Below are 72,089 nucleotides of genomic sequence, written 5' to 3'. Positions count from 1 at the left end.
GGCAGGAGGCTTCAGTTCCTTATTATGGGAGCCTCTCATAAGGCTGCCCACCATATGACTTCCCCCGAAGTGAGTGATCTGAGAGAAAAAGAGAGAGCAAGAGAGCATGCACACTGGCATCCAAAATGGAAGCTGCATCTTTTATAACCTAGTCTGTAAAGTGACGTATCATTACTTCTACCACATTCTATTCATTAGAAAAGAATCACTAAATCCAGATCATACTCAAGGGGGAGAGTTAGGTTTTACTTTTGGGAGGGAGGAGTATCAAAGAATGCAAGGATACATATTTAAAACCACCACCAGCTGTGCCCCACAGTAATATTACTTGAATGGATTCTTTTCATTCAATACATGAATACACATATTATATACTAGTCTAAGAAACTGAAATGAAAAGATGAATAAGACAAAACCTCTTAAGATATTCATGGTCCACTGGAAAAATGAGCCATGTATCATCACATTACTGCAGTGGAAACACACTTTAGGGAAGAGGTTCTCTACCCTGGCTATAGAATCTTGTCAAGAGTATTTTAAATATTCTGATATTTGGCTCCTCCCAGATCACTGAATCAAAATCTTTGTTGAGTGGTACCCAACAATATTTAAAAAATATTAAAAAAATATTAAAAATTGTTTTCTGGGTAATTATTGTATGGAGCCAGACTGAAAATTCTGTTTAAAATTTAAGTTTAAAATTCACCAGACACTAATTACAGTCTGACTTAGTTTGAGTTCTTCCAAAACTGAGCTTATAATAAGGATTTTAATATAGGTAATTTATTGGGAAGTGATTCTAAAAAGCCTCGCCAAAGGATTGGGGAAGTGAGATGGGCTAGGCAAGGAAGTCAATACAGGTGCATTAGCAAACAGGTTATGACCATCATAGGAAACTCTGGAGAGAGTATACATCACTCTTAAGCATCCAGCCCACCTTTCCTACACCACAGGCATAAGGCACAAAGAGTATCTGCCATGTGTGTCAATTTTTAAATCTGTAGACTATGTTTACTGATACCTCCTTTGTGAGGTAATGAGGTAATTAACCTGTATGAAGTACTTAGCACAGTGGCTAGGACGTCATAAGACTGCAGTGTTGGAGTAGTGAATAAGACTTTGTGTGTTGCTTAGAGTTTCAGTAGCACACACACATAAAGATGAATTAGGACAGTTAAGTGAAGGGCTGATCTTGTATAGCTTAAGGTAGATCAGGAATTAAGTGAATTTGAGCACTCGTAAATGCCAAATAACAAGAATATAGAGTTATGTTTGGAACAGAATTTTGGCTTTAGATATAGGCAGGTCTGGGTTCAAAACTTGACACTACTTCTTTTTAGCAATTTGGACTTGGGAAGTCACTTAATCTTTTTGAGCCTCATTTGTAAAGTGGGAATATTACTAATAGCTATCCTAGAGAATTGCTATTAGAAAGATACGAAATAAAGTCTGTAAAGGGTATAGCACAGTGCTTGGTATATTATTAATATTTAGTGTCCCAGAGATTCCCATCCTGTGCTTGGAGTCTTATTAACATCAATACCACTTTCTTGCCAACTCTAAGTTCTCATTCTTGTAGAAAATGCAGCAAGTTGCAGAGTTCTATTAGCAAAGCATTTCTAGGAATTCTCAGAATAGCAACTTCTATGTGCTCATTGGTAGTCTCATTTCTATTATGGCCAGCTAACCGGGGACTCCCAGACTCTGACACTGACTTACCAGTAAGATCATGCTCCTGTGTCAAGTCACTAGAATTAAAATCGGCTGTCACTCCTTGGTGATGGTGGAACTGTGGCATTGCATAATAACATTTATTGAGTACTTACTGTGTTTTCATCACTCTTCTAAGTGTTTCACTAAATTTCATCTAATCATCAAAAGAAACAATGTTATTATATCCAATTTACAGGTAAAAATGTTAAAGCATACAGAGTTGAAACAACTTTATTTTTTGTCTCCCTCCCCTCTCTTCCTTTTCCCTCTATTTCCTGTTTTCTGAGATTGGATCTATGATTTAGTATCTGTCATTATTTTTGGGAAAACTCTTGACTATTATTTCTTAAAATATTTTTGTCTGCCTTATTCTCTCTTTTCTTTTTGAGATTTTAATTATATTTATATTAAATGGTTGGCTTGATATAGTCCTGCAGCTCTTGGATCCTCTGAATTTTTTTTTCCTACTTTTTTCTCTGTGTATTTCAGTTTAGGTAGTTTCTATTAACTTATCTTCCAATAAATTGATTCTTTCCCCACATGGTTACTTCAGATGTACTGATGAAATGCATTCTTCATCTTTGTGTTTTTCATTTCTAGCATTTTTTTAAATTTAAATTCAACTAGACAACATACAATACACCATTAGATTTTGATGTAATGTTCAGTAGTCCGTTAGCTGCGTACAACACCCAGTACTCATCAAGTCATGTGTCTTCCTTAATGCCCATCACCCAGTTACATCATCCCCCTACCCACCTCCCTTTCCAAAACCTGCAGTTTGTTTCCCAAAGACAAGAGTCTCTTATTGTTTATCTCCCTCTATGATTTCTTCCCATCAGTGTTCCTTCCCTTTCCCTATGATCCTCTGCACTATTCCTTATATTCCACATATGAGTGAAACCATATGATAATTGTCTTTCTCTGATTGACTTATTTTACTTAGCATAACACCCTCCAGTTCCATCCAGGTTGATGTAAGTTGTAGGTATTCATCTTTCCTGATGGCTGAGTAATACTCTCTTGTATGTATAAACCACATCTTTATTCATCTGTTGAAGGACATCTCGGCTCCTTCCACAGTTTGGCTTTTGTGGACATTGCTGCTATAAACATTGGGGTGCATGTGCTGCTTCTTTTCACTACATCTATATCTTTGGGATAAATACCTAGTAGTGCAAATGCTGGGTTGTAGGATAGCTCTATTTTTAACTTCTTGAAGAATGTCCATACTGTTTTCCAGAGTAGCTGTACTAGCTTGCATTCCCACCAACAATGTAAGAGGTTCCCCTTTCTCCACATCCTCACCAACATTTGTTGTTGTTTCCTGATAGTTTCTATTTCTTTGTTAAAATTACTTACCTGATCTTGCATTTTGTTTACCTTTTCTGTTAGACCGATTTACACATTAAATTATAGTCATTTTAAATTTCTTGTCTAAGAATTCTAATATCTCTTTATATCTATATCTGATTCTGTTAATTGTTTTGTCTTTTGGGAGTGCTTTTATTTGTGCTTTTTTGTATGCCTTATAATGTTTGTTGTTGAAAGGTAAAAATCGTATGTAACACAGTAGAAACAGGTAGTTTTTATGCTTAGAAATAGGCATATCTTTTATCCCCCTTTAGTGTGGGGATGTGAGTTAATCAAGTCGGTTTGGGATTTGTTGTTGCTCTGATTACTTTTGGTGTACCGCAGGCTACAAATTTCTCTGGCATTACCTTGTGTTTAGGGTAGGGACTAGCTTACCAGAAGCTTTTCTCAGTATTTGTTCCATTCTTAGTTTCAGGTGTGCCCTTTGTGCTATGTCTCAGAGAAGTCCTCTCTTCATGTTCTTGCCCCTCTTCCATGTTCTTGCACCAGGGTTACTTGTTATTTAACACGTATTAGCCTGGTCCAGGGGGAGGGTAGAAGAGGGTCATTATCTGTGTTTGTGATTAAGCCTCAGTGGTGGGCAGGTACTGGGTCTCTGAGTCTCAGAGGTATGTCTTTCTTCGGATTTGTACCTCTGTCCCAGCCAGAGGTGTGGGCACAGCATCTATTCTTGTCCCTTAATCTAGACAAAATGGGTTTTCATCAGGGTCCTAAGGTTAACAGTGTTTATTTTGCTTCCCATAGCAACCTAAGGTTTTGGTTCTGTAGGGGAGACTGGGAAGGGGAAAATAATCTGGGGGACTGCTGTTGCTTTCCCCCAGTCTGCATCATGAAGAATTCTTTCTTCAGCCTCTCTCTCATCTTTTAGTTAGTTAGTGGCAAAGAACGTATAAAATTCCCCATGTCTGGAGTTTCTAGGGGTCTATATTCTCTCCTGAGCCCATACTTGGCCTTTACTTGGCCCTTTATAGTTGGCCTTTACCAACTTGTTGAGAGATTTTGTCCCTTAACCTAGATGAATTCTTCGCAGTGTCTGGCTGCATCAGCTTTAGGTGTGAAGTGTTAGTGTCCTTGCTCTTCTTGAAAGTACCTGTCTTTCCTTAAATTTCCAGTTAGTTTATTGCCCAGAATTCTCAGCTCTCTGATGAGTTCAAAAAAGATTAGGTATTTTCAGATTATCTGGAATTTTTACTTTTGGTTTTGTAAGGGCAGGAACATGTTTTTCTCAGCTTCCTACATCCCAGACAGAAGCTGGAAGTCCCATATGTCACCCAGCTTAACTTTTTACCTTGTTAATGAGCGGTAGAACCAGGATAGGCGTCAGATAGTTAGTTCCAGGCTTCATATTCTTGACCACAGAGCCCCTGAGTTGCTTTATCTTGGTAACAGTGAACCTTCATAGGTACTTTCCTGCTGACCAGTGATGCTTTTAGTCTATACTGTCTAGTACAGTAGACACTAGCTACACATGACTATTTATATTTACAGTTAATTAAAATTAAATACAATTAAAAATTCATTTCTTCTGTCACACTAGCCATATTTCAGATGCTAATTAGCCACATGTTCTAGTGGCAGCCCTCTTGGACAGAACATTTTCATCACTGCAGGAAGTTCTCAGCTCGACTGTAGATTCTGACAACATGACAGTCCCCTAACATGAGAGGAAAAACCCAGTTTCCCTACTTCTGAGCAGTGTCATACTTGTGCCCAAATGTGTAACAGAATCTTTGCTCTTAAATCTAGTCACTCCTTATAAGATTAGGCCACTTGGGCACACTGTAATTTTTCTGCCCTCAAAATGATTCTCTCTCAGGAGACTACACTTGACTGAAATTTGGCTTTCTTCAGGTTTTCTGTAGTCAGTCAGACACATGGATATACACATCTGTTTTTCATATATGCACATGAAACACATCTTTATTGGTCTGTATTGCAACTGTGCTCTGAACTCAAGTAATTTCCCAACAGCCTTCTTAGCTCATATGCTAATCAGTGGACCCAGACAGAACATGAAGGTCTGTCACATAACCCCACCCAAGTACCAGAACTAGTACTGTCTGTCATTAGATACTGTCAGAAATTGTGTTTGTTCACTCATGCTTTCTTGGCTAAGATTTTATTTGGGGATATTAAAACACATGTACCTTTAATTTCACCTCTGAAATTTAGAAAGCAACACCAAATATACAACATCCATCAAATATTTTTATCACTGTCCATTTGTTAATAATTTCAACTGATCTGTTTAGTTTTCTTTCATTTTGTACTCATCTACTTTAAGCATTTTTCTTTTTCCCAAAGCCTCCATATTTGGAAGGGAAAATAATAATAATAATGAGAATAATAATAGCAAATATGTGGATGGCATTTAGCATACACTAGACACATACCCATTTATTCTTCACCGCTATCCGATAAAAGAGGTAAAATTAATACTGCTGCGATTCATAGATTAGGGAAACTGATGCACAGAGAGGTTAAGACCCCACTGCTAATATAGTAGAACAGGGATTTGAATCAAAATGTCTGGTTTCAGAGGCCAGGCGTTTAGCCATAATATTAATTATCTAAAGTGACTAATTACCTGCTTAACATTTCCCTATTTTTCTTCAAATTCAAATTTTCTTCAAAATTCTCTGAATATCTTCCCTACTAGAGAAAAGTACTGGTCATATTTTCCAATCTAGGGTGCTCCTGGCTTGTTAATCAATTATTCCTCTTTTGCTCTGACCAGTTAGTTTTCACATATTGCCTAGATAATCCATTCCCTAAGTTTACCCTCTGACTCTCCTTTCTGATTGCTCTGACCCAGATGTGTGTTACTGGGTTTTCCTTTTGTTGTTTGTTTAAAGAAATCAATTCCTCCTACCTCCAACACAAGCTTTTTTTCTTAATAGCTTAAATCCTCAAGCTAGGGTTTTTCAAAATAAGGTAAGTATTATTTTTTCATATAAATTAAAAGGTAAAGATGTAACCATGTAACTAAAGTCATATCCAGTTTTTGTATCTTTGCTAGAAAACATGAATGCCATGATTGAAGGGAAATTATTAAACTGTGCCATTCATTCAGTTCTCTCAGTTTTGAGACCCATTATTTATTTATTTTTTCTACTTCCCATTATCCGTCTCTCCCAACATTTCCAGTTTTTCTACATCACACTCTGGGGTTGTATCAGCCTTTAGAGATTATTTTTAATGAAAATGTTTAAGTGCAATATTTATCATGTTAATATAATATATAATAATAATGTGACCTAATGAAGAAAAATAGCACATGTAAGCTGTATTCATATATTGCTTTTAAAATGTATAAATGTTAAGAGAATTGAGGTACTAAACATGTTCAGTTTATATGTACTGAGTATGTGCACTTGGTGACATTCCCTTCCAATACATATTAAGGCTAGATTAGTCACTGTGCTGTGTCGTTTATCTAAACACGATTTGTGACCTTAAATTTCCTATTTATTCTCATCTAAGCTCACCTAAGAGCCAAATTTAATATGTTTTTTCCCCTAGTACTAGTGCTTACAGAAACCCATATTCCCTGACATTTAGAAAACACTGTTGCCCACAAAAGCCATTAACATCTAAAGAGATGAAATTAAAATTCATTTAAAGGCCTCACAGGTCCCCTGAACATTCTTATTCTTATTTTAAGGTTTCAGTGTAAGTTGAACTTTTCCCAAATTCCTGATGATAATTGTTTAACTTATAATAGTAAAACTCATCTAAACTCAGTGTCTCTCCTTCTCTTCCTAATAGATGCTAAAATAACAGTCTATTGGGAAATTTGACTAATTGTACAGAGAGGCATCTTGACATATACATATTCTTATTTATCTAAATATAGCCGAGAGACTAGTTTCTCTTCTCATCTTCTATCGCTTTTGGCTGAGAGGAGGTAAGACATGGAGCTAAGAACTGTGATATCCTATTAATCTACTTGCTTATATTTTATTCTGAATGTGTTATGTATTTACATATGCCAAATATTTCCTTTATGATCTGTCTAGGCTATTAAAATATCAGAAGAAAATACAAACTACCAAAACAGGAGATCAAATTATTTATATTGTCCTTATTAATATAGCAGTGGGCCTAAGAGCATATTTGAAGAATGTAATATGTATATCAACTAATACTAATAAGAGGTAGAAAAAGAAATTTAGCTTAGACCAGATAGAGAGATCCTTCGGGTGGAATTTTTAAGGTAATATTATAACCTAGGGTCAGAATGAGAGTGTGAAATATATGCAATAAACAATCTGGCTAGAAATGCAAAGTTTCTGCCACAAACATATAAATAGCTCTCTTGCTGTGGGGGTCAGAGGGTTGAAATGAGAAAATTGGTTTGTTTTTTGTTTTTGTTTTTCCTCTAAAGGTCATCTCGTTGTAATTCAAAAGATTTTAAAATGAAAATATGGACCTGCATTTAAATTCCATCTTTCTAAGTGTGTGACATTGAACAGGTTCTTTATGATTTCAGTTACATCTGTGAAATGGGGATAAAAACAGCAGCCACTTCATATGGCTGTATGTAGAGTGCTTCACATATAGCCTAGTACATGGCAAACACACCATAATGGTCACTGCTGCAATAATAACATTATTAATAATATTAGCAATCACAATAATGGTAATACATATAATTACCAAAATCCTAGTGTGAAAAGATTGTTCCTTTTCTTTCTTAAAGTGCATCAACTTGCTTTCTTCATCCTCTAACTTTGCAGAATTCTAATCACCTGGAGTCATCTGCAGAGCTAGGATAGTTCTACCATAATTAACCATGACTGAGTTGAGTGAGGGTTCCCCTTGAGATATGTTTCCATGGGACCATCATCATCTCCTAAATTGGTACCCTGTAATACCATTTCTGGCATTGTAAAGTAGTAAACTGTCTGCCTGTGCAGATTTTTAGAAAGACACACACTACCAAAATTGACTCAAGGAGAAATAGAAACAATGAACAGACCTATAACAAGTGAAGAGATTTAATTGGTAATTAAAACAAAACAAAACAAAACAAAACAAAAGCTTCCCACAAAGGAAAGCCCTGGTTCAGATGACTTCACTGCAGAAAAATATGAAGTTGGATCCCTGTCTTATATCATATAAGAACTCATTCTAAAATAGATCAAAGACTTAGGTATAAGAGCTAAAATTATGACTTTAGAGTAAAACACAAACATACATAATTATTTCTCAATTTGGATTAGATAATGGTTTCTTAGATATGCCAGCAAATATGCAAGCAACAAATGAAAAAATGATCAATTAGACTTCATAAAAAATGGAAGTTTCAGGTTTCAATGGACATTACCAAGAAGGTAAAAAGATAGCCACAGAATGGGAAAAAATATTTTCAAATCGTGTATCTGATAAGGGACTTGTATCCAGAATATATGAAGACCACTTACAATTCAACAGTAAAAAGATAAATAACCCACTTAAAAAATGGTCAAAGTAACAGAGTAGACATAATTTCAATGAACATCTACAAATGACCAATAGTCACATAGAAAGATACTCAGCATTGTTAGACTTGTGGGAAATGCAAATCAAAACCATAGTGTGATGTTTCACAGTCTCTGGGATGGTTATAAGAAAGACAGATAATAACAAGTGTTGACAAAGATATGGAGAAATTGAAGCCCTTATATATTGCTAGTAGGAGTGTAAAATGGTACACCTGCTTTGGAAAACAGTGTTGGTAATTAATGAAAATGTGAAACTTAAAGATACTACATGACCCAGTAATTCCACTTTAGATATGGAGCCCTCCTGTTTTGCTTGTGGGGATGTAAAATGATGTAGCCACTTTGGAAAATTCTTAAATTTCTTAACATGTTGAATTAAAGAGTTACCATATGATTCTGTAATTCTACACATAGGTATATACCGAAGTTGATAGAAAACCTATGTGTATGCAAAATCTTGTACCTGAATGTTTATGGAAACTTTGTTATAATAGTTAATAAGTGCAAAGAATCCCCAGTTGTCCAATAACTGAAGAATAGAAAAGTAAATGTGGTTTATTCATACACTGAAATACTATTCAGCCATTAAAAGAAATGAAGTGCTGATACTTGCTACAACTAGATGAATCTTGAAAATACTATGCTAAGTGAAAAAAGCTTGGCACAAAGTCCACATATATGATTCCTTTTACATTAAATGTCCAAGAATCCACATTCATACAGAAAGACAGTAAGTAAATTTACAGTTTTCAGGGCTGGGAGGAGGGAACGAGTAAAGACTGCTAGTGCTTACAGAAATTTTTTTCTGGAGTAATGAAAATGTTCTGAAATCTTGTGATAACTGCACAACTTTATAAATACACCAAAACCCACTGAACTGTAGACCTTAACAGGGTGGATTTTTTGGTATATGAATTACATTCCAACAATAACAGCCAAGACAAAATCAATTTAAAGACACAAACTTCTGCTGGCATAGTTTGAAGTCATCAGGTTATATCCATCTAAGTAAAAATCTGGATTCCTGTGTGTGTGTGAAGTTCTCAGTGTAACTGATGGCAGTGAAATAGTGCACTAATAATATTCTTCTGAATGCCTGTGTGCCCTAAGTGTCCAGCACAGTTGAGGTGTATTCTTTCAGTAGGCTGTCAGAAGATAGTACAGAGTGCTGCATATTATGGTTAAGGTTTTTATGTTTTTCTTTTTGTTTTTTCTGAGGGGATTGAAACTGTGGAATGACAGTCATGGCATTTCTGAAATCTCTTGTTCAAAGGTGTGGGCATAAAAAATGATTGAGTTTGCCCAGTAAATGTCTTTCTAAGTAATTGCTGTCTCTAACAGTTGTAGAATTTTCTTTGGAAAGTATAGCAAGGCAGGTGGGAAATCACACAGAACTTAATTTGAGGAGCTTAAATTTTGATAAGCATTTTGTAAAGGTTTTTGTTAACTTTCAACTGGTAAATTCGAAGATTTAATGGGCTTTATTAACTGATTTATGAATTGGGTAGCATCCCATCTATCAAGTAGAGTGATGCTTAGAGGAATTGTAAAATATGGAAGGTTTTTATAGTAAGGAGGGTGAGGTGAGAAGCTACTACCAAAATAAAAGAAAAAGTTGTTTCAGTCAATGTCATTTTCCCCATAGAGGAAGAGCAGAGAGAGTCTTCCTTTGGAGATTGAGAGGGCCCACAGGTACCTCACTGGTGCTGACTAGAAATTTTCTGACCTTTGGAAGGGGTGGTGTTGAAACTGCAATTATGTTCAGTGTTAAGCCTCAGTTCAGTGACATTGCCCAAGTGCCTACATTTTGGGCCTATGGTTTTCTTTTTGATAGTTTGCCACATTATGAAATGTTGAAACATATTTGCTTCTAGCTTTATTTAGAGAATTAAGAGTTTTTCTAAAGAGCTAATCAACAGAACCACCAGGTACCTAATAAATAAGATTCTGGAGGGAGCCACATGTAACATCTAAAATGGAACTCAGAATCCAGGTCTGCCAACTCAATTTCTTATTTTATTTTATTTCATTAAGTTTTTTATTTCATTTTATTTCACTAAGAGAGATCACAAGTAGGTAGAGAGGCAGGCAAAGAGAGAGGGAGAAGCAGGCTCCCTGCTGAGCAGAGAGCCCAATGCAGGGCTCAATCCCAGGACCCTGAGATCATGACCTGGGCCAAAGGCAGAGGCTTAACCCATTAAGCCACCCAGGTACCCCCAGTTACCAATTTTAAAATAATATCTATTAAGCCTTCTACCAAAAAGCAATTATATTATAATGGGTAATTATTTTTTCATGCATTGCAGGGGCCACTCTAAAAGAAAAAATATGCACTAGAAATATCACTTAGATTAAGTGTTACATAAATTACATATTACCTAGCAGTTATAAGATGGATGGTCTTAATGGTAAATTTGATATATAAGACATCCTTAGGTGTTTGTCTGTATTGCATTTTTTGATGTTTCCAAAACCTGGATTTTATACAATTTGAGAAGTAGTGTAGGATCTACTTATTGCTAGTTGTTTCAGTTGTTTAAAAAAAGAAGAAACTATCTTAGTTGAATTTCATTTGTAAATGTAAAACTAAGGAAAACACTAGTCTAGGATTTCAGATTGAAAATGATCTTGAAACCCTAGGCTGCACAAATAAATAGGGATAGCATTAATGCATGATTTCTGGCCAGGAATCTCTATCATTTCTTGAGAAATTCAAGACAACAAATGCCAGTTTCTCTAAATGGAGCTCATTCATTTGGGCCTGCAAAAAGCCCCTGTGATAAAGTCAGGCTTTTTATCCTTAAAATTAAAAAAATCTATATTTTCCAAAAGGAAAGGAAAAAAATGTGGCTATAAAAGTATTTTAAATATTTATTCAAACTGTTGCATGTAGTGTCTTTAAGCTTATCATTTTACTGCATTTTTTTCACCAAATGATAGTTTTAGGTAATAACTTAGATTCAACTCACCTGATTTTATTAGTTCTGTGTGAAGCTGTAGAATCAGAAAACAAATCTAAGAATCTAAGGATTTGAGGAAATCAAGTCATATTCCAATGATGACTTAAGGGTTGGCCAAAAAATGGGAATATTTTGGGTATTTTCTTTGAAGAATTACCTCAAATAAATTCAATTTATGATCCTTTGAATTTTTTTTGGAAAACTGTCTGAAAGCCTAAAACAATTTTTGATACCATTATCATTAGACTAGGTGGAAACAGCCCTCAAAATGCAGAGAAATTACTGTTTCTGACTCTCTCTATGCTATGAGAAATCTAATGACAGTAGTTAGTTGCATTATCATGTTAAATATTTTTTATTATTGTCACACTTTTTTTTTCCACACTCTTTTTTTTTTTTTAAGATTTTATTTATTTATTTGACAGAGATATCACAAGTAGGTGGAGAGGCAGAGAGAGAGAGAGGAGGAAGCAGGCTCCTCGCCAAGCAGAGAGCCTGATACAGGACTCGATCCCAGGACCCTAGGATCATGACCTGAGCCGAAGGCAGAGGCCTTAACCCACTGAGTCACCCAGGCACCCCTTATTGTCACATTCTAAAAGACTTTAGTACACTGCAGTGAGGAACTAATAAAACAGGAAATCAGAATGGCCAAAGCAAGGAAAGTTGGAGTGAGGCAAACCAAGTTGTTGCCAAAAAAAAAAAAAAAAAAAAAATTAAATAAATAAATTTAAAAAAAATTCATAAATAGAAAAAAAAAAAAGCTTTTGCCTTGAGTCACTTAAAGGCCTTTCTGACATATATTTGCTATTTTCTCTAAAATTGTTTCTCTTTTTTTAACATCTTGATTTTATTTTTTTCAGTGTTCCAAGATTCATTGTTTATGCACCACACCCAGTGCTCCATGCAATACATGCCCTTCATAATACCCACCACCAGGCTCACCCATCCTCCCACCTCCCTCCCCTCCATAACACTGTTTGTTTCTCAGAATCCACAGTCTTTCATCTTTCATCTCCCCCTCTGATTTACCCCAATCCATTTTTTCTTTCCTTCTTCTAATTTCATCCATTTATTCCTTATGTTCCACAAGTAAGTGAAACAATATGATAATTGACTTTCTCTGCTTGACTTATTTCACTCAACATAATCTCCAGTCCCGTTCATGTTGATGCATAAGTTGGGTATTCATCCTTGCTGATGGCTGGGTAATATTCCGTTGTATATATGGCCCACATCTTTGTTATCCATTCATCTGTTGAAGGTCATCCCAGCTCTTTCCACAGTTTGGTGATTGTGGACAGTGTTGCTATGAACATTGGGGTACATATGGCCCTTCTTTTCACTACATCTGTATCTTTGGGGTAAATACCCAGTAGTGCAATTGCAGGGTCATGGGGTAACTATATTTTTAATTTTTTGAGGCATCCCCTTACTGTTTTCCAAAGTGGCTACACCAACTTGCATTCCCACCAACAGTGTAAGAGGGTTCCCCTTTCTCCACATCCTCTCCAAAACTTGTTGTTTCCTGTCCTATTGATTTTGCCCATTCTAACCAGTGTGAGGGGGTATCTCAATGTAGTTTTGATTTGTATCTCCCTGATGGCTAATGATGATGAACATTTTTTCATGTCTGTTAGCCATTTGTATGTATTCATTGGAGAAGTGTCTGTTCATGTCTTCTGCCCATTTTTAGACATGATTGTCTGTTTTTTTGGGAGCTGAGTTTGAGTTGTTCTTTATAGATCTTGGATATCAGCCCTTTCTAGTGTCATGTGCAAATATCTTTTCCCATTCCATGGCTTGCCTCTTTGTTTTGCTGACTGTTTCCTTTGCTGTGCAGAAACTTTTGGTCTTGATGAAATCCCAAAAGTTCATTTTCACTTTTGTTTCCTTTGCCTTTGAAGACCTGTCTTGAAAGAAGTTGCTGTGGCCAATGCCGAAGAGGTTACTGCCTATGTTCTCCTCTACAATTTTGATAGATTTCTGCCTTATTTTGAGGTCTTTCATCCATTTTCAGTTTATCTTTGTATATGGTGTGAGAGAATCATCAAGTTTCATTCTTCTATGCACAGCTGTCCAATTTTCCCAGCACCATTTATTGAAGAGACTGTCTTTTTTCCATTGGATGTTTTTTCCTACTTTGTTGAAGATTATTTGACCATAGAGTTGAGGGTCCATATCTGGACTCTCTACTCTCTTCCATTAGTCTATGTGTCTGTTTTTCTGCCAGTACAATGCTGTCTTGATGACTACAGCTTTGTTGTAAAGCTTGAAATCAGGCAACATGATGCCCCTATCTTTGTTTTTCTTTTTTAACATTTCCTTAGTGATTCGGGGTCTTTTCTGGCTCCATACAAATTTTAGGACTGTTTGTTCCAGCACTTTGAAAAATTCTGAAAGTATTCTGAAAGTATCTGGCATTGAAAGTATAGATTACTCTGGGCAGTATAGACATTTTAACAGTGTTTATTCTTCTGATCCATAAGCATGAAATGCTTTTCCATCTTTTGTGTCTTTTTCAGTTTCTTTCATGAGTGTTCTGTAGTTCCTCAAGTATAGATCCTTTACCTATTTGGTTAGGTTTATTCCAAGGTATCTTATGGTTCTTGGTGCCATTGTAAATGGAATTGATTCTCTAATTGCCCTATGTTTTCATTGTTACTATATAAGAAAGCAGCTGATTTCTGTGCTTTGATTTTGTATCCTGCCACATTATTGAATTGCTGTATGAGTTCTAATAATTTGGGGGTGGAGTCTTTTGGGTTTTCCAAATAAAGTATCATGTCATCTGCAAAAAGAGAGAGTTTGACTTCTTCTTTGCCAATTTCAATACTTTTTATTTCTTTTCATTTGTCTGATTGCTGTTGCTAGGAATTCTAGTTCTATGTTGAACAACGGTGGTGAGAGTGAACATCCTTGTCGTATTCTTGATCTCAGTGGGAAGGCTCTCAGTTTTTCCCCATGGAGAATGGTATTTGCTGTGGGTTTCTCATAGATGGATTTTATGAAGTTGCGTATTTTGAAGAGTTTTAATCAGGAAAGGATGCTGTCTTTTGTCAAATGCTTTTTCTGCATCAATTGAGAGGACCATATGATTCCTCTCTCTTGGAGAACTGTCTTGATTTGTTCCATCACATTGATTGATTTGTGAAAGCTGAACTACCCTGCATGGGGATGCAAGGTTGGTACATTAACTCTTAAGGGTAGTCCTGTGCCCTGCTAAAGGACAGTCTGTCATGGGTCAGTTTGCACTCTGTATGTATTTGATAAACAATCACTATGTTTATCTGGAAAAGAAGTAATATGCTAAATTCTAAATGATAGGTTTTTTTTTAAGATTTATTTATTTATTTATTTGACAGACAGAGATTATAAGTAGACAGAGAGGCAGTCAGAGAGAGGAGGAAGCAGGCTCCCTGCTGAGCAGAGAGCCCGATGCAGGACTCGAGATAGATTTTTTTTTTTAATGATGGTAGGTTTGGGGGCCAATGTGCATTTGTGTCTATATCCTGGAACTTATATACCTGCTCCTTTGGAGTACAACAGCTGTTTATTAGACAAAGCTGGGGTCATGAAGGACATTATATTCAGTTTATTTTACTGCAGAAGGTATGAAGACATGTACTAGATTTCTGTTAGAGTTTCACACACAAAAAATTACTATCTCTATTGTTTGTAGAGTTCACTTATGCAAAAATTGCACATTTTGAGGCAGCACTGGCTAAAATTTTGTGCTTATTGAACCCTTGCCTTCATACTGGAAGGTGAGTTAGGACCCTAGGAAGAAAGAAGTCCCATATTGAGTGTCTGAATTATGTTAAAACTGTGTAGACTCCAAGTTTCCAGGCCTTCTGAGAGAAAATACACATGTACATCCACACATTCATATACACACATGCATGAAAGAGAAGACTAATGGTAAAGGAAGTAAACCTGTCATTGCCTCAGTTTCCAATTCTTGAAATGAAAAAGTCAGGCTAGAAGGTTCTCCAAAGTCATTTCCAGCTCTGAGTGTAGCACACATCTCAAATCCTAGACCTGTATTAGCCCTTTGTGGACTGGGAGAGGAAGAACACAGGTTGCTCTCCAGCAAAACTTAAATTTAGAGCTTTAATTAGAAAAAGAATCAGAATTCTCTTTCAGATTGTTTTTTAAATTTTATTTTTAATTGTGCTTTTATTGTTTCCATTTTATTTTGCAATGAAACCTGCAATTTGCCAAATTGCTGCATGCTTTTCCTTGCCATACAACTGCCCTAGCACGTTAACCTAAAACAATTTTCTAAAATGTATTTTTAATGAGAAACTGAGATCCCTGAAATTTGTCTTGTACATTTTTTTCCCCCTTAGACCTCTTATAGGGCTCTGGAGTTTCCATACCTCAGTGCCAAGAGCATGGCGAAGGAATCCGGCTCAGTTTAGTAATTACCTTGTGTTAGTCTTACTCAAAGTTGTTTTTCTCTTAGTGGGTTAGGAGCGCCATTTAAATGCTTTGATTCTAGTCATCAAAGTTCCAGTGTGGAGGGTAGGTGAATGTGTATGTAATGTTTAGCCTATAAAAATGGCCATACCCAGAGCTTATGCAGAATAAATTCTTACCAGGGACTCTGAGTAAGGGTAGGTCAATGTGGAAGAAATTATGAGAAAATGAATGAGTTGAGGAAAGTCTGGGAGTATCCTTCTCTCTCTAAATTAGATCTCACGATTTTAGTGGATGTTTATTTTTGCCCCCCTCATGGCATGAGGGAAAGATCTTCCCAAAGTCTCCCTGTGTGCTTCCAGAATGCTGACTCACTTCCAGACTCCACCGTGGAGCAGGTACATTAGCCCACAGTTTCTCAGGCTTTCTGTGGTGAAGGACCAGTTTGCTTCCTCTCATACTCCCCCCACCCACCGTGGGCTGATACATGCATAAAATACAGTGCAAATCAATCACTGAAAAAAAAAAATGACACAAAAAACAAATAGGGGCGCCTGGGTGGCTCAGTGGGTTTAAGGCCTCTACCTTCAGCTCAGGTCATGATCCTGGTGTCCTGGGATCGAGCCCCATACCAAGCCCCGCATCGAGCTCCCTGCTCAGTGGGGAGTCTGCTTCCCCCTCCACCCCCTGCCTGCCTTTCTGCCTACTTGTGATCTCTCTCTGTCAAATAAATAAATAAAATCTTTTTAAAAAATTAAAAATAAAAAAAAATTGAAAAAAAAAAACAACAAAGACAAAATATAAGCCTCAGTTTTAATTATTAGATGCAGTTACTCTGTCAGATTGTAATAGAAGTTTCTAAACCATCCTCAATTTCTATACTTGTTGTGGATGGTAACCCAGTAATTATTTCGGGAGTGTTCTTATGAATTGAGCTGGTGCCATTCACCTGAATGTTGGGACCTTAGTTGAGAATACTGGGACAAGAGTTCTCTGTTTTCTCCTGGCCAGATCCATCTTGGGACATGTTTTTCTCTTAATGGGAAGAGAAGTGGCTTGGGAATGAGTCAACACTGAGAAAGCAGAACCTAGGGATAGTGAGTCAGAACTCAGATCTACTCCTATATTGCAGAGAAACATAAGACAATAAATTAAAATTAAGCAAGCCAGAATTCATCTGGCTTTCTATCATCCACAAGGGAGTCTTATGTGATACAGTGATTAACTTGCATATTTCTTCATGAACTCTTAACAGGCTTTTCCCTTGCCAGTCATCTTTCCAAAACAGAGTATGCCATTATTCTGGTTATGAAGCTGCCCTCAGTGTCACAAAGTTCAAGTTTCTGAAACTGCCATTCAAAGGCATTCACCATTGATTCCCCTTCTGCTTTTTCAGATCAATTTTTTTGCTGCTCTCATCCTCAGGCACGCACCATGCTTTAACATGAGCAGACATGTATTTTTATATATGTTTATATATGTTCTAGTTTACTCAGGTTCCCTCTGGCTGGATTCCCACACCCTTTTCTGACTTTCTAAGAATAGAACCTTGAGAACATAAGGTGTTCATTACTCTGAAACATTAGGTATCACCATCATTCCTGTTGATTCAAGGGCTAAATTTGCAAGTGTTGGCAGTAGGGAAACTTGATGCACCCACACATTTGATAAAAGTTGCAATTAGACCACAGAGATCTCATTCCATAGGGAATTTAATATGGTTTTACTAAACAAATCTCAGAAAGCAACATGCTTAGACAAAGTATGACTTTAAGTTACTATAAAAATGAAAAAGCAAGAAATGAAAATATACATCCACACCAAAACACATACAGAAATAGCAGATTTATTCGTAAGAGCCAAAAAAGTAGAAAGAACACAAATATTCAACTGATCGATGTATAAATACAACATGGCATATCTATATAAGGGAATATGATTTACCATAAAAAGAAAGAAGTATTGATACATGGTACAACATGGATTGACCTTGAAACGGTATGATAAGTGAAAGAAGTCAGATACAAAAGGCCATATGATTCCATTCATGTGAAATGTCAAGAATTGACAAGTCAGTAGATAAAATAGATTAGTGGTAACCTGGGGTAGGGGCAGGAGGAATGAGTAGACTGAAGGGGGCATGAAACCTGTGGGGAAGAGTTTCTTTTTAGAATAATAAAAATGGGGATGCCTGGGTGCTCAGATGGTTAGGCGTCTGCTTTTGGCTCAGGTCATGGCCTTGGGGTCCTGGGATTGAGCCCCACATTGGGCTCTCTGTTCGGCAGGGAGTCTGCTTCTCCCTTTCTCTCCCCACTGTTCCCCCTGCTTATGCTCTCTCACTCTCTCTGTCAAATTAAAAAAAAAAAATTGAATAATGAAAATGTTCTAAAGTTGATTGTGGTGATGAATGCACAACATTTTGAATTCAATAAAAGCCACTGAATTGCACACTTTTAATGGATAAATTATATGGTATGTGAATTAGGTCTCAATAACGTGGCCTAAAAAAATGTATATAGGAGAGTTATTCATAGTTGCCCAAACTGGGGAGCAGCCAAGATGTCCTTTAATAAGTGAATGGATAAATCAACTGTGGTACATCCAGACAATGGATATTATCCAGCCCCAAAAAGGAATGAGCCATTAAGTCATGAAAAGTCACAGAGGAGCCTTAAGTGCATATCTTGAAGTGAAAGAAGCAAATCTGAAAAGGCTAGACACTGTAGGATTCCAACAAGATGACATTCTGGAAAAAACTCTGAAGACAGTAAAAGATCCATGATTGCCAGGGATTGGGGGCAGGATGGGATAAGCAGCCAGAGCATAGAGGATTTTTAGGGTAGTGAAACTACTCTGTGTGATACTACAATGGTGGATACATGTCATTATACATTTGTTCAAACCCATAGAAGGTACAATGCCAAGAGTGAACTCTAATGTAAACTATGACTTTGAGTGAGAATGCTGTATCGTTGTAGGTCCATTGGTTATAGTAAATGACCCCTGCTCATTCTGGATATTGAGAATGGGGGAGGTTGTGTGTATGATAGGGAGCAGAGGAACATGTGGGAACTCTGGACTTTCTGCTCAGTTTTGCGGTGAATCTAAACTGCTCTAAAACATAAAGTCTACACAAAGAAGAAGAGGAGGAGGAGGAGGGAGAAGAGGGGGAGGAGGAAGTCCTGAATACCTCACAAGGCTCATCTCAGTTGGCACCAGCTATAAAATTTTCCCTAACCCTTCTCTCTTCTCCTTCCTGGTAGAAGACTCCTTTATCTGTGTTTTCATTGTGTGCGTATTCCTACTTCCTTTATAGTTCACATCACTTCACTTCATTATAGTTGTTTGCAGGTCTCACTAAACTATGACCTGCTCAGGGGCTGAGACAATACCTTGTTTTGTTATTTCTATTAGAAATACTCCATAGTAGACTTCAGTGAGTTTGGTGTGTGAAAGAATGAGAGACATCTTAGAGCCTGCTACTGTTTTCAATACAGTTTAAAAGGATTTTGCCCCAGAATCTGTTCTTCAGGCCTTTTGTTATCCTGAAAACAGCTGTCCTCATGTGGCTTATCCCAGGGACAGTGAGGAGGATGGGAGTGAGAGAGCATGGAGGACTGTCCTTAGGAAATGGAGGACATATGAGAATCTACTCTTATCTCTATGGAATTTCTTCAAATAGAAGCCTATTATCTTACTAGAGCTTTTGGAAAATACTCCTCCTTGGAGACGATACAACCAAGTGTAGTATAAAATCCAGGATTTTATGGATTTATGTGGTGACCAGACTTATGTGGTGACCCAGGTCAGCAAGGAAGATGTCCTGGGGTTCTGAGAACATCTCGCTCTACCAAAAGCCATCTCTGCTACCTCCGGATGGCTGCCCGAGATGTTTGTGTGAAGGTTTTAGTATAAGGCTTAAGGGTTAGATGTCTGTAAACCGTGTGAGATGTATTCCTGCGAAGGATGACATTTTAAGCGTTTGTTACTTACATCTTACTGAGAGTCATATAATATGGTTCTTGAAAGCAGGTTTTCAGAGGCCAGTGGAGAAAACCTATCAAGACATTGGTGCCAAGAGTGAAAAGGAAAACATACCTAAAGGGGTAATAGAACAATAAAAAGAATGTTTCTTTTATCACAAACCTGCCAGCATTGAATAGACAAAGTAGATACTCTCAGCCACACGGCTGCTTTAATTTTAGGACTAAGATGACTTTTTAGGATATCACTTATTATTTAAAATAGAGGCATTGAGAACATTGGGGATTTCATCGTCAGTGCTCTATGAGTTACGGCTGAGCGATCTAGAGAAGTCACTTACCCTCTCTGAGCTTCAGTTTTGTTCTTTCATAATAGAGACACACTAACACCTGAGCTGCTTAGATCATGGGGTGATTGTGAGGTTGCTTCCAGTAAACTTCTTGAGAAAGTAGCAAATCATTTACACTTGCTGTTAGTGTAGAAGGAGAAGTGCTGTGAACCTCCCCTACTGATCCTCAGTGGAGGTTATTTTTGGTGAGATTATATATATATATGTATATATATATATATACACACACACACACACCCCTTTCAGGTCTTGTTCCTTTAAATTTTGAAGGAATTTCTACCAGGTTCTGAGAAAAGTTTTAACTCAAGTCACATAAATGTACAAAAGGATATCTGGCCCTTTTAAAAGAGAAAAGCTATTCTTTGATTATCTTCTCAAAGTTATTAATTTGTATCAGATAATTACAGAGATTAGACATGCAGAGTTGCCTTTCTAAGGAGCATGGTGTGTGCGAGCAGTTGTGACCCACAGTCCCTGTCACTTTGTTCCTCTGTTCCAGAAATCACCTGGCAATTCACAGATGCGGCAGGATACCTGTCCTGGGTCCTGCGTAACTCTCAGCCTGCGCAGGGCTTTTCCCTAGAACAGCACCATGAGGTCCTTAAGGACAGAGACCAGGACTTAACAGGTGTTTGTGTCTCTTGGCTTCCAAAAGTAACTATTTATTAAATGAAAATGTGGCTGAGACTGCATGTCAGGATGAGGAAGAAGCGGTGCCTCTGGGCAGGTCTGATCTTCCAGGCAGGTGACCTGTTCCCGCAGAACCGAAAAGAGACTCTGCTGGGCCAGGGTGAAGGCTGTCCTACCCTTTCACAGATGACCAAGTTCATAATGCTAGGCCAGGGGTGTCAAATAAAGGGCATCCCAGTTTAAGAAACGCATGAGAAGTTAGGAGGCAGTTCAGAGGACAGCTGCCGTGAAGATAAAAGAGTTTAGAAAAGAAGATGGAGAAAGAGTGGAAGGAAATACTGGGATTATTTAAACCTGACAAAAGGGAACCTGGAAAAACCGTCACAGGTAGTTGTTTTCAAACATACGTGGGGATTGATAATCTAGGGTGGAGCTTCTCAACCACTTTTCCTGGCAAGGCGCTCCTAGGAAAGGATATACAAGGCCCACAAGAGCATCCAGGTGAGGATCTTCAAGACTACATTCTGCAGGAAGGCTGGGACACTCCTGGGTCCCACCCTGCCCCCAGAGGAGGGGATCAACACCTTACTTAGCAGCCTGTAACCTATCCTGGCCTTTGGGGAGTTTATGAACTGTATGTTTGTGCTCCTCCCCAAATTCTTATGTTGAAACCCTAATCCCAATGTGATGGTATTAGGAGATGGGGACTTTGGGAGGTGATTAGGTCATGATGGAGGGGCCCTCATAAATGAGTTTTGTATCCTTAGAAAAGAGACCCCAGAAACCTCTCACCCAGTTTTTCTGCAACATCAGGTTGTAGGGAGAAGAGGAACCTGCGTGTGAACCAGGAGGTAAGTCTCAACAGACACTGAATCTGTGGTGCATTGATCTTGGAATTCCCATCCTCCAGAACTATGAAAAATATATGTGTGTCATTTAAACAACCCCGTCTATGGCATTTGTTACAGGGCTGCAACTCACTGAGAAGGGACTATAACCTGTATTGATGTACAGGACACAGTATTTTAGGTAGAATAAGAACAACTGTGTCAAAATTTTATGAAAGACTGCAATGATAGAAGAAAACACTTTATTCTTCAATATGAAATATACTGGATTATTTTGTCAAAGGGTGTGTGTGTGTGTGTGTGTGTGTGTGTGTTGGCTTGTCCTCAAACCTTTTATGTACTTTAACTTCACTAACTTTAGGAATATGAGTGCTACAGAGTTACCCCCAAGACCATTTGAATGTTTAATTATTTACATTTATTTTATATTGATTTTAGTTTTAGGATTATTGAATAATGCATTATTGAGTTTAATTGAGTTAGCCTCTCTAATGGAAGATACTAAAGGCAGAATAAAACAAAAACTGAAATGGGCTGTGCAACATGTACAAAACTAAGTAAGTGTGAAAGAACTTTAAGGGTTCATGTAAGGCAAACACGTTTTCTTTTAAAGGTTTTATTTATTTGGCAGAGAGCACACAATCAGGGGAGCTGCAGGCAGAGGGAGTGGGGGAAGCAGGCTCCCCGTAGAGCAAGGAGCCCGATGTGGAGCTTGATCCCAGGACCCTGAGATCATGACCTGAGCTGAGGGTGGTTACTTATCCGACTGAGCCACCCAGGTATCCCAGGCAAACACATTCTATATTAAAGCTGGATCTGAGGACCTATGTGATCCTGAGTGTAAATGTCAGGGTACAAGCAAAAATTCCAGGTAGTCTTGTAGACTTTCAAGGCACAGATCTGGTAAGACCCAAGTCAAGGTTTCAAACAGTAAAGGGGGAATATGAATTATAAATGGAACAAACAGAAGATTTCATACGTTTCATAAATGATGAAAAGTAGTAGGAAAATAGGATGGCAGAGCTGAAGGACCTAGGAGGGGAGGAGGGGTCTTCTGAACTAGTGAGTGGGGGAGGGGCTGTGGACACACCCTGTTCAATTGTCCCCTCACTCACCCTCAGAAACCCTTTGTGACAGTGCTCTGTGATGTAAGCCTCGGGAGGCTATATATTCAGCGTGTGCACAGTATAGGCTGTCTTGTGTTTCAGACAATGGAGATCAAACATTGGAATATTCTCTCATTTCTGAATAGCGATACTAAACCATGTCTGAGTTTTGGCTCAACATGCTTGGAGACTGATCCCAACTTCACCTTCCTGTGTGGGTTTGGATTGCTCCTGTTCTGTGCTACCTGGTGGGGAATCCATTTCCAACTTGGAAAACCAAAACTACCCAAAAGGTAAGAAATCCTGTGTGTGGGGGGGAGACTCAACATAGATTATTATGGTTTACATTTCTAATACCAAATTAATCTATTTTTAAGATTGTATTTAAGAGAAAGCAAGTGAGCAGAGGTGGGGAGAGCACAGGGAGAGCTAAGCAGGGAGTACAATGTGGGGCTAGATCCCAAGACCCTGGAATCCTGACCTGAGCCCAAGGTAGACAATTAACCAACTGAGCCATCCAGCACCCTAATCCCAGGTTTTAACAGGAGTTTGGTAGAGTCAGAGAAGCACCTAAAATGGGAAGTCTTAAGAGAACAGACATTAACTCCTCTAGGAAAAGAGGCCTGGCAGGGGTAAGGATTAAGAAAGTATTAAGGTTTTTACTTGAAACTGCAGTCTATCTGGGTGTGGTGGTGGTTCTTGGATAAAATCCCAAACACAGGGAATATGTAGTCCTGGATTGGGTGATTTTGAGAGGAAGAGGTTTGTGTAAGAGAACAGAGTTTCCCAGCACTTGATCATATCGAGTCACGTTCCCATGTCTAGCATCACTTGATCAAACCTTCCTTCATGCTGGGCTGATCAGGAGAACACTGCTAAGCCTCTGAGAAGGCAGTGAGGTCGAGCTATGACCTAGGATACAGGGTTCTACGTGAGGCAGCACAGGTGTGACTGTTGGGCTTCCTTTTCTATGTCCTCATTGAACAAAGGACTTCTGATTGGGAATACTAAGTGTGGACCTCCCAGACAAAGTCGTCCCCTGAATTTTTCAAAGAAGTAAGTATTGACAACATTTTATCACCTTGAAAACTGAAAAAAGCAAGGAACACAATGTTCCATTAAAGTCCTAGAATTCTGAGGCACCTGGGTGGCTCAGTGGGTTAAGCCTCTGCCTTTAGCTCAGGTCATGATCTCAGGGTCCTGGGATGGAGCCCCTCGTAGGGCTCTCTGCTCAGCAGAGAGCCTGCTTCCCCCCTCTCTCTGCCTGCTTCTCTGCCTACTTGTGATCTCTGTCAAATAAATAAAGTTAAAAAAAAAAGGTCCTAGAATTCTTTTTTTTTTTTTAATTTTTATTTATTTAACAGACAGAGATCACAAGTAGGCAGAGAAGCAGAGAGAGAGAGAGAGGAGGAAGCAGGTTCCCAGCTGAGCAGAGAGCCCAATGCGGGCCTCGATCCCAGGACCCTGGGATCATAACCTGAGCCGAAGGCAGAGGCTTTAACCCACTGAGCCACCCAGGCGCCCAAAAGTCCTAGAATTCTTGATGAAGAATGTTTCCATTTCCAAGAAAAGAGTAAGGGTCCCAACCCCCCTCATTCTTTTCATTTTTCTTCTAGCGTCAAGGCAGAGCCAAGAGGAGGAGGAAAAGTGGGACTCTGGAAGGTAAGGTTCTGCCTATTCCACCTGAGCTCTCCAAGGCTGATCCTTGCTGTCCTCTCCATGAGGGCCCAGTCCCTGATCTCTGAGGATGTGAGCCACTAGGTACATTCCCTCAGAGGAGAGGCTTATGGAAATGCAGCCAGAGTGCAAACCCTTCTCAGATTCCCTGCTTTGACCATTACTGAGTATGAGGCAGTGATGGTCTGGACAAAGGGTGCTGCCCAATGGGTGGCCATGTGAGATTTCAAGAGTCAGAACTTCTGTCTCCTGACTTTGTGAAAGCTCTGTGACATCATGGATACTCAGGAGTCTTCCCTGACCTCTCTAATTCATAGAGGTGGTCTGATCATCACATGGATAAATTACATGAAAGTACTTTATACATGAAGCAAGATTACTAATCAGCTTTACATCATTGGCCATTTGCCCTCATCTATTTATTATTAGGGCTTTCAGAGTCCCAACATCCCAAGGATGTCCCATATGGGGACTCCTGTATCAATACCTGTGTTTCTACTTTCACTATATAACTTCTGTTTCCTCAGACAACAGATGGTACCAATGGGAAGTGGAGGAGACCCAGAAGCTGATTTCTACTTTAAGAAGGTGACCAGTTTTTACCCTCGATCCTGTTGCCTCTTAGAGCACGTTTTGTGCAATTGCAGGATTCACTGCAGTCTGTCATAGCCATGGGAGGGGGTTGCCATAGGAGCAGATATTGGGGTGAAGGCTACTGAGTACACTGTGAAGTCATAAAGGTGGGGCATAGTGAAGGGGCATCAGGCTTCAGGTGGCACCTCCCTCGTCAGGCCTGCATGGCCTCTGCCTCTCGTTCTGGTCCTGGCTGCAGTTTTGTACCTCCTGTCTCCTGCAGCCCCCTCGGCCGGCATCATGATACCATCCACTTTCGTCAACCGTTATGTCCAGACCCCTCCTGTGAGGTATGTAATAGCCCAACTGATAAGATCAATCGGCTGCTGTTCCTACAGGCCCTGGAAGATTCTACTCCCTTGGCTTCCACAGCTCCTGTGACTTCTTCATTGTTCACTCTCTCCCCTGACTTCTCAGCAGTCCCTCCAGGAGAGCTAATACCAGCTTCGCTGCCTGAGCCTTCCCCACCACCTGGCTCCAACTTCTCAACCAACCCAGTGATCCCTGTCAGCTGATTTTTTTCCACCCTCACCACCGGGTGATTCTTTGCCATAAGAGCCCTTTCCAAATTCCCAAGTCACCATTTCCCAACCCAGCCCCCTGCCATTCCTCCTGTCCAACCCCATCATGCCCATTCAGTGGACTGTAATATCCAAACAGTATCCAAACCCTACCCTTTCCCAAGAAGTCACCCCTTACCGGAGTTGTCTCGGAGGGTGAATCCCACTGAGACCTTTGCTCGTCGTCATGCACCACCAACCTGGTATGTGTCACTACCGCCAGACTGCAATTTATCTGTGACTCAATCTAAACTGATTTTCATCTCAAGGAAGACTGTTCAAGAGATCACCCCCAGAGAGCTTCTGATGGGTTGTCTACTTATGTCCCAACAATCACAGGCATTGACCCCTCCAGCTTGTCAATTTTAGACCTCCCTCGGTGGCAAACTCATGCCAAAGACTTCTTCCCTTCAGCCCTGGCTCCACATGATTTCCATCGAGTTCTGGCCCTCCATTCCTCAGAGACTTCTTCCAGGGGAGACCCTTCAGCCAACCTTGCAGAGCCTGGTAACCTCTCACTTCTCAGTCCTGATACCCTGGCACTTCTAGAGAAACAATTTCAAAAGAGGTGTGACTTCCTCATGTGGAAGGAAACAAAGGGCTCTTTTCCAAATTGCTGATAAGCATGATTTGGCATCCTCCCTCCCTTTCTAGAGCAGCAAAGGCCAATCAAAGGAGCTGCCTATGCAGCAGCAGCACCCATATCCTGCAACCTTGGAGGAGAGCCATTTACAGCAATCCCCCATCCAGCTCTTCTGGGGTCTCCAAACTCCACATAGTGAGTCCTTCTTCCCTGCTGCCGATGCCTCAGATACATCTCAAATGCCTCCCCAGAGCAGGAATCCCCAGTAGTTCCCCATCTGCTTCCTCCATCCTTGCCTTAGAACCTGCCTCAACTCCTGCCTCAAACCCAGCACCTACCTATCCCTTATGTCCAGCCCCAGGCCCACCTTCAATCCCCACTCTCAATCCTGCCATCTGGTCCTCTACCCGACATCAAGATCTGTGGAGTGTGTTTTCACAGACCTCAAAATGATTCTGAGAGTCTCATGTCAACAGAAATGCAACATCTGGAATGGAACGTGTTGCAAAAGGTACAGAAACGTGTGGGGTTTACCCACTGTTGTCCAAAGATCCTAGGAGGACTACTGTCCTTTAGTTCCTAACCCTTCTCCCACACCCTGGGCCTCCCAGGCCCATGCTGCTATCTCTATCCCTCCTGCACATTTTCCTCTCAGTGATGAGATTCAGAAAAAACCAGAGAGTCACCTTCAAAAGAGGCTCATTCAACACTGGTGGGGCCTGCCCTGCAGGATACATGAGTCTCTCACATGGATGAGTGGTCCGAGTATTCTTCCACAGGTACCTGAGTGTCTGCGCCATCGTGGACACTCAGGGATCTCTAATAAGAGTGAGATCAAATTGAGTATGGCTAAAAGTGTGTATGTGGAGGACCCAGAAATGCTTCAGCTGGAGGACAGTGACCTGGTGAAGTACAAAGATGACCTGGAGAAGGATGACAATGGTTTGGAGAAGGACAAAAATCTGGAGAAGGACAATGATGACCTGAAGAAGGATGGGGGACACAACCCTAAGAATGGCCCAAAAGATTATCTGTTGAGTGACCCAGTTAGCTCTTCAGATAATGAAATGGGGTCGGATTCTGAGAAAGAACTTAAGGAGCCCATTAGTGAAAAACTCCATGGTGTCTGTGGAGACTACGGGTCAGAGACAACTAGAAAATGCCCTGAAGATACATTTACACAGAAAGTCTGAGGAAATCAGTGAGGGTCATTTGCCTGGGACTGTGTGTAATTCATGGCATACTATGAAGCAGACATCACTTCTTTCTGAGAAATCCCAGACTGACATAAAACAGAGAAGTTTGCCACCATCAGAGGTTGAGGACTACTCCCTGAATACCTTCTAGGAGCTTCCCTTTGTTGAACCTAGTGCAGAACAGAAGCTGGAAGACCATATTAAAAGGTTTAATAAGAGGGTGACTTGGGGTCTTCCCTCTAAGGTCCTTGAAATCATAGAGATCTTTGAAAGAGTCCACATTCCATTCTAGCCTTTCCTCCTCAACCAACATGATTTCTGGGGCAAACTGTAAACCTGGGAGCTTCAACCCTCTTGAAGGAAGCTTGAAATCTCTCCATGGAGACAAAGCAGGAACAGCAAATTCAGCCCCTATCCCGGATCAAACTCTCCCTGCCACCTTAACTTTGGGGAAGGAAGAACAGAGAATTCTGAGGCAATCACCCTAATATCAACCATCAGTTTGCAGAGGATGTTCCGAAAACTAAGGACAGCAGCCAGCCTCTTACACCTGTAAGACATGACACCATAGGCAACAGATGGCCCCCAAGGCTGCCTACAAGGCAAAGTGGGTTCAGACATGAGCCAAAGAGTAAGAGTGCAAATTTCAGTGGTAGGAGAGGAGAGGTAGGAGAGGAGGGCACAACAGAACCTGTTGTGCCCACAGAGTCCAGGGAGATATTCAGGACCAAGGAATTTCATACACCTCAATCACAACCTAGCATCTTGACATCCAACAAGCCAGTAAGCTCCTAAATTATAAAGTGAAATAATGATCAAGTCAAAACCACCATCCCAACAAACATAACAATTCCGCAAGATCCTAAACCATTGAATCTCAAAGAACAACCCTTGAATGAGTTAAAGCTTACGATGGAGAATAGGGAGCATAGCCAGGCCCAAGCCCAATGCACTGGACTGCCCCCTGCCTCAGATTATTTGACTTATAAGGCCTCACTGACTCTTGCCCAGGGTGTCTGTCTCGGCGACACAAGAGCTTCCCAGGTGCTGCATGTCCATCCAGAGGACACAGGAATTACTATGGAACAACAGCAGGAGCCCTGGGTCCCTAAGCCTGTCTTAAGGAAGTGCCAGAATAAGAACCACCCCCACCAGCTGCAAAGACCATGAGGCCTCCGGGCTCCAAGGCACAAGAGCTTGGAGGAGGGGATGCAAGACTGGGAACATCCTAACGGAGAACAGTTTCCCTACTAAATATGTGGCGTTGAAGAGGTTCCCTACTCAGGACGCGAAATTGAAGGTAAAGCTGTGAAGCCAGCCTTCCCAGACCCTATCACAGAAGAGTCAGCTGCCTCCTGAAAGCCTTTCACAGAAGGGTCAGCCTCCTTCTGAAAGCCTTTTCAGTAAAAAAAAAGATATTTTGCAATGGCTTACTCCTGGGATAAAATGTAAAAGGCAAAACTCCCAGGAGAAGCCCAGTCCCCTATCATCTGTGGAAAGCAAGCTGCCTTTACTGGGATGCCCGAAGCTCAGAAAATCATGACAGCCATTGGGAAGTTCCAAGAGGAGAGAATGGGGCGTTGGCATGCAATAGGTAGCACCTGCCCTCAGCAGCCCATTCCCTCCCCAACCAAGTTTGGGAAAACTCAGCAGAAAACACAAGTGCAGGCCCAGGTACAGCCTGTCCCAGGGTACCCTTTCAACTACAGGGTTAACGCCCATAAGGAGACGAATACTGGGTCCTGCCAGCAAGAAGCCGTTTTTGCTGGCCAAGGCCTTACTGGAAGTAACAGACATCTCAGAAACAAGGACAGACAGCCCCAGAAAGCTGTGGCATTTCAGGACCAGCTTTCGTGTCAGAGGTATCCCCTCTCCATGCCCTTCAGGGAGCCTGCACCCCACCCAAATGCTGCCTGCGGGCATCGGGCTGCCCCGGGGCCTCCCGTCACTCTCAGGACTCCTGAAGGCACTGTGTGCAGAGATATATCTCTACTATTTAGAAAACTTCTCCAGAATTTCCAGTGAGAAGGTTTTGGGGGGCATTTCCTACACCAGAATAATCGCTTGTGAGGAATAAATATTTCCCTAATAGTGATGTCTGTTCTGTGTACTGTCTTGGGAGCATGGGTTTTGGGGAACTCTGTTCCTGCTGTTACTGATTGCTTCCTTTGGTTTCTAAAAGGCGACCAATCTCATGGAGTTCTTGAGAAATATGTATCATGTGCCCCCCAAAGCCCCCAAAAGCCCATTCCCTCTCTGATGAAGTTTGAGGAGATGTGCTCTCTCTCCTGTCTCATGGCTTAGACTCACTGAAATTGTAGAGTAGCTCACACCTCTCCCCTCACTGAATGTTTTACATCTTTTACAGCAAGTCTTCTATATCTGAGGAAGATCAAAGACAGGTATAGTTTTCAGAAAATAATGATTAAGCCACTGTTGTTTCTTCACTGTTATTGTGTTACAGTAGCTTAATCATTATTTGGAAGTCAGTGATCTGAGGATTCCACAGGTGGGTAAACTCAGTGTGTTTTCAGGAGGCGGGGTGTTGTTTGGGTTGATCTTGGGCTGGTTGGGGTAGCATCAGAGAATACCCTAGATGATGGCTGAAGAATCTTTCCTGTTAGTCACGTTAAACTTGACATTGAGGTTTCCAGTGGAAGTGCTTCCCTTTCCTGGGTGGTTCTTCATGCTGCTGGACTGAGGATGTTTTTTGCAGAACAAAAGCATCACTTAGCTGTTAGCGGTAGGAATGTTGACAAGGCAGCTACCACCTTGCAGGGTAAGACACCTTTGATGAAATGCAAAGGTGAAAGAGGGACCTTGCTGGTAAAACAAAAGTTTATGTCTAATCATCCCCTTCACAGGACCCTGTCCCTCTTCCCTCCTTCCTCAGTCTGATCCAGGCACCACCACTTGAGGCAGACTGGAATCTGGCACAGCCTACTGATGCCTTATACCAAAAAGGCATGGTTCTGTTCCTTGAGTATGCAAGCAATACCTGCAGGCTGTCAGGCATGGCATCCCCTTTGGGGGAAGGTGATCTTGGTGCCTGCCTTCCATCCACACTCGATGACAATATATAAGATACGGCCTTTACTATGGCTAGCATGGCGGTATGCCACCTTCAATATTCACGGCCTTAGTGGAGCCATGGTAGCTCTTCCCCAGAACACGTGCAACTTATGAACCAGAGGTGAGTTCTAGACTGTGTACCAGGATACAGATGTTTGGGGGATTATCATGGAACTCCGTGGAATGCTTTTTTTTGGGGGGGGAGGGCATGATGGCACACATTCCCACACTTACAATAGGGCTCTGGAGGGAAGGCAACTCCACCTCAGACTGGGACTCAAAATGGGGTGAATGTGCTAGAGAACACCTGAGGTAGTCTTCTGGACAGTCTCAGGACTTCTCAGTGCTAAAACAGAAAACCAGGTGTCCATGACCTCTCTCACTACCACACTTGTAGCTTCTCATCCAGGTTATCATGGACCCTACACTATCTGAATGTTGGGGTCACAGAAAGAATGCAGATTTGATGCAGTGGAGGCCCTGAGGGGGACAATAGGTGGGAAGGGGCCCTAGGCACAGAACTGAAGAGGTGAGGAGGAGGTACAGGGGGCTCTAACATCTATGCAGACAGACCAGCCAATAACCCAGCCTGCCGGTTCCTACATAATCTCATTTTAGGGTCCATTATGGCCAATCCAGTGTACTTCACGCCACCCATAGAGCTTATTACTGGCAATACTTCTGCCACCGGGAATACTATAGTTTTACATTCTGTTCCTTTTCCTCATGCCCCTGTCCTTCCAGCTTATATGTCCCTGTTAATTTTTCTACTCCACATCATCCACTTTCCACTTCACTTCTTGCCTATCCAGCAAGGCCTTGTTCTTCCTTTCCTCACTGATGGGTTGTCGGGTAACCAACATGTAAAAAGCACCAGTCCAGCACAGGAAACAGAGTCCATGGTACTGGAACAGCGTTATCTGGTGACATGTGGTAGCTGCAGTTGTGATGAGCACAGCAGAGCATAGAGTTGCATACCTGACACTAATGTGATACTGCATCAGCCATTCTTCAATTAAAACAAAAAACAAAAAAACAAACAAAAAAAAACAGGCTCTAGTACAAGTGGATCCCATCTAATTCCCTTCAGTTCTTCCTGTCTGGAAGAATCTAATCTCTCTGCCTTTTTGGAAGTGCCTTTCTGTATGTAACTGATGACCATTGGATTAAATCTCCCATGTCAAAACTGAGTCTACTCACAACTAACAGTCTATTGATGCCACATGAAATTCAGCCCCAGCACTACCTGGAAATCATTCATTCATTCCACAAATCCTTATCCAAGTCCCACTAAGGTGAGCAAAATAAATGGAGTTAGGTCACTATTTCCTTAGCACATTCTCTCCTCAGTGTTCTCAGATCTAATTTATTTTATTTTTAATTTCATTTGAGAGAGAGCAGGAGCACAACCAGGAGTACTGGCAGAGGTAGAGGGAGAAGCAGGCTTTCTGCCAAGCAAGGAGCAGGACTCAATCCCAGGACACCAGGGTCATTGCCTGAACTGAAGGCAGATTCTTAACTGACTGAGACACCCAGGGTGGCCCTCAGATCTATTTCAAATTTCCTTTATTTTCCTCAAACTTAGGCCATCTTCACTTGCCCAGCAGATGTACTGGACCACAGTTCACAGAGGGGCAAGAAAGCAGTGATTGAGCCTCTCAAAAAACAAAACAAAAAACAAAACAAACTCAAATCCTTCCCCAAAAATCTCCCCATTCTTCCTATTATATGGAAAGAGGATTCCTTCCCAATCTCAAAGAAATATACTTTTCTGAAGTGTCTTTATTGAGAGAGAGTTAACTTCTACTCTTGATGGATTGATCTACCCTTGCCAGGTCTCCTTCTGACCTCTACACCCTGTCCTTATGAGGCACCCAACATCTTTTTTTTTTTTTAATGATTTTTACTACAGAAATGTTTAAAAATGTCCAAGAGCACATAGAACAATATAACTTCCAACATATCTGTCACCCAACTTGGACTGTTATCATTGGGTGGGGGCCATACACTGATTAAAGTGCAAAAGCCCAGTAAAACACCTTGCCATCCATCTCTGAGACATATGCTATGTGTCCACGTCAAAGCTCTCACATTTCTTTGATAGTCATCACCCGTGGAACACACTTATTCACAACAGGTGTACATACCATTGGTGACAAAAAGGCACTGGGCTTTAGAGGCTTTGGCAATCAGTTCTGCTCTGCCTTATAGTCAACCCTGAGGAGCCATTTGAGTGAATTCCTCAACCCCACACAAGAAGTAATCTTACAGAGCAAATTCAGGGCAGAATTTCATTGTCCTTAATCACTCAGTAACTGTAATTGCAAAAAGTCAAGAAGAAAACTGTATATGTTGTTAAAGACTTGACATTGTGTGTTTTTAAATATTTAGAAGAAAAATATGTCCTGTTATTTTCCAAATAAACTACTGTGTTTCACCTTAAATGAAGTAGATCAAAAACTCCCCTCTTTTCAAAATGGCATTAAAAGTAAAAGATTAGATGAAAACTGCTCAATATCATTAATCATCAGGAAAATGCAAATCAAAAGATTTACCAAACCTTCAAACCCACAAGGATGACTGAAATCAAAATGAATAGAAATGTTGGTGGGAATGTGAAGAAATTAGAACCCCCACACAATGTTGGTGGGAATGAAAAATGGTAAAGCTATTTTAGAAAACAGTATGGCAGTTGCTCAAAATGTTAGACATAGGACCCAGCAGTTCCACTTCTTGGTATATACTCACAAGAAATGAAAACATAGGTCTACACAAAAACTTGTAAACAAATGTTCATAGCTATCTTACTTATGAGGTCAAAAGACAGAAACAATTCAAACATCTGTCAACTGAGAAATGGGTAAATAAAATATAACATATCCCTATGATGTATTTTTTGGAATAAAAAATAGCCAAAAAGGCCAAAACGCCAAAACAGGGATAACCTTGAACACACATTAAATGAAAGAAGCCAGTCACTAATGACCACATATGATTCCATTCACATGAAGTGTCCAGAATAGGGAAATCTAGAAACAGAAAGTAGATTCATCTTAGAGTTGGAGGAAGGAGGGGGGAGGAGAATAATAGCAAAAGGTTGCAGATTTGTTTCTCTTAAGTCATGACAATGTTTTAAAATTGACTGTGGTGATGCCTATCCTGAAAATCAAGGAATTATACATGTTAAATGGGTAAATTTTATGGTATGTGCACTGTATTTCAATAAAGCTGTTAAAACAAGTAAAGGATTTAAAAATTAAAGGATGACAAGAAGGGGAACATAAAGGACAAAAGTTGTCAACACAGTTTTGGAAGATGGAAATCTGGTGGAGGAGTGGAAACTGACTAGCAGAGCAAACTAAGTGCTGGCAAATCAATTCACACTGCAAAACCCAAGAGACATGCAACCTGGTGGCACTAGAGAAAAAAGAATTAGGGGTTCCATGTTGGTAACCATGTTGAACTACTGTTCTTTGTTGTTTGTTTTATATAGCATGTAACTTCTAAAATCTTTTTTTTTTCTTTTTTTTCGAGGGAGGTGGTCTTTGCCAGTTTTGTAAAACTCTGTTGAAATATTAGCATGTTTCAAATGTGCAAAGAGGATCCCAGGTTTCTTGCATTGGACAGAACCTGAGACAACTGTTTTAAAGTTAGCATTGCACATATCTGGGGTCAGGGTATGGTGGAGGCAGTAGTTTCTGAAATCAAAGCCAGAAATCTCAAAGGTTGCGTTAAATTCATTTTTTAAATGTATTTAAAAATAAAGTTGTGGTGGGGCACCTGGGTGGCTCAGTGGGTTAAAGCTGCTGCCTTCGGCTCAGGTCATGATCCTGGGGTCCTGGGATGGAGCCCCGCATTGGGCTCTCTGTTCAGTGGGGAGCCTTCTTCCTTCCCTCTCTTTGCCTGCCTCTCTGCCTACTTGTGATCTCTGTCAAATAAATAAATAAAATCTTTAAAGTTGTGGAAAAGTTGCATAGATGGTAAAGCCATAGATGATAAAGCCATATACCTTTATCCAGAGGTACCTATTAAGATTTCAACCTGTTTACAATCTCTCTCTCCTTTTCTCCTTCACCTTCTCTACATATAAAACACATATAGGCATATGAAAATTATGCATACATTCTTGAATATTTGAGAATATATTTCATGCATCACATACTTTCTCCCTGAATATTTCATAGAGTATTTCTTATTAAAAAGAATATTCTCTGACAGCACAGTAATCTCCTTTGGAAAATTTCAAATTGATCTTAAACTTTTAACTAATCTCCCACTCAAATTCCATTTTTATCAACTTATCAAGTAATGTCCTGTGTGTGTGTGTGTGTGTGTGTGTGTGTGTGTAAACCTCCTTACAGGAGTTAGTCTAGGATGACATACTACATCCAGTTGCTGTGTATCTTTAGTTTCCTTTAATTGGGATCAGTTTCTCAGCCTCTTTTAGAACAAGGCCAGGTTTGAAAAATCAATTCAATGTGCCATATTTATAACCCCTTTTCACCTGAAAATTTTTTTGGGTGGAGCTAATCTTGCTCAGACTTTAAAGTATGCTTTTATAGTTGTGAGACCTAGGGGTCTTAGGGACAGTTAAGACCACACTTCCTATTTAAAAACAATTCCAGAAATTCAAAGATATGTGGAAGGATTTTTCTTAATGTACATACGTCCTGCAGTCAAGGGAGGGTATGTGAAGTGGGGCGGGCTAGAAGTGTACTTTCCTTTGGGAGAGACAATGGTGAACCTGTGGACACAGGTTAAGAGAGGAAAAGAAGGCTGTCATTACTGGCAAACCCTCATGGGAAGGTTTGGGTGTCTAGGGCTAAGGATTGGGTGGGAAAGGATTGGGTGTCTAGGGCCAAGACTGATTCATCAGCGAGGGAATGTAGGCAAGTCAAGTAAGGAAATGTTACATGGCTTAATTTCAATAGCTTATAATCTAAATAATGAAGTCATACTGGTTCCAACTATTAAATGACTAAGTAGCGTGGAAAGAGGAAATAAATACATATAGCCATCAACAAAAATGACATTATTATTTAAAACTGGTAGAGATGACAATAAGGTATTTTGGTGAAAAGGTAGAAACTATGGGGGAAAACAGTTTCATGGAAGAAATAAACACAAATGTCATTCAAAAAACCAAAAGGTATTGCTAGGTATAGTTACAGTTGTGCTCATTAGACATTGTGCTAGAGGAGCCCACTTCCTAAATCAAGGTGAGTTTGGTCTGCTGTGATGCAGCACCCTTGCTCTGTAAAATAAAGGAATCTTTAAAAATGTTGGGGGGAGAAAGGGGACTTGACAGAGAGGGAAAAAGGAGCAGGAGGGAGAGACACTATACGTATGGAAGAGAACCTGTAGGGCGTGAATAGCCTAAGAGGGATTTGGGGAAATGAAAGAATTACTCAAAGTTTTTAAGTTGTTTGCCTCAGTTCCATGGGTGTGCCGTGCCCTTGTTTCCCTCTTTGTCATGCTTTCTGTTGCTTGGTACAGGCTGTTCTGCTTTCTCATGCTTTTTAGTGAACCTTTGAATACTTTTTGGTATTCAGTACTTTTGGGTACTTTGGAGGAGCTATGGGGGTGGGGCTGCGGCTGAGTCTATTTCTGGCTTCATACAGGGAAAAATGCATGAGGGAGAGCTGCAGCTGAAGGCAGAGTAGCTCTTGAGGGTGTAAATCCCGGGGTAGAGCAAACCTTCAGAGATGAATTGAGGTCCAAAGTGAGATCATCAAGTAGAGAGAAGGGTCTCAGGTAATATCAGGGTAACAGGGGACCGAGAACATTTCACTAAGGTAAATATATGATATGTGACTAGGTAGAGCAGGAAGGTAGGTTGGAGGCATCTAACAGGCCAGGAAGGATGGACATATCTGCTGGGCTGGATAGTGGGGGAAGGGTTGTATGTGAGTTTCTCTCTCCTGTGCTGTCCCCTCCCCAGCACTCAGGAACTTTTGGTGTCTGTACTAAAGCCCTGTGATGTGGGCCTGGAATTCTTGTCTAGCACATGGATTCTCCATGTCCAGCTGCCTGAGGCGGGAGTGCATTTGCAATGATGTGAATCATCTTTGTCTGAGAAGCCTTATTGCACCATGGCTGAACTCCAATTACACTTGCTCAGTCTTCCCATCCTTGCCTTCCTGGGTCGGGTGGGGCTCCTCCTTCTGGTGCTGTGCTACCAAAAGAGGAAACCATGTTTACCAGTATTTTGGAAACAGAGATGTCAATCAGGTAAGTAAAGCCCCTCAGAGATACTAAATCTTTCTTTTCAAATAGATGAATTTGAAAACAACTTCCAAATGATGCTTTTGCTGAATCTTACAAATTTTAAGTAGTTTTTTTTTCTATTTTATTTTATTTTATGAGTCTCTATACTCAGTGTAGAACCCAAGACAGGGCTTGAACTCATGACCCTGAGATCAAGACCTGAGCTGAGACCAAGAGCCAGATGCTTAACTGATTGAGCCACCTAAGTGCCCCTTCAGTAGTATTTTAATTTTCATTTGGTTTAAAATATTTTTTTTTCTTTTGAGTCTTCTTTCTTGGCCTGTGTATTAGTAGTGTGTCATTTAATCTAATCTAAACATGTTGGGATTTCCAGCTATCTTTCTGTAGTTGATTTCTAGTTTAAGTTTACTATGGTCTGAAAACATACTGTGTGTGATTTCTTTTTTAAAAAAAATTTTAAAAATTTTTAAATTAACATATAATGTATTATTAGTTCCAGAGGTACAGGTCTGTGAATTGCCATGTGTGTGATTTCTATTTTATATTTGTTAAAGTGTGTTTTGTGGTCCTAAATATGGTCCATCTTAGCGAATGTTCCATGTGAGCTTGAGAAGTATGTGTATTCTGTGGTTGGATGAGGTATTCTATAAATGTCAATTACAGCAAGGTGATTGATGATGTTGTTTGGGTCAACTTTATCTTTACTGGTTTTCTGCCTGCTGAATCTGCCCATTTCTGAGAGAGTGCTGCTGAGATCTCCAACAATATCAGTGGATTCATCTTTTTTTTTTTTTTCAATTATACTAGTTTTTGCTTCACATATTTTGACACTATGTTGTTACATGTGTACCTGTTAGCGAGTGTTCTATCTTCTTGGATAATTGACCTCTTTGTTGTTATATAATGCTTTTCTTTACCCCTGATAATTTTCCTGTTGTGAAGTCTGTCCAAAATAATAGAGATACCCCTATTTTCTTTTTTTTTTTTTAAAGATTTTATTTATTTATTTGATAGAGAGAGATCACAAGTAGATGGAGAAGCAGGCAGAGAGAGAGAGAGAGGGAAGCAGGCTCCCTGCCGAGCAGAGAGCCCGATGCGGGACTCAATCCCAGGACCCTGAGATCATGACCTGAGCCAAAGGCAGCGGCCCAACCCACTGAGCCACCCAGGCGCCCCCTATTTTCTTTTCATTAGTGTTAGCATGGCATATTTTTTGGTTTCTTTGTTTTTAATCTATCTGTATCTTTATATTTAAAGTGAATATTTTATAGACAGCATAAAATTAGTTCTTTTTTTTTTAATGTGCTCTGACAGGCTCCTCTTTTAATTGGTGAATTTAGACCACTTCCGTTTAGTGATACTATTTTTTTTAAGGTTTTATTTATTTGAAACAGAGAAAGAGAGAGACAGCACAAGTAGGCAGAGCAGCAGACAGATGGAGAGGGAAAAGCAAGCTCTCCACTGACTAGGGAGTCCCATGCAGGGTACCGTCCTAGGACCCCGGGATCATGACCTGAGCCGAAAGCAACCACTTAACCTACTGAGCCACCCAGGTGTCCCAGGTGTATTTTAGGTATAATAGGATTAATATCTTTATCTTGTCTGTACTGTTTGCTATTCATTATACCTATCCTTCCCCTCTTTTTCTGCTTTTTCTGGTTTTAAACAAGTATTATATATAATTGTATTTTCTCGCTTTTGTTAGTCTTTCAATTATTCTGTTTAAAAGTCTTTTAGTGGTTGTCCTAGTGTTTGTAATATATATTTACAACTACTCTAAGTCCACTTACATATAATGTTATACCACTTCATAGTGCAGGAGTGTCCAATTCCTCCTGTCCCTTGTAGCATTGATGCCATTCATTTTACTTATCCATATACTAAAATCACCCAATACATTATTAGGACAATTGAGAATAAGATAAATTAAAGTTTTATTTGATCATCATTTATTCATTCTCTTCATTTCCTTTATGTAGATCTGAGTTATTTTCCTTCTCCTCAAAGAACTTCTTTTAACATTTATGCACAGTAGGTCTGTTGCTGATGAATTCTCTATTTTATTTGTCTAAGTTTTTACTTCTTTTTTACTTTTGCAGGATAATATCACTAGATATAAAATTTGGATTGATGGTTGTTTCTTTCAACACTAAACATTTCACTCCAATTTCTTCATTTCATGGTTTATGATAATATGTCATAGTTTGTATGTTTTTTCCTCTAGAGGTAGGGTTTATATTTCCCCCTGGATTCTTTCAAAATTTTATCTTTCGTTTTCCTACAGTTTGAATATGATTTGTCCAGGTATAGACTTTTTTAGTATTTCTCTGCTTGGTGTACTCTGAACTTCCAAAATGTATCACTAACTTGTTATTAATCTTGGGAAATCCTTGGCCATTATTACTTCAAACATTTTTTCTGTTCTGTCTTCTTCTGGTATTCCAATTACATATCTATTATACAGTTTGAAACACAGTTCTTGGATATTCTTGATTTATCTAGATTGGATATTCTAGATTAGCACTAATAAAATTCTTTTTCTCTTTGTATTTCAGTTTGGAAAGTTTCTACTGTCATATATGCAAACTCATATATTCTTTCCTTACTGTATGGAACCTACAGATAAGTCAATCAAAGGCACTGTTCATTTGCCATACTGCTTTTGTTTTCTAACATTTCCCTTTGATTCTTTCAAGGAATTTCACTCTCTTGGCTGTTCTTGTATGTTTTTGTATGTTGTCTACCTTTTCCATTAGAGCCCTTAACATAATAATTGTGGTTATTTTAGATTCCACATACGAGAATTCTGAAATTTGTCATATCTGAATATGTACCTGATGCTTGGTTTGTCTTATCAGTTTGCTTTTTCTTGCCTTTAGCATGCCTTGTAAGGTTTCTTTGAAAGCCAAACATGATGTCTTAGGTAATCAGAACTGAAATAAACAGATCTTTAATGTGAAATCTTAACGTTAATCAGGTCAGGTGTTGGGGTGGGTTCAATATTTATGGTAGCTATGCATATCAGAGCCTGCAGTTTCCTCTAATGTCCTTGTTTTTGTCTCCCCTAGTGTCTTTAGGTTTCCCTAACTTTCCCTAAATAGAAACTATACCTTGCAGCTCTGTTTAGCTATGAGCCTGTTTCTACACCAGAGCCATCAATACTGTAGCAAGGTGTCAGGGGAGGAGATATGATTAATCATTCATCTTTTAATGGGCTTATGTCCCTGGACTATGATGTTCACTAGTGTTTAAAGGTTTTTGTTTTGTTTTGTTCCACTCTGTTGATGAGAAAGGAAGCCTAGAGGGGGCTGCTGTAGGTGGGTAATTTACCTTCTCCCATGGGGCATAACACTCTGGTAGGCTTTTCCCATTGAGTAGGTTTATATTACGGAAAACACTCTGGGAATATTTCACAATGTTTTCAGAATGGGTTACCTTTCTCTTTTCTCTCCAACACTACATTCCCCTGACAGAAACTTGAGCAATTGTTTTTTTTTTTTTTTTTTTTTGGTAGCTCTATTGTGAGAACTAGGTTGGGTAACTGGTAATGTAACCCATAAATAAATGGGGGGTCTCCCATTAGATTATGAACCCAGGAGTTTCTCACTCTCATGCTAGCCCATATGCATCCTTCAGCAATTTGTTAAAGTGTCAGTTTAAGTGTTCCTACCAGGAGAGCTGTGTTGAGCCTCCAGTGCCTTCTGTTTCAGGTAAGTGAATCTTAGGTATGATTTTCTGCACTGACACTCTCAGAAGACTTGAGGTAGTGGTTTACCACTATGGTTCCAAGAAATGTCATTGGGTTTTAGTCTGTTCAGCATTTTGCTTCTTTCACAGACTGAAGTGATGACTCCCAGGCTTTTTATTTTATTTAATTATTTGTCAGAGATCACAAGTAGGCAGAGAAGCAGGCAGAGAAAGAGGAAGAAGCAGGCTTCCCACTGAGCAGAGAGCCCGATGTGGGGCTCAATCCCAGGACCCTGGGATCATGACAGGTGCCAAAGGCAGAGGCTTTAACTCACTGAACCACCCAGGTGCCCCTGACTCCCAGGCTTTTTAAATATTAGATCTGGAACCAGAAGTTGCCCTTCAGAGAATGACTATTTTCCTCTTCCTCTTCCCACATTTCTAAATGAGTTTGGTAGGGTCAGAGAAACACCTAAAATGGGAAGTCTAAGGAAAGAATAGACATTAACTCCTCTAGGAAAAGAGATCTGACAGGGCGAAGGATTAAGGAAGCACTAAGGTTTCTACTTGAAACTCATAGTCTATTTGGGTATGGTGGTGGGTCTTGGGTAAAAGCCCAAACATAATGATTCTGCAGTTCTAAATTGGGTTATTTGGAGAGTATGAGGTCTGTGTAAGTAAACAAATTTTCCCAGGTCTTGATCATGAGTCACAGTCCGATATCAAGCATCATTCAATCAAGCCTGCCTTCATGTTGGGCTGATCAGGAGAACAGTGCTGAGCCTCTGAGAAGAGACTGGGGTCTGAGCTATATCCTAGGATACAGGGTCTACCTAAGGGAGCACAGATGTGACTCTCAGGCTTCAGTTTCAATGTCCTGATTGAACAAAGAACTTCTGAGTGAGAATATCAAGTGTGGACCTCCCAAATAAAATCCTCCTTTGTTTTTCAAAGTAAATATGGAAAATATTTTATCACCCTAAAAATTGAGAAAAGCAAGGAACACAAAATTCTGTAAATTAAAATAAAGTCCTGGTATTCTTGGATAAAGAATGTCTCCATTTCTGAGAGAAGAGTGAGAGATGAGTCCCCACCCCTCATTCTTTTCTTTTCATTCTAGCATCAGGGCAGAGCCAAGAGGAGGAAAGGTGGGACTCTGAAAGGTAAGGTTCTGCCTATTCCACCTGAGCTCTCCAAGGCTGGCCCTTCCTGTCATTTCCACAAGGGCCCAGTCCATGATCTCTGAGGATGCCAGCTGCTAGACACATTCCCTCTCAGAAAACAGAGGCCTCAGAGGAGAGGCGCATGAAAACACAGTCAGGGGACGCCTGGGTGGCTCAGTTGGTTAAGCAGCTGCCTTCGGCTCAGGTCATGATCCCAGCGTCCTGGGATCGAGTCCCACATCTGGCTCCTTGCTCGGCAGGGACCCTGCTTCTCCCTCTGCCTCTGCCTGCCACTCTGTCTGCCTGTGCTCACTCTCTCCCCCTCTCTCTCTGACAAACAAATAAATAAAATCTTAAAAAAAAAAAAAAAAAAAAAAAAACGCAGTCAGAATGCAAAACCCTTCTCAGATTCCCTGCTCTGACCATTATTGAGCATGAAGCAGTGATGGATCTGGGCAATGGGTGCTGTCCAATATGTAGCCATGTGAGACATTAAGAGTCAGAACTTCTGAAGTTCTGAGACTTTGTGAAAGACCTGTGACATCATGGATACTCAGCTTCCTCTTTGAGGTAACCGTTGACCTATGTTTCACATAGGGCGGTTTTCAGTAACACATGGGATAGATAATACATACAAAAGCCCATTGTGAATGATCAAATAATGCAAGTCTTATTATTATCATTGATCATGTGACCTTGTATCCTAATTCTTGGAGCTTTCCTAGTCGAATCTACCAAGGATATCTTTAAAGGACACTATATTCAGTCTTTTATAAGATTTCTCACTTCTATCTTCATCATTCTCCTGGTTTCCCAGGGTGGAAAACTTGCCAGGGAGAAGTAAAGGAGGCAAGAAAGGTGCTTTCTCTTGTGTAAAGTTGAGTAAACATTATCTTCTTTCCTGTACCCCTCTTTTAAGCAGAGTTTATGTATTTCTAGGGCCTCAGGGAAGCCTGGGATTGACATGGGATGGAAAATTCTCAGAATTTGAAAGTCTTAGGGATATTGGTAAGTGGGGGCTACCTTTGCCAGACCTGCCAGGGTCACATATGTTTCCTCAGGTCCTGGCTGCAGCTTTGTAACTCCTGTCTCCCACAGCCCCCTAGGCCAACGTCATGATATAATCCATTTTCATTCATCCATCTTCATTCATCCATCTTCTGTGGGTTGTGTAATAACACAACTGCTGTTCCAGAGGCCCTGGAAGATGCTACTCCCTCTGTGATCCCCTTGGTTCCGATAGCTTCTGTGACTGAGTCATCATTCACTTCATCTCCTGACTTCTCTGCAGTTGCTCCAGGAGACCTAATACCAGGCTCTTTGCCTGAGTCTTCCCCCAATCCCTTCCATCTTCTCACCTAACCCAATGACCCCTTTAGCTGACTTTTTCTTACCCTCACCGCTAGGTACTCCCTCCCACTAGAGCCAAAAACCTAGGATTCTTAATTCCCAGAGAACCATTCCATACCTCTACCCCGTGCCTTTCCTCCTTTCCTACCATATAATGCTCAGACAACCAGAGGCCACTTTACCTCTGAATACCATCTCCACTCTTGACCCCACCATTTCACAAGATAACAATCTCTTACCACATCTGTCTCAGACAAGGAATCCCACTAAACCATTTGTCCTCAAGCTCCCAACCTTCCATTGGTTAGCTGGTCATCCCATGCCTATGTACCAGTCTCCATCCTTCCTGGCCATTTTCATATCATCTGTGAACCTCAGAACACTGGAGTTACATAGCCCAAGGATGGTAATCCCACGCGGGTGCCTCCATGACTCTAGAAATCTAGAGTCCCTAGCAGTGATGGAGCCTCAGCATACATTATCAGAACTCTCTCAGCAAAAAGACAGACATGTTCACTTATAATTCTCTGAGTTCCAGGGCCATAGTAACAGGGATCTAGCAAATACTGAATTGAGTGTCCCCAGAAGTTTCCATGAGAGGGTCCAAACAAAGTTTCAGCTAAGAAAGGATATAAGGAGGAATCTTGGGTATATCCTGGAGAAGAGTCCAGAAGACAGCCCACAGAGGATCTCAGAATGCCACCTAGTGAAGGGTCTGAGGGCTGCCTTGGAGACAACAAGGAACTGTGTGTGTCATTCAAGGAATTACTCAGGGAATGAATTATTAAATGTCTCAAGGAAGGACACAGACCAGAATAAAGTGAAAAGTATTCTTAGTTTACATATGAGCAAGAAGTTTTGGCAGATCACTGTGGGTAGGATTCCTATGGGTGTGTTTTATTCTTGACTAGCTGATGACAATACATTGCCTTTCTCTGGGAGTTCCCATACCGCTCCAGAAAACACAGAAAGACATGGTGGGTAGGGTTTACGGCCAGAGCATCATTCTAGAGCATTCTTTTCTTGATCCCAGTACATGGCAGGTGTTAGAGGCTCATATTATTAGATTTCACATGAGTGAGAGGTGGGGTGTCCCCTTCAGGGTTCTTGAATCCATAAAATTCTATATGTTGAGAGAAGCCAAAACATGGCCTTTCCCCCAGTTTGACTTTTCCTCCTCATCCATGCATATTTCTGGGGTGGATTCCAAAGCTGAGTTTTTTAAACCCCTTGAGGGAAGCTCTAAACCTTTTTTGGGAAACAGGGTGAGAACAACAAAGTCAGTCCCCACTGTGGATCATCCTCTCCCCGCTATGTCATCTGTGGGCAATGAAGGAAAGTGGGGCCTGAAGGCATCACACTCTGACACTGACCATAAGACTGCAGAGTGTATCCCGATAGCTGAGTGGGGCAGCCAGACTTTTTAGCTCCTTCCACAGAGCATCAGAGCTCAAGTGAGAACCAGAGACTGGACAAGACAACACATGTGGCCCAAAGGTACCCACAAGTCAAGCTGGGGCTGGACATGAGCCAAAGCATGAGAATGTGAGTTCCAGTAACAGAGTAGAAATGCAACAGGGCAAAATAATGGTGGAGAAGAACTTACAACATTTTGCTATGTCCAACCTGTCCAGGGATATATTCGACACCAAGGAGCTCTGTACCCTTCAATCCCAATCTTGTGACACCTTGACAAGCAGTGAGTTGGGAAGCTCCAAGATGATAAATGTCAACATGAGTTAAGTAGAAACTGCCCTCACCACCGAACACCCCTCACCAAAAATACTGGTTTCCCTAGATTCTAAACTATCAGATCTGAAAAGACAGATCCTGAGTGAGTTAAAGTTTAAACTAGAGAGTGAGGAGCATAACCAGGCTCAAGGATGTCCCACTGATATGCCCCTTCCTTCAAATAGCTTGACTTCCAAGGCTTCACTGACTCAGTCCCAGAGTGTGTGCAGTGGGGACATGGAAGCATTCCAGCTGCAGCATGTCCAAATGAAGGACAGCAGAATTAGCACGGAGGAGGAGGAGGAATCCTGGGACTCAAAACTGGCCTTCTGTAAAGGCCAGCCTACAAATTTATCACAAAGTAAAAGTGCAAAGAAAGTGAGTCCTCAGGAACCCAAAGCAAGAAAATGCAGAAGTGAGGACACAGGAGAAGGGACATCTGTAGGCAGAGAGGAGAGCCTCCATGCTGAGGACAGAAAATTAGAGAGTGCTTCCTCAACTCTGTCACTGAATGAACAGTTTCCTCTTGAAAGTTACTTCAGAAAAAAGATGAGGCAATTTTCTCAGTGGATCAATTCCAAGAAAAAAATCTCAGGGCATCAAGAAAGTCCCCAGCAAAAAGCCAAGTTCATGTCCATCTTAGCGCAGCACCAAGACCCAGTTGAAAGTGTGGCTACTTTTGGGAATGATCTGCCTCCTGAAGCTCACAAGCTCACTACCACTGGGAAGGTCCTAGAAGAGAAGCTTCTATGTATGTATGTATGTATGTATCTGAGGAATGCATGTATGTATCTGAGGCCTCAGAGTTAAGCCAGCAGCAGGAGGAACTACAGGCCCAGGTAGGGCCTGAGAAGAGACCTCCCTCCAAATATCGGGCTCTTTCTGACCCACAACAAGAGAAAGGGGCAAGTATCAAGTCCTGCAGCCAAGAAGCTGTCTGTGTTGACAAGAACCATCCTACAGGTATCAGACAGGAGAGAGACAGGGTCAGACAGCCCCGGAAAGCTGAGGCCTTCGAGAATCAGCTATTAATCCAGAGTCAATGCCCTTCTTCTCTGCCTTTTCGGGAGTCTGTGCCTCATCCAAGCCCTACCTGTATGCATCAAGTATGCCAGGTCCTTTGGGCCACCAGGGGTGACCCTGATGAAAGTAGTGTGTTTAGTGATTTGACTCTTCTACTCAGGCAGAAAATGCTTCTCCAGCACTTGCAGGGAGAAAAATGTCCCTAAAGAAATCATTCAGTCCTTGTTGAGAAAGGATCACAATTTTCATGACAATATATCCTCTGATGAGAACAACCTTAAGCACAACAAAGAATATTTATCCTCCTCAACAAACATTTCTTCTAATAGAGAGTGGTGTTCTCTGTGTGCTGCACTGGGACTGGGGCTGGGGCTTGCAATCAGAGAAAGGAAGCAGTGTGTTCAGCTCTTAGTAGTTAATGCTTTTGGCTTCTACAAGTACACCAGTCCCTTGTACAAAGCCTGACAGTGGCCTTCTCAGTTTTATCCTGGGGTCCTTTATTTGATCCTGTTCTGATATCCTGTATTTAAAACATTTTCTTTTTTTTCATAAAAAGGATAATGTGCTTACTCTGAAAATCTTCAGGCCTTTACAAATAGTGAGAAAAACCCTTAAAGTCTAGAACTTGATTAAAACTGTCTTTCATCTGCTCCCAAACTAGTTGTCCGGTAGGATACTGTCAGCTAGGCCTTACCTCCTGGAGGCTACTCAGGCCCAATGATACCTTTTCAACATATGAACATACGGGATAGTCTTTGAGCATGAAGACAGTAACTCCAGTGATGTTGCCAGGGATGTTGTCTTCCTATATGGTGCCCTCCTTCCCAGACATGCAACATTTTACCCCAAGGTTATAGTAATTGAGGGGTGGTGCATTAACTATCTATTGCTGTGTAATGGATATTCCAAAATTTAGTGGGTTAAAAAGTATATACTTATTATCTCATGGCTTTTGTGGGGCTACTACATTCTCACCTGGAGGCTTGACTGGGGAAGGACCAACCTCCGTACTCATTCACATAGTTGCTGGCAGGATGCAGTTCCTCAAAGTCTGTTGGAATGAGATCTTCAGTACCTTGCTGGCTCTTGGCTGGAGCTGGCTGGTTCCTTATCAAGTGGGCTTCTCCAGCATGGCAGTTTACTTCATCAAAGCAAGGAGAGAGTTTGCAAACAAGAGAGAAGTTACAATCTTTTGGAAACTAGTAATGGAAATGACATCCAATCACCTTTCCTTTATTCTATCTCTCAGAGGCAAATCCAGCCTATGCTTAAGGGGAGGTGTAATTACACAAGGGTGTGAACACCAGGAGTGGGGATGATTGGAATCTTCTCAGAAGTTTTCCTAATGCAAGGGTTTCTTCTTGGACACCCTATTCAGTTTGCTGAAGCAAACGTGTCCAAAGTTGCCATGTGGATCTTTGTCCTCATTCATGTCCAAGTCATCAAGGTCAAAACTGCTTAACGGCTAAATGAAGTGGCACCTGGTAAGTCACCATCAAAGAGATTGGAGCATCCAAAGGAAGGAAGAAAAGGTGACATAGAGAGGTCAAGGTAGTTTGGGTTTATCCTCAATGGTTAATGAAAATAAACCCTGAGAACCACCTGACTTACCGGTGTTCCAACTGGGGGGTGGGGAGGGAAGCTGGTGTAATATGGCTCATCCAGCTCTACCACAGTCTCTCTCTTTTGCCCTAGCTCCCAGACCATAGGTGTGTAGAAGTAACCTTCAGTTTCTGTAGACCTAGCCAACATTATAGAGGAAGGGAACCCTACAGGTTGCAAGGTTTAATTTCTTTCCTTGTTAATATATTTAATATAGCACATCCATCATTTCAAGTTTAATTCTCATAGCTTTAAAAACAGAGAGAATAGGTCACTCAACTTTTGGAAAAAGCAGTACTAGGGATCTTAGAGCACATACTCCCATTTGGGATATTTTCCACGTACCTATATCTTTAAGGCTCTGATGCCTGGGAACTCTGTCACACTCAGGCACCCGTTCTTTCTGTGATCCCGGGGATCCTGACACCACACTGCCCCAGCTAGAATTCTGCCTGCTTCACCACCAAGGCATCTTTCAGACAGGGACATCCCTCACTGGAATTGACTCCTGAAAGTTCTGATTTTGTGTTCTGCTACTCACTTGCCTGTAGCCAGCTGATGGAGGCTCCCTATCCCCCATGGATTATCTTCCCATATATCGCCTTGGATTCCCTCCTTGGCACCTCCTACCTGGCAGAACATTGTCACTTTTCTGTTTGTAGAGTTGCAGGTATTCTTTTCTATGATCTCCCCTTGATTTCACAGGTGTTCAGAATGATTTGATGGCTATGTAGCTGAATTCCTGCAACCAGAGAAAAGTAAGCTCTCTTACTCCTCTGCCATCTTGGGCTGTAATCTCAATGCAGATTTCTTAATCCCCTCTCATAGAAGGGCAACCCGAAGGACAGAGAAGGTATTATATATTTAGTGGGCTAGCATGAAAGAGAAAGCCAGGAATGGAGAGCCCCCTTATACTGTGAGGAATTATTTGCATGTAAAAGATAGGAAATACAACTTCGCTGACTTAAAAAGGACAATCTGTTGACCTAGGTACCTGAAAATGTCTGGGAGTAAGGCTGACCTAAGGTACAAGAGTTCATGTTGGGCCTCAAATGATGCCTCCAAGTTACACTTTCTATCCATTTCTTAGCATTCTGGATGGACTTTCTGTCAGACAATTTTGTATCTTGCAGAGTATCTTCCACGTTTTAAGTGTAGCTAAAAACGGTTGTGTCTTTCAGTAGTCCTTGCAGAAAATCCCACTTTGCCTTATTGGCTCCACTTATGGCTCAGTTTTGCCCATCCCTGAACAATCACTGTTGTCAAAAGCACAATATCATCTTTTGACCAATCCTGAGTTATAGATGCATTCTTAAAATAGGTGTGTTAGAGAAAGACAACTCCACCTGCCCATAGACTGAGACTGAGAATGGGGTTAGTTCCCTAGAGGTCAATAAAGGGACTGTTTCCAGAAGGTGAATGAATGCTAGGTATCAAAAATAAAACAGATATCTACTCCAGACCTCTTTCTCTCTGCCCCATTTCTGCTTTCTTGTCCAGAGTATTGCCATGACTAAAGCTTGGAGTTGCAGGAAACGCTGATTCTGAGGAGACTTAGGGATAAGAAGAGCCCCCAACATCCATGTGGATAGACTATCCAATAATCTGGTCTCTCACTGTTCACCCCTTCTCATCCTTGAGTCCTTTACTTCCATTTCAGTTTAGTTATGGCCATATCCTAGCACTTATCACCAGGAACACTTCTGCCATCTGAACAGACAGTCTGACATTCCACCCGAGTTCATCCTTTCAGCTTATGCCCTCAATATGCCAATTCTTCAACTTAGTCTGGAACTACAAGACACTTTATACATCTCCCTGTTCATCTGAGAATGGTTTGTCTCATTTCCTCCCTCTCCAAGGAAAACTTCATTGTTCATCACTTAATTCCAAATTTAAAGAGCTCTACTTTTTTTTAAAAATTTTTATTTATTTTTAAAATTTCCTTTCACTGTTACAAAATTCTGTGTTTACGCGCCACACCCTGTGCCCCATGCAATACGTGCCCTCCACAATTCCCACCACCAGCCTCACCCAACCTCCCACCACCTTCCTCTCCAAAACCCTCAGTTAGTTCCTCAGAGTCCACAGTGTCTCATGGTTTGTCTCCCCCTCCAACTTCCCCACAGCTCCCTGCTCCTCTCCATCTAAGAGTTCTACTTTTGACAGCTTTTCATTCGCCTTTCATCTGTCATGCCGGGCAAAAGTCAGTAGTGCCTTTTTTAGACCTGCATTCTAATAAAGGGGTGATTCATCTAGGATAAAATCAACACAAGTAATTATGTTGATAACACCATAAATGTTCTATAGTATTAGCTTCAGCAATCCCTGAAAACAACCCATTGTTTCCTTCAGTGTTTAGTGTGCACTACGCATTCTTCAAAGCATTAGGGGCACACCAGTGAAGGAAACAATGCTCCCTGTTTCAGCCGACCTCATATGATTGTTCTTTAGTCAATTCTCTTAAGTGCTCAAAACGATTTCATTTTTGTACAATTTCTCCTGTCTCCTCATTCATTGAGTGTATGTGCTGGAACCACGGCGGGGGAACAAAAAGTCACCAGAACTTTTCATCATTAAAAGACTTCAAAAGAGTAACAATATCAACACGTGAACACCCTTCCCTTCTTTTTTCTTTTCTTCCTACTATACTGGAAGGTTTTCCTCGGGGATCTGTCCTTGCTTCCCAACCTACAATACTTTTTTTCCCATTGTTTGAATATTTGGCTTAGTCATCTACATTTCTCGAAAATTGAGAACATATTTACCCCCATACAGCCTGGCACGCCAGCAGAGCTCAGAAACTTCTAGACAGAAGAGCCAGTAACGGAAGGGATTTCCAAGGGGAGGTTCCGACCCGCCTTCTCTGGGGGCGGAGCCACGCACAGGGCGAGTCGCACCTGGGGGTGTGGCTACGTACGGGGGAAGCCGCACCCTGCGGCGGGTCAGTCCAGGAGGGGCCTGCATCCAGGGGCGGGCTTCGTCTCGGGAAAGCCACACCCAGGGGCGGTATTACCCCAGGGTGAGCCACGTTTAGGGGCGGTCACGTCGAGGTGGAGGCACACACGGGGCAGGGCCACGTGAAGGACGAGCCCCACCTGGGGTGGAGACTGTGTCCAGGTCAAACCGTGCCAAGAGCTGGACAACGTTCAAGACAGTGCGTCGGCGGGGGCGGACCATGTCCAGAGTGAGCCCATCTAGGTGAGGGGCTGAGGAGGCTGTGGTGTTTGGCTTTTTCATGGCGGCGGTGCTGTACCGTCTGACTGTTAAGCATTTCACCTGTCTTCTGGATCCTGTCTCCATCACTTCTGAAAGTCGAGTTTTCATTTGCCTCAAAGTCAGATTTTGACGGAGAACTTCTGGATATCGGACCGACCTTCTCTTCTGCCCAGAAGGACCCTTCCCACAGTCTGCCTTTTCCATCCTGGCTGTTGGCTCTAGAGGCCGCTCCATGCCTAACGGCCTCAGAGAACGTGCTGAGGCTTGGGGGTGGGGCCGCGCCTGGGCCACGTGATCCCCTTTGCAGAGGTCCCTGGATGGAACTTGCTGAGGTGATCCTAGTAATAAATAGAGCGGCGATGTGGACCCCTGTTAAGACTTCACCTTGTACCAGCTGCCTGCCCTTGTACAAGAAGCCTGGCTCAGATCTCATCTATTATTTGCAGAGATAATAATATCTGACAGGGGTGGCCCTGAGACGTGGAATGAAGTGAAAAATTTAGAGTCGTGTTAAGGGTTGATGTTACTGAAGGGTTTGGGGCGCCTGTGGTGACCTCGTGGGACTTCCGGCCCCCGGAGAGCCTAGTGCCTTGCAAGTGCCTGCTCTGGTCGGGACAGTGAGACGTCAACATGTGAGTTCAGACACTCAATTAACAGTCATCATTTCTGATTCGGGGCAGAACCCGGAACGGGAAGGATGTTCGCAGTTCGCCACTTTTCAAACAAGCCAACAAGAGCTTCAGCCACGCGGACCTAGAGGTGAGTTCAGTAGGAATGGTTCGTGGGAACCTCAGGTATAGATCAGTCGAGGCATTATGGACAGGCTAGAGGCAGAGCCATTTGTCACGCCTTGCATGAACCAGGATAGCAGGACGCGCACCTCTGCGGCAGGCGGGACTACGTGTCTTTGATTAGGCAGAAACACTCAGGTAATTGCCTTACATTGCGGGCATTGATGCATTCATGCCTACTGTGTGTCCTGGTTCTGTGTTAGGAAGTGTCACCATGTTTATCATAGTAAGCGCTGGAAGAGAATCCCATTTGCGACTGTTTCCACTATTAGAAAGTATTAAATGTGAATTTGAAAGATATGTGAAGCTAGAAAAAACCTCATAGATTCCCACCTTCAAAACAATTACCGTTAGCTTTCTGATGCATCTTCTTAGAGATTTTACTATGTCTACTTTTAATACTGTTTAAATAATACATATTTTAACTGAAAACACTATCATAAACATTTTTAAGTTATTATAAGTGTTCATAACGTTTTTATGATAACATTCTTTTAAGTGGTAGAATAGTCAAGTGTTTTTTATTGACATTTGGTTAGTTTCTAACTTGAAATTTTACTGTTTTGCTTGCCATGTTTGGTCATAATTGTACTTGTTTATAAACAAGTACAATCCTGTTCAAAGAGCATCAGGCTTTTCCTATGTCTGATTAACCCCAGATTCTGCCCTAGGCCAAACGCTTTTTTCTTTCTCCGGCTTCCTTAAATGAGTTGTGTGCTCATGTGGTTAGGTGATTCAGCAGTAGACTGTCCTCTGAGTATCAAGCCAGGGAAACCAACTGCTTGCTGAACCTCCTCTATCAGATCTTACAGACTGAACCTGTTGTCTTCCTTTATCTCTAACCTTCCCTTCCCCATACAATCCCAGTATCAGTAGCACCTGAAAAGCCAAGCAAGAAACACAAGAGCCACTTTACATTCTTCCCTCTTTATTGTAGCTAGTCAGCTACTTCGTGGAGAAGCTGGAAAAATATGCCGTGCAGAGAAATCCTAGAACTCTCACAGTATAGTATATTCTCCAAATAGATTATAAGATCCTTCAGGTCATGAGCTATATTTTGGTAATTAATTTTAATTATATTAGTAATATATGTTCACATTTTCCTGAGTCAAAATTAAAACACTCTCATTACAGTTAAATACCCCATTCCAACACAAAGTGTCTCATTCCACATCAATCAATTAACTAATTTCTTTGCTACTTATATCAATATAGACTATTGGTTTCCTAGTTGATTCAGTTCAGTCTGCTACTATTTATTTATTTTGGTGCCCAAATTGTCATTTTTAGCTGATTACCTCAGTCTGACTGCTGTGTACCTTTGATTTATCTCAATCATTTTTTACTTTCTGACACAAAAAAGATGTTTCAAGCTGATTGTATACTTTTCCCTGCATAATCCCTCAGTTTTTGATTTCTTTAATGGAAAATGGTATTTAGAAGCCAAAATCATTTTGGTAGATGTGTTCATTATTATTAGGATGTTGCTGCTTGTTGACTGTCTCAATAAATAGAGTTAAGGAATATGTGTATATGTATGCACACAGACACACACATTCACATATTTAAATATTAATTTATTTTTCTCATCTCTACATGTGCTGGGAGTTGTGAGTTCACACTAATACTTCCAGTAATAATTGAACACCACAGGGTTCATTGTAGTTTTCTCCCTTTCCAGGGGAAAAGCTGTCTGCTTTTCCCCATTGAGAATGATTTTCACTGTGGGTTTTTCATAGATAGATTTTATGAAGTTGAGAAATGTTCCCTCTATCCCTGTACTTTGAAGAGTTTTAATCAGGAACGGATGCTGTATTTTGTCAAATGCTTTTTCTGCATCAATTGAGAGGACTGTGTGGTTCTTTTCATTTCTCTTATTGATTTGTTCTATAACATTGATTGATTTGTGAATGTTGAATGACCTTTGCATCCCAGGGATAAATCCCACCTGGTCATGGTGGATAATCTTTTTATTGTATTGTTGGATCCTGTTATCTAGGATCTTGTTGAGAATCTTGGCATCCATATTACATCAGGGATATTGGTCTGAAATTCTCCTTTTGATGGGGTCTTTGCCTGGTTTGGGGATCAAGGTAATGCTGGCTTCATAGAAAGAATCTGGAAATTTTCCCTCTGTTTCTATTTTTCTAAACAGCTTCGGCAGTATAGGTATTATTTCTTCTTTGAATGGTTGATAGAATTCCCCAGGGAATCTGCCAGGTTGTGGACTCTTGTTTTTTGAGAGGTTTTGGATCACTGCTTCAATCTCATTACTAGAGATTGGTCTATTCATGGTTGTCAATTTATTACTGTTACAGTTTTGGAAGTTTATAGGTTTCTAGGTTGACTCCATTTCTTCTAGGTTGCTTAATTTATTGGCACATAACTGTTGGTAATTTCTGATGATTGTTTCTATTTCCTTGGTGTTAGTCATGATCTCTCCCCTTTCATTCATAATTTTATTAATTTGGGTCCTCTCTCTTTTTGTTTGGGTTAGTTTGGCCATTGGTTTATCAATCTTATTAATTTCTTTCAAAGGATTAGCTTCTAGTTTCGTTGATGTGTTCTATTGTTTTTCTAGTTTTTAACTCATTGATCTATGCTCTAATCTTAATTATTTCCCTTCCTGTACATAGGGTTGGCTTAATTTGTTGATTTTCCAGTTCTTTATGGTATAAAGGGAGTTGGTGTGTTTGAGATTTTAAAATTTTTTTGAGTGACACTTGGATGGCTATGTATTTCCCTCTTAGGACTGCCTTTGCCATATCCCCTAGGTTTTGGACCTCTTTGTTTCTTTGTTCTCATTGGTATCCATTAATTGTTTAAGTTCTTCTTTGTTTCCTGGGTGATCCAGACATTCTTGAGCAGGGTGGTCTTTAGTGTCCAAGTATTTGAATTCCTTCCAAACTTTTTCTTATGGATGAGTTTCAGTTTCAAAGCATTGTGGTCTAAGAAAATGCAGGGAATTATCTCAATCTTTAGGTATCAGTTGAGCCCTGATTTGTGACCCAGTATGTAGTCTATCCTGGAGAAAGTTCCACGTGCACTCCAGAAGAATGAATATTCCCTTGTTTTAGGGTAGAATGTTCTGTATATATCTATGAGGTCCTCTGGTCCAATGTGCCATTCAAAGGTTTGTTTCTTTATTGATTTTTTGCTTAGATGATCTGTCTCTTGGTGAGAGTGGTGTGTTAAGATCCCCTACAATTAAAAAAAAATTCCCTACAAATAATATATTCATATTAATATGACTCTTAATTTTGTTTAACAGTTGGGTTATGTAGTTGGCTGCTCCCTTGTTAGGGGCATAAATATTTATAATTATTAGATCAACTTGGTGGAGAGACGTTTTAAGAATGATATGGTGTTCTTCTGTATCTCTGACTACAGTCTTTAGCTTAAAATTTAATTTATCTGATATGAGAATCGCTACCCTAGCTTTCTTTTGAGGCCCATTGGCATGAAAGATGGTTCTCCATCTCTTCACTTTCTTTTCTTTTCTTTTTTTTAAATTTTATTTATTTATTTGACACAGATTGAGAGAGAGATCACAAGTAGGCAGAGGCGGGCAGAGAGGGGGGGGAGCAGGCTCCCTGCTGAGCAGAGAGCCCGTTGCGGGGCTCAATCCCAGGATGCTGAGATCATGACCTGCGCCGAAGGCAGAAGCTTAACCCACTGAGCCACACAGGTGCCCCTCCATCCCTTCACTTTCAATCTGGATGTATCTTTAGGTTCAAAGCATGTCTCTTGTAGACAGCACATGGGCAGGTCCTGTCTTTTTATCTCATCTGCAACCTTGAGCCTTTTTATGGGAGCATTTAAGCCCTTCACATTGAGAGTGGTTATTGAAAGGTAAGTTTTTATTGACATCACGTTGCCTGTGAAGTCCTTGTTTCCATACATTATCTCTGTAACTTTCTCACTCTTGGCTTCTTTCTTCTTTTATAGAATCCCTTTAGTATTTCTGGTAGTGCAGGCTTGATGGTCACATAATCTTTTAAGCCTTGTGGGTCTTGGAAGCTCTTTATCTCTCCATCCATTCTGAATGTCAGCCTTGCTGGATAAAGTATTCTTGGGTGCATGTTCTTCTCATTTAGTGCCCTGAATATGTCTTGCCTGCCTTTTCTGGCTGCCAGGTTTCTGTGGACAGGTCTGATTTTATTCTGATCTTCCTTCCTCTGTATGTAAGGAATCTCCTCCCCCAGCTGCCCTTAAGACCTTATGTCTGAATCTCTGATTCATAAACCTCACAGTTAGGTGTCTGGAGGTCTTTCTAGACTCATTGATCTTGGGTCTTTCTAGACTCATTGACACGAACACTTGTTCCATTCCCCAGATGAGGGAAATTTTCCCCAGTATTTGTTCAGTTCTATCTTCTAGTCTTCTTTCTCCACCCTCTCAGGGATTCCAATAATTCTGACATTAGAACATTTCATGACATCATTTATTTCCCTAATTCTGTTTTCATGGCTTCTAAGTTGTTTGTTCCAGGCTTCCTCCTGATCCTGCTTTTCTGATCAGTTTTTCTTCTAGATCACTAATTGGATCCTTTGCCTCAGTTACCCTAGCTGTTAGAATATTTAGATTAGATTGGATCTCCTTGATAGTATTTTTAACTTCTTCCAGATCAGCTCTCCCTTCCACTCTTAGAGATTCTTTATTGCCACAAAAGGTCTTCTCCAACCTAGCCATTGCCTGGACAACTTTTACCCTGAATTCCATTTCCAACATATTGTTTATATCCATATCCAATAGTTCTGTGGCAGTGGTTGCAGTCTCTGAATTTTTCCTCTGTTGGGTTTTCATCCTCCTAGTCATTTTGGTGAGAGGTGGTTATGAGGATGTATATATATCAACTAGGATCCAGTCAAGGTGCCCCTCTCCACTGATGATCTTCTGCCCCCGTAGAGATCCAAAAATGTATAATGTTACATCTCAGGCTGATTTTATGGGTGTTCAGAGTGTTCTGGTAGATATTTAGCTCAATTTTAAGCCTTGTGTTTTTTGTTACTAAGGGTCTGAAACAGGGTCTCCTACTTCTCTGCCATCTTGCACCTCCCCTCTCAAATTCTATTTCTGTTATTTTGTTTCTAGGTTTTCTCATCATGTAAATACTCACATTTACTTAAATTACTGTGCCATTGGAAATACTTAATTTTTTTTTTTTTTTAAGAGAGAGCATGAGCAGAGGGAGGGAAGGTCTCAGAGGGACAGGGAGGAAGAAAGACTTAATTAAGCAGGCTCCAGGCCCAGTGCAGAGCCAACACAGAACTTGATCTCATGACCCTGAAATCATGACCTGAGCCGAAATCAAGAGTCAGACACTTAACGGACTGAGCCACCCAAGTGCCCTGAATATTTGTTAATCTTGGGGAGAAATTTTCTTTAACTTCTAGATTATGGTATTGTTCTTATCAGTACAAATCAGAATGGATCAAACTTGGGATGTTCAAACAAATGATAGCCTTGGCATATTCTTCCCCAAGGAGACAGATAGCAAAACCTGGAGTTTATTTCTTATCCCTCCATTCTCACCTCACTAACTTTCTTCCTTTTTAAGGATTTTTTTAGGGGCCTTTTTCTTTCACACTGGAATTTCTGCCATAGAAATTTACTATTTCCTCAGTGTTGTTATTTATTAAAATCATCTCAATGTTGTGTTCTCAACAACACTGTGAAATAGATATCATTTTCATTTTACAGATTGGAAACTGAGATCTAAATGGTTAATTGCATTGCTCAGGGCCACACACTAGGTATCATCTTAGGGATTTAATTCTTCAGACATGATACTGACTTACCTGAAATGTTACATGTAGTGTAGATCTTTGTAGTTTTTAAGCAGCAATATTGTCTTTTGGTTCCTATGTTATTTTTTCTCTTTCTTTCTTTGTCAATTTCTTTGAACTCTCAACTTGAACCGTGTACATATTTTTTTATTTATTGCTTCTTCTGTTTCTCTCATTAAACAGATTCTTTCTTTTATTGCTTATACTCTGTCTGCCCTGGCAGTTTGGCTTCTGTAATTTCTTTCTTTCTTTTTCTTTTTTTAAGATTTTATTTATTTGACACAGAGAGAGTAGGCAGAGAGGTAGGCAGAGAGAGAGGAGGAAGCAGGTTCCCTGACAAGCCGAGAGCCTGATGAGGGCTCGATCCCATGACCCTGAGATCATGATCTGAGCCAAAGGCAGAGGCTTTAACCCACTGAGCCACCCAGGTGCCCCTGGCTTCCATAATTTCTGTACAGAATTTTAGCTAAGTAAGCCTCAGAGTTTGAGTTTGGTCGAATTCCTGCTGTTTTCATCCTTTCTGAAATCCTCATTGGTCATCTTCAGAGTTTCTTCAAAATCTGGTGACTTTCTGCTTTTGTATCATGGGGTTAGCTCCTATTCCTGGCATAACATGTAGGTGGCTTCTCTTGTAGAAAGGATGCACCTTTTAGGATTCTGCTGTGGGCCTGTCCAGAGAGGGCAGAATTCTTACAACAGGTCCCTCTGCATTCCTCATCTCAGATAATACTTCTCCTGTCTTGCTGCTTTAAGGAGTTTCTCTATATTCTCCTTCCAGGCTACCTAGCTTCTGTGTTTTTTTTTTTTTTTTTTAATTTTATTTATTTATTTATTTATTTGAGACAGAGAGAGTGAGTGAGAGCTAAAGAGCATCATCATTGGAGGTTGGGGAGAAGCAGACTCCCGACTGAGAAGGGAGCTCAACATGGGATTCCATCTTGGGACTCTGGGATCATAACCTGAGCCGAAGGCATATGTTTAACCAACTGAGCCACCCAGGCTACCTAGCTTTTGAAATATATCTAAAATTTTATTTTTTTTTAACCAGGATAATAAACACACGCTTTTTAAAGCAAATATTTTTAAAAGACTTATAAACAGAAACAAGGTTAAAGTTGAGAGTTCTTTCATCCCTTTCTACCCCCTCAATAACTGTTTCTTCTTTTTTGATATTTCTAAATAATAGATACATACGCTATTTCCTGAATTATTATTACGTGTTAATTTTTTTATATAATAACATTTATTTCCTTTCATTATTCTTCTAATTTCTGTCCTCATTATTCTTATATATAGAAGACTTATATAGTCTTCTACCACAATTTTTGTTTAAATCAGCTGTTAGTGTTTATGATATTATTACCTTGTAAATATTGTGCATTGCAGACTCAAGTAACATACTGTGACTTCTTTAATTTTGGGGTATTTTTTTCTGTAGTTAAACATTTCCTCTAATATTTGTTTAGCTCTCTATGAACCTATGACTTTTTCTCCCCCCAAATAGTCCAATTGTTCTGTTATAATCCTTAAAATATATCTATATACCAAAACACCAATTAATATATTGTTTTATTTTTTTTCCTCAGTAACCCTTGTAGGGACCAAAGGCAGGCAGCCCCAAGATGGGTCACTTTAGCATCGATATTATTTAGATTTAAAAGCAATCCAAACTCTTGCAGTCTCAAAAAAATCTCCCCCCTCCCAAATGCCTGTTTGTACCAGGAAAAGACCTATTTTTTTTTAATTAATTTATTTATTTTCAGCATAACAGTAAGGAAAAGACCTATTAATAGAGATTTCTCTTTACCTAAGAAACTTACTTGAGTAAAAACATAACCTTTGTTTTCCAAGCATCTCCTTTCACCTTGCTACTAATGGTCTTTCTCCTCTGGAGAAAGTGGTATCCTCATACCACTTTCTTTCTCCTTAGATCATATAAGCATCATGTTGCCTCACTGTCTTTGGAATTTCCATGTCTGTGTGGATTCCCCATAAGTAGGTTATTAAATTTGATTTTCTCCTGTTAATCGTCTCTCATCAGCTAGAAGGACCATGAAAGGTAGAGTAAACTCTTCCTCCACAATACCCTCCTTCAACATGTCTCTAATTTACTCTAGTCTTTCACTTTCTCCTTCTCAGAAGAGAGATGTAGTTCTGAGACCTTTTTTTTTTTTTTTTTAACCTTCCTGTGTTGGAATCCTTATTTCCTGGATTTCATGTAGATAATTTTCCCATATTTTATAATATATCCTTTCATGATGATGTACTTTGATACTTTTCCATTCATAGTTCTTGGCTTTCAGTGGACCTGTGTGATTTGAAATGCATATCCTTCAGTTCTTGGAAATTTTCTTACATTATTTGATAGATACCAGCCCTTTCTTTTCCCTTTTCTCTCTTCTTGGAACTCTTCTCAATGAGAAGGTAAAACTCCTGAATTAATTCTCCAATTTCTGTTATTTTTCCTGTTGTATTGTTTTATCATTTTATTTTAGTGAGATATTTTTCTCAACTTTGTTTTTCAACATTTATAAAGTTACCCTGTTTCTTTTTTTTTTTTTAGCATGTTTTACTTATTCTTTCTTGTTCTTTAAATGTTTCTGTTTTTCTGTTTTACATAACATGTGGTAGTTATTGTTTTATAGACATAACATTTCCATTTATTACTTTGAATATTTGAAAAATTTTAGAAGCGTCTCTCATTTTTCTTTCCTTTTTAATCTTACATTTGTGTTGGAGATTTTTCTCAGTTGCCTGGTGACTCATAGGTATCAGTGAATAAGAGGCATCAGAAAATAAAATTGACAGGCGACTATACTTTCTCATTTGTCAGAATTGACATTTGTCATTTACAGAAACTCAGTTTAAGCTAGCTTAAGAAAAAAGGGAACTCTCTTGCCATGCACAGAAATAAAACACAGAGTAGTCTTCAGATATGGCGGGATTTGGGAGCTGATACAGTGTTGTCACTGTGATCTCTCTTTATTTTGGGATGAGGGCACTTCCTTTTATACTACATGAAATAAGTGAAAGAAAAGAGGAAAGAGGAGTGCTGTTATCAAAAGAAGGTTATAAAGGAAAGGAATACTTGAAAGGGAAAAACCATAGCTATTTCCTAAAACCCCTTAGGATGGTGCATGTGAGACTCAGGATCCTAAAACTTAAAAAGTTTATTTTATAGTTGAGTTATTATTGCTCTTAATATAAAGCAAAATCTACTCCCTTCCAGAGCTGTGATGTGTTATTCTCTCACATACCTACTTCTCTCCCCTACCCAAATGTGTTTGAGATATATCCTTCTGAAAGACAGCATAGTCTTGACCCAGAAATTCTTTAAGACAGCAGTTCTCATTCTTCAACAAGCGTACAAATTCATAGGGTTCTTGTTCAAATGTAGGTGCTGATTCAGCATGTTCTTGGTGGGGTATGAAACTTCTATTTTTTTGAAAGATGCCAGTTAATATTGATGCTACCAGTTCTTGGATCACACTTTGAATGACAAGGCTTAAAACATTTGGTTTAACTTCTCAAGTTGCCATTGCTTAGAAACTTTTCCAGAAAATCTGACACCTGACTGGCTACAGTGTCTCACTTTCACAAACTTCAGGATCAAACCAAGTCCTTCATGACTTAGTAGGTAGGCTAACTTTTCCAGAATGAGTAACTTCCAAAGGCCAGAGTAAAAAGAACAAAACAAAACAAAACAAAACAAAATGATGAGGAAAAGAAACGCCACAAGACTTTCTGGGCAGGATTTACATTTTCTGAATCTCCAGTACCTCAGGCTCTCTGTTCTGTGTGAGCACAGACCTTGAAGGAAGTCTCTAGTCTATAAATGTGACTACAAATGGATGTGAGATTGGCCAAAATCAATCCCCTACCTAACAGATGCTAACTCGTTATTTTTACACAATCTGAAATCCATGAAGTAATTAGGAAAGCCCATAAGAATTAAATCCTAGGCTCAATAACTGGTAAGTGAATTGTCCCATCATGAGAGCACGTGTATTCACAAGTAGTGGGAAATACATGTCATCCTGTAGCAGTGGTCCCCAATTGATACACTTCTTTTGTTATTTAATAGTAGTACATCAGTTCCACAGTACTATCACTCCTAAATTTAGCTATGCATGTTTCTCTATGATAAGAATAGAAACTTGAATAATGGCAGCATGTATTTTTCGCTGAAGTCCCCTGAGTCTTTTTTATATCCTTTTATATCTCTTAGAACTCATATTTAATCATTCCTCACATCCCTGAAATCTTTAAATAATAAAAAATGAAAGCATTGCTGAGTGTAATCTGGCACCAGGAACAATCCTGGCTTTGGCTGAGGGGTGTGGGGTGAGCACAGGCTTGGGGACAGGGGCACCCCTGTGTGCTAAACCTGGCTCTGACATTACCTCCTTCAGAAACCTGGGGCAAGTGCTCAGCTCAATTGCCCCCAGCTGAAATGGGCAAGAGACTGATAACACTTAATCTTCCTTTCCCAGAGAGAATTCATTAACTGGCAGAGCAACTGTGGGGAGGGGTTGGGGGGACGAAGGCCTATAAAATACTCAATAAATACATAGGAGTTCTGTGAGAATGTGTTCACTGGACCTCATCAACCCCAAAAGTAGCTTGCAAGTTTCTATGCAATTAATAATTGCTAAAATCTTAAAAAGCAGTTGACACATTATATTGGAATCACAATAATGAGTATGTTTATATTTTTCATATGTATTTATATAAACCAGAGGGTTATTATGAATACCTGTGGTATCCTTTCAGATTCATAGATTTACAGATGGAAAAGAACCTTAACAATTGACTAAATAATTTTCATCCATTTTATAGGAAAAAGGTGGAGGCACAAGGAGATTGATTTAGCCAGAGTCATAGAGTGTGACTGATTTTATGCTAGAGGCAGACAAGAAAAAGAAGAAAGAAAAATGAGCATTTGTTGAGGGTCTCCTAAATGCCAGATATCCTGCTAGGATTCTTTTATTTTTTTTTTTAATTTTTTTTTTTAAGATTTTATTTATTTACTTGACAGAGAGAGACCAAGCTGGCAGAGAGAGAGAGAGAGAGGAGGAAGCAGGCTCCCTGCTGAGCAGAGAGCCCGATGCAGGACTCGATCCCAGGACCCTGAGATCATGACCCGAGTCCCGAAGGCAGAGGCTTTAACCCACTGAGCCACCCAGGCGCCCCCTGGTAGGATTCTTCACATAAAGGAATCAATTTAATGCTCACAGCAAACCTTTAGGATGTTATCTGTATAGGTTTTCTTTTGTCTAACTCAGCACAAAGAAGTAGAGGCGGAGTGTATGTCTTAGTGGTTGAAAGATCGTGTTTTGTTTCTTTGTTTCATTATACCTAACTATCTCTCTAATATGGAGTTGCCAGTGGTTGAAGGTTCCAGGATAGTGTGGCAAGAGGCCTGGAGAATCTGGAACCAGTCCTCCTTGACATTTTCTGGCACCTTGAATGGAGAGAGTTCCTTTTCCCATAACAGGTCCCATGTTCTCCGTTCCAGAAATAACACTAGTTCTGGTCTCCAGGCACAGTTTTGCAGCTTCCTGAGGCTCCCATTATCACCTATAATTCCTTAGTTTATCTTTTCTTTATCTATTAATTTTTCTTAAAATTATTTTTGAAACTTTACAAAATGTATCTTTGAACTTCTCTTTATCTTGGACAGTGTTGAATCTTTCCCCATGTTTTAGAGGCCCTCTTCCCCCCGAATACTTTAGAGTTAATTTTTTTAATTGGTAAAGAATAACCATCATATGTTGTAGGATTATGCATGAGCTAAATATTCTACAGGTCAGAGAACAAATGATCTGTTTTCCACAAATTATGTTGCAGTGTAGTATATAGCCTACCAACATATCTATGAAAACATGATATCAGAAAATTCAACACAAGCTCAGAGCCTTCCCTACTTGAAAACCTACAATCCATTAATGTCACATTTTATTAATCCTAACTGGTAACCTCTCAGTCTTGCTGTAGACCCTTGTCAGTTTGTTACAGGAAATCGGTTTTCCATATAAGAGCCTTTGCTTATATTTAAATGCTGAGAAAATTTTAATTTTCCCTCTTAATCTCTTCCAGTGAAACTTCATTTGTGAAAACCATGCACTCCATGGTTTTCTTGGATGTATTTATTTCCAGATTTATTATTTAGAAAATTTATAAAATTATGTGATCAATAGTCATGAAGTTGGGTCTCTTAAGAAAGACATGTTGGCAATGCTAAGCTTATTAAGAGCATAACACAGTCTTGAGAATGACATCAAAAAAGCTAGAATCCAGGACTTTCATAAACTTGGGACATAATATATATTAATCCAGTGATTCATGCATTAGTCACTTATGAAAATTAGCTTCTTAAATAAAATTCCACTTGGATTTGCTATTTGTAATCCAAGGGAAAGTAATTTGTGGGAGCCTCAGTCAAGGTAATGTCTTTACAAAGTTAGCTATTTCTATGAATCTTCATCATGGAGCCTCTTTAATCAAGGGAAGCAAAGGTTTATTGTGAATTACTGGGTGAATCTGAGCTATTTTTATAGTAATTCTGAATATTCAGAGAAATATCAGAATAGTCCAATTTAGCTGTTAAGACAATTGAGAAATTCAGAATTCTCTGAAAGGGCTGCTAAGAAAGCTCCATATTCACAAGTTAAATGTATATCTCATTCATTTCTTGCTTTGGTTATACTGATAGAACAAATGTATGAGAATGATTGTTTGGGGTTTTTATGCTTCTGGAGTATTATATCATTTACCTATGGCTGTGTACCAGTCCAGCCCAAAATAATGGTTTAAAAAACCACCACTTCTTTGTTTATGATTCTGTGGCTTGGCAACTAGGGCAGGGCCCAGCTGACTTGGCTTGGCTCTGCAACACCAGATATTGGATTAGGCTCAATCTTATATTTGGGCTATTTCTGGGACAGCTCAGGCTGCCCTCTGCATGCTCTCTCATTCTCTAAGAGGTTTGCCCAGGCTTTTCTGTAGTTCCAGAAGACCAAGCAGAAAAGGTGAGTCCCAGGGCACAAGCCTTTGTGGATCTTTTACTTGCATCATATTTGCTGTTGTATCATTGGCTAAACAAGTGACATGGTTCAGCAAAGTCACTGTGGGAGAGGACTACTCAGGGAACAGATATAGAGAAGAATGATTCTCTGGAATCTTATGGAAAGGGGTAACAACAATAATTACTAACACAGAGATCCATAGAATCGTTTCATCTTTTAGGAAATGAATATTAGATCAGATCAGGTGTGGGCAAACTATGGCCTATGGGACAAATTCAGCCTGCCACCTGTTTTTGTAAATAAAAGTTTATGGAAACACAACTATGCCCATTCATTTATATATTGTCGATGGCTCTTTTGTGCCACACTGGCAGGGTTGAGAAATTGCTACAGAGACACAAAGTAAGGCACAAAAAGCCTAAAATATTAGTCTCTGGACCTTCACAGAAAATGTTTGTCAATCATGAAGTGGATAATTCACCTTTTTCTCTATCTCTAAATTGTAAAGCAATGGAGTACTTTTTAATAACTGAGTTCCAGAGGTTGAAATTGAGGTGTCTTTGGGGGAATCAAAAACTAGGATGAAAAAGGCTGTATTACTAGCGAATACTTGAAACAATGGTCCTTTCCCTATGAATAAAGGATATGTAAAAAATTCTACCAAGAATTTTTTGGTAGGCAGGCTGTGGGTAATTTGGGGAATAAGATTAAACTACTAATCATTTTCCTATGTGTAAATTAGTGTGTGTATATATGTGTATTTTAAATCTGACTAGCACAGCAAGCCAGTTCATGAGAGAGTCAATTCTTTTCCCTGATACCCCATTTTGAAGAGTTTTCCAGTGTTCACAAACTCACACTGGCATAGTTGAAGCTGGTTAAGTAATCTCATTATATTCTATTTCACATGATCAGAGAGCTGTGATAGAGAAGGTGAGAGAGATACACACACATACACACACACACACACACACACACACCCACACCCAGAGGTGTTTGAATAATTAGATTTTTATTATTTTCTATGTTCTTAGTTCCAGTTGGTCATATTTCATATGCAAGAGAAATAATTTTACATGTCCATACACCAACTATGATAATTTAATAACTGTAATATGTAATATATGAGGTAGTATATAGAATGGTATGAATAATACATACATAGGCAGATAGATAGATAATATAGTAACATAATGTTACCTGACCATGAACATATACCCAGCCCCTTTTTTGTATGTTTACTACCATCATTAAAAATATATCTGATGATCATCTATGAGAAAAAAAATCTGGTTTTTGTAATGCATACTGTATATGTTGTTGAAAATTTCCACTGAGTGTCACCTCAAGTGTCTTTGATTCAGCCTAATTTCTATCAAGCTTTGAGTCTTGGGCACCTCCAATGTGCTTGACACTACATACGTGTAGGTTAGTATTCTATGCTGGGCTAATGTTAACGTTAGACTGAGGTACTGTTTAATAAGGGTCAACAGAAATCAGAAAAGCAGAAAACATTTTCTTTAAGTGTTACCTTCAACTTATGACTGTTTGTTAATCTTGAAAAATTAATGGTTATCAATTTAAATTTTTCATTGATTTGATGTTGATGGGGTCATGATTAAATTTGTTAGGCTATGTAGAGTGTTTGTAAGGGTGTCAGGTACATAGTGTTTGCTGTTATTACTTTGTTTGCAAGGACTTGGGCTTGCTTCAGTAGCACGTATACTAAAATTGTTTGCATGGACTTTAGTCTTCTTGGTTCATATTGAGTATATTGTATACTACATATACATATATTTGTTTAATTTAATATGTGTACATATAGATAAATGCATATCCAACCCTATAGAACTATAAAAAAGAGAAGTAAGGCTAAAAGTTAAGTTAAAAAAGACAAAATGGGGTAAGAAAAATGGAGAAACAGTATGGTTGGCATCTGGGGGAAGTACAAGCAGGATGGAACACATGCAAGAACTAAGGTTGTAAATGTTGAATATATGTAGATCTCCCAATTCATCCCATATTGTGGGTGCTCTCTGGGAATGAATATGGTGGCTTAAAAACAAATTTGGCAAAGTTGAGCATAGAGTTTTTCTATATGTGTTTAAAGAAGATTTCATTTTTTGGAGCAGTTTTAGGCTTACAGAAGAATTGCTCATAGAGGGTTGCCATATACCCCTTCCTACTTCTTCCTACTGTTCCTACTATTATCAACATGTTGCATTAGAGTGATGCTTTTGTTATAATTGAACAACCAATATTGATATATTATTATTAACGGAAGCCTCTAATTTACATTAGAGCTCACTCTTGGCTTTGTACATTTTAAGGTTTTGGCACATGTATAATGTCATATATTCACCATTACAGTATTACACTGAATAGTTTCTCTGTCCTAAAAATGCCCTGTACTCCATTAATTCATTCCTGCCCTTCCCTCTGAACCCCTTGGCAAGTACTAATCATTTTAATGTCTCCATAGTTTTGTCTTTTCTGGAATGTCATATAGTTAAAATCATTCAATATATAGCCTTTTCAGACTGGCTTCTTTTACTTAGTAATATGCATTTAAGTTTCCTCCTCCCCCCAGCCTCTCGCCACAATAACTTGAAAGTTCATTTGATTTCAGCACTGAATAATATTCCATTCTATGGATATACCATAGTTTGTTTATCTCTTCACCTATTAAAGGACATCTGGTTGTTTGAAAGATTTGGCAATTATGAATGAAGCTGCTATAAACATTAGGTGCAGGTTATTGTGTGGAAATAAGTTTTCGATTCATGTGGGTAAATACCTAGCAGTATGATTTCTGGAACTTGTGGTAAGCCTGTGTTTAACTTTGTAGGAAACTGCCAAACTGTCTTCTAAGGCGGCTAAACTATTTTGCATTCTCACTCAGTGAATGAGAGTCCCTGTTGTTTGATATCCTCACCAGTGTTCGGTGTTGTCTGTGTTTTGGATTTTAGCCATTCTAATGGGTTTAATTTGCAATTCACAAATGAATATGGTGTTGAGCTTCTTTCTATATGCTTATTTGCCATCTGTAGATCTTCTTGGTCAGGTGTGTGTTCAGATAGTTTTCTGTTTTTTTAATTGTGTTGTTGTTTTCCTACTGTTGAATTTTAAGAGTTCTTTGTATATTTTGGACAAGTCCTTTATCAGATTATGTGTTTTGCAGATATTTTCTTCCAGTCTGTGGCATGCCTTTCACTCTGTTAACAGTTTCTTTCACAGAGCAAGAGTTTTTAATTTTAAGAAGTCCAACTTACTGTGATTTTTTTTTTAAGAGCACGATTTTGATGTTGTATCGGAAATGATATTGCCAAACTGGTCACCTAGATTTACTTGTATTTTTTCATGGAAGTTTTCTACCAGCTTTTTAGGGAAATTATCCTCACAGTACAAAACTTTGTCTCCCTTAATGCTTTCTTTTTATCACGTAATGCATGCCTTCCTCTACCCTTTCATTTCTTATCTAAAGAAATCCTAACCATACTTCAAAGAGTGAATTTAAGGCTTGCATCCCTAAAATTTGCCCTGACTACTTCAGATCATTTTGATCTCATCCTTTGAACTCCTAAAGCTATGTAATCTGCACTACATTGTTCTTTACTGTATTATACTCTGTTTAGTGATCTTTCACTTTAGGGTACAGGTTGAAACGGCACCTCCTCCTAGTTCCCCACCATCTTGTCTCCCCCTTAAAAATTATTTCCACATGGTACTCATATCTTGCATAAGAGCAGTTAGAAATTGTACATCCTTTATAACTACAAGCAACTGGGGGTTGAACCACAGTAGATTCTCAAAAAAAAAAAAAAATCCTGGAATCAGGAAGCTGCAAAGTGAAATTGTTAAGGGTCTGAGTTTGAAGTCATATTGGTAAGGTTTTTATTTCATCTAAACAGTGGATGTCTGGAATGATCTTTGGCAAACTAGTTACTGAACCTCTCTCACTTGAATATATCTATCTATAAACAGAGTGATAAGAATAATATCTACCTGATATGGTTGAGGTAGGTATCAACAGGAGATAAATACATAAAAGGATCTTAGAATACATGCTGGCTCATGGCATGTGCTGTTGTTGTTGTTATTATTATTATTATTATTATTATATTATTCTTTCTATAAATAAAGTAGACTAGAGTATCCATGGGTTTTTAGTTATAATGAAGATGCAAATGTGAAAATACTTTGTGACCCCTATGTGTCATAATTATTATTATTATTATTATGTTTAAAAGTACATATTGTATTGAAGAATATTAAAATGAACTAAGAATCCCAGACACCATATTTTAAATCCTGATTTCACTTTTGTGCTTCTGAATTGGATCCAGCTTTCATAACTGCCACTGAATACTCAATTTAGTGACCACATTTACTAGATCTGCAGTCCTGAGAAAGCTATGCTCATTCTTCTGTTTTCTCCTTAAAAACCTCAGTTTCCTTCTGTTAGAAACCTATTAAAAACTATCTCAGAATTATTATAAGGGTGAAAAGATTATTATGTGGGAGTAGGATAGCATCTCACGTCTTGTGGTTATTCAATAAATATTACATTCTGTTTTCCTCACAATGAGTATCCTTTAAAATTCTGCACACAATTCTCCCTTATACTCCATTATCCACACAACTTTCAGAGTAGGCTACCAGAAGTGCCAACAGGCTGGGCTGCTTCTCTGTACTTCAGTGGCTTCCTGCCATTGGATGAGAGAGTCAAAGCTCCTTAGCACACCATTAGAGGCTTCAGATCTTCTCTTCCAGTGTGGATTTAATTTCTGCCTCTCTGTCTCATTTTAATAACATGACATGTTGGTAATTTCTGTTTTCTGTGCTCCATTCTGCTTTTATACCTGGTTAGTTCTTTGAGTCTCAGTTGAATGATGTCACCCAGGAAGATTCTGAGCATATCTTTCCTGCCACTGGAGTGGTGTATATCTTTGGTTTTTCTAGAGCTCCATTCTCTTTTTTGTAGGTCTTCTTCCCAGGACTGTAAGCTCCTGGAAGGCTACAATGGTGTTCTTAGTAGCTAGCACTTAATTGGTGCTGATTAACAAAGAATAAATAGTTCTTGAATTCTGTTGAAAAATGGGCCTGAGTACAGTGTCATCTATGTTCTAGTTATCTTACAAATTTGGTGAGTGAGCCAATGAGTAAATGTATGAATAAATACCCAAGGAAGAGTGAAGATGACGTTTTACCTGAGTACAGAATTCAAATTACTTTTTTTTTTTTTAAAGATTTTATTTATTTATTTGACAGAGAGAAATCACAAGTAGGCAGAGAGGCAGGCAGAGAGAGAGAGGGGGAAGCAGGCTCCCTGCTGAGCAGAGAGCCCGATGCGGGACTCGATCCCAGGACTCTGAGATCATGACCTGAGCCGAAGGCAGCGGCTTAACCCACTGAGCCACCCAGGCGCCCCTCAAATTACTTTTGACAAGGTTTTCACAACTCTGTTTTTATATAAAAGATCCACGTGATACCAGTATAATAGCAGCTTTATCATTAGACATAAGACAAATAATAAATATATGCAATAATTATATGGTTATAGATAGTAACTTTGTCTTTAATAAAGACTCTTCAATGAATAACTTCTTAGAATTAGCAATATGTTTTATGTTAATAAAATTATCTTTTTATATGTCCACTCAATTGCGAAGAACTCTGAAGTGTTTCATAAACATTTATCTCCCCTACTGTGTGCTGTTGGTTGATTAGTTCCTGCCTCTTTCACATAACTCAGATTTTGTTGAAGTTTTCACCCCCTAGTAGCTCCTGTCATTTAGGGGTCACTGATGTCATCTCCAGCTCCAGATGAGTTTAAACCAGTCAATATATTCCCTATACTCTTTGCTATGGATTGACCCTGGAAACCAAGCTTAACCCATTAGTTTATGATATTTCCCCAGGGACTATTTGTGATGAGCACATGACCCCAGTGACCTCAGTAAGCCTGGAGGCAAGTCCTTTTTCTGCTTGTTGAGGAGAGGTTCTCTCTTTCTTGCTTACTGGATAGAACTGAGAAAGAAGAGAGCCTTGTTTGGTTTTGGAACACTATGTAACTGACAGGGGAACCAATGCCATAGCTAGTGGTACAGACAAGTGAAAGGACTGTATGTTTGACATTACCGTGTATCTGCATAGGAGAAATAATTTTCTTATTGTTTAAAATCACTTTGAGACAGATTGGTTTTTACTTATAACTGAAAGGAACCCAAGTAGTGCCTATTTATAACTTTTCTATGCTTCATATAAACTAAGCTATAAAATAGTCTCTTCCTGACTCAGCAGTGAATGAGTATAAAAACCTATAACCATATCCCTAGGAAACAAGGGCTGAACTTGCAGGTATATGCATGAGATTTAATTATAGAACGTCACTATCTCTCATCAAAGTGTGAACTGTTGTGAAATCAGCAGTCCGCTGCACTTGAGGGAAGAAAACTAAAGAGGAGGTTCTGCATGTGAAGGTGATAAGAAGAATCACTAGTGGAGAAGGGAGGGCAATGCATCTTTTCTGGTAACCAAAAAAAGTGGAATGTAGTATGCCTTGAGGTAATTTCACGTTTTTTCCTCTGGATTGTCTAATGGTAGCTGAGAGCAAAATGTCTCCCTTAGGATGTAACTTCCCATAAGCTGAGGAGCCAAGCATTAACATGAGGGAGAAAGCAGGAAAGGAAGACTGTGTGCTTCCTGGAGCTGTTAATAATATACTGGACAAGGACAATAAATAATTGATGGTTGTCACCTCACTGCTTCTTGGTTATTCATGGACTTCAAGATGGTCCTTTATCTTAGCACCATCTAATCATGTTACATCACATGCACTCCTCATCACCAACATTAATATGTCTGCCAGTGACATGTGCTGTACGCTGGCTTTTCAGAGCTATCACAAACTGCTGATCTGCGCCAGTCAAGAGCAATGTAATTGTCACCAGCAGACAGAAATATTACCGCCAGACAGAATAGTGTAAATAATACAAAAAATAACCTCCAACACCAACGACAAATCTCCGTAATTAGGGAGAGGTCTCTTTCATCACATCCGCTGTATAATTCCCCTGAATGAGAATTGTGGTAGTCTGGAGGGAAGAGGGCTCGTTTCAATCAGGCTGAGCACCTGCACTCTTTTGATGATGTACATTGCAGAGACAGAGTAGGTGTGGATTCTGGAGCAAAGCAATGGGAGTCTATGAGTATTTTAGATTTTTGTTCCTGATCCCTTTACATACACCTGCAGAGGTACCACAGCAACCTAGAGGTGATTGCTTTCCATGGCAATGAAATTAACCCACATACAGTAATTCCTAAATTTTGATTATAGGCAGAATGAGAGTCCCAACAGAGTGAATAAATTCAGAAAGGAAGAGAAGGCAAAATATGTGCTATAACTGGCAGCTAAAACTACCTAGATATTACACAGTTCATTTTATTTCCAAAGTGTTCAGAGAGCATTCTTTTTATCAGATGCAGCAAGATCCCCCATGCACCTGTGGCAAACACTATCCATTCCTCCTCTTTCTTGCCAACAGATTATCAATTTTGAATAGGATGGCAGAATGCCTGGTTAAATAATAGCTTCTTTAGCCTTTCTTGTAGCTTGGTGGGGGCAGCGGGTGGTTGGTGGTGAGGGTCTGGCCAGGATGGGGGAAGTGGCAGAGTTCTGGCCAATGAGACATGAAAGGAGGACTGTTGGGCACTTCTATGAATGTTTCTGTTTTCATAATAAAGGGGGGAAGATGGCGCTGGTGTCACTCTTCTACTTTCTACCTTCTCCCTACCTTGAATGTCTGGAGCCGAAGTAGCTCCATGTAGAGATCAAGACATGGACAGATATAGACCCTGATGTCAGTGAACCAATGAATCAGTG

At 39.9% G+C, this 72,089-nt stretch overlaps 1 pseudogene; it reads left to right on the top strand.

Moving 5' to 3' along the window:
• Window positions 1–29,039: 29,039 nt before the first annotated feature.
• LOC122916776 lies at window positions 29,040–45,981 on the top strand (annotated as a pseudogene).
• The last annotated feature ends 26,108 nt before the right edge of the window (window positions 45,982–72,089 follow it).

This window comes from Neovison vison, chromosome 9, assembly GCF_020171115.1.
Source record: "Neovison vison isolate M4711 chromosome 9, ASM_NN_V1, whole genome shotgun sequence".
Taxonomy (NCBI): domain Eukaryota; kingdom Metazoa; phylum Chordata; class Mammalia; order Carnivora; family Mustelidae; genus Neogale; species Neogale vison.
The sequence above is the reverse complement of the archived record's forward strand: the minus strand, read 5'-3'. Positions and strand labels throughout refer to the sequence as shown.